General features: G+C 45.7%; 2 protein-coding genes and 1 long non-coding RNA gene across 9 annotated transcripts; 1 reads left to right on the top strand and 2 right to left on the bottom strand.

The window, feature by feature from the left end:
* Window positions 1-1,234: 1,234 nt before the first annotated feature.
* Window positions 1,235-10,435, top strand: LOC148055319 (uncharacterized). Its single transcript, XR_015705617.1, has 3 exons — window positions 1,235-1,527; window positions 5,600-5,714; window positions 10,204-10,435. It is a non-coding gene; the product is annotated as an uncharacterized LOC148055319 (long non-coding RNA).
* Window positions 10,436-15,039: 4,604 nt separating this feature from the next.
* Window positions 15,040-24,246, bottom strand: GLRX (glutaredoxin). The gene is made up of 3 exons (XM_087761545.1): window positions 23,944-24,246; window positions 19,761-19,875; window positions 15,040-15,271 (listed from the first exon to the last, which is right to left on the bottom strand). The coding sequence occupies exons 1-2, from the start codon at window positions 24,226-24,228 to the stop codon at window positions 19,771-19,773; spliced, it is 390 nt and encodes a 129-aa protein (XP_087617671.1). The 5' UTR covers window positions 24,229-24,246; the 3' UTR covers window positions 15,040-15,271; window positions 19,761-19,770.
* An 8,367-nt stretch (window positions 24,247-32,613) lies between these two features.
* On the bottom strand, window positions 32,614-68,152 carry RHOBTB3 (Rho related BTB domain containing 3). Of its 7 annotated transcripts, none has more exons than XM_087761432.1 (12): window positions 67,703-68,152; window positions 67,306-67,522; window positions 57,056-57,248; window positions 54,508-54,659; window positions 52,511-52,622; window positions 51,315-51,683; window positions 49,027-49,139; window positions 47,276-47,387; window positions 43,855-44,028; window positions 42,508-42,635; window positions 41,677-41,773; window positions 32,614-36,240 (listed from the first exon to the last, which is right to left on the bottom strand). In XM_087761432.1, coding segments are annotated over exons 1-12 (1,785 nt in total). In that variant the 5' UTR covers window positions 67,705-68,152; the 3' UTR covers window positions 32,614-36,124. The 7 variants fall into 7 exon arrangements, with proteins under 7 accessions (XP_087617558.1, XP_087617559.1, XP_087617561.1 ...); XM_087761433.1 differs by having other exon boundaries at window positions 43,960-44,028; XM_087761431.1 differs by having other exon boundaries at window positions 32,615-36,240; window positions 42,508-42,674; window positions 67,703-68,151.
* Between the last annotated feature and the right edge of the window lie 3,095 nt (window positions 68,153-71,247).

Raw genomic sequence — 71,247 nt, 5'->3', positions numbered from 1 at the left:
ACTTAAGAATTCTTAAGCTTCAGAACGGTGACCCCAGACGCGCCATCGCTCACCCAATAAGGCGAGGGCTCTCAACCTCGAGGAGTTACCTTGGGCAGCACCCTGACCCAAAGGCAGAGTCCCTGACTGCAGTCCCGCTGCTCCGAGCAGGCTGAGCGCTTTAACAAAAGCTGAACTAAATATTAAATATACGCTAATTATTAAATATATGTTGCGTATAGTCATTTACCACCCCTGTAATAAAGCAGCTTTATGTTGATGAGTGGGTGCTATGAGATGAGCTCTGCCTGCAGGAGTGATGCTGAGGTGCTGGAGATGGCTGCGGTCCCATCGAGTTTCCCACTTGTGGGTGCAATGTCACTGCCACAGCTCGATATGGGAAGTTTAGGCACGATTTAGCCCTACGGGGCTGGCTGCCCGACTGTATCTTGCATGACTTTAAAACTATGAAGGACTGCCGTCTTAAGATTTTTCCCTCTGCCAAGTTTACAACCCTGTACTTTAATTGTGTCATACAATGCGTGTGTTGAAGCCTTTTGATTCCATTAGTATGTTCTCTAAGTACATTTTCAACATAGATGCGCTGAAGTAACATCTCTGGACTTTTTTTTTCAGTTCTGGAGCTGGTTCTTTGAACACTTTTGGTTCTTAGTTCATGGCTGGGGTAAAGCAGAGACCCTTTGGGATCTGAAGCAAGGCTCACAAGCCGTTGAGGCACTTTTGGAAACTGTAGGCAGGGAATCCCACCCGTTATGGAAGGTTTGCAGGTAGAAATGTGTACTCACAAAACAACCAGTTGTTTTTCCACTTCCAGGATGGGAAGCCTGTATGGCGAAAGGGTGGATCTCCCTTAACTTACCTGCAGGTTTCCCGATGTCTGCACTGTCCGTCCCCCCCTGCCGCGAGGCGGTTTTAGCATCCTGCAGGGGGTGAGGTGAGGTGAGGGGCAGGACAGGCACAACCAAAGCTGCGCAAGGGGAGAGAGGCAGCAGTGGGAGCTGAGCCTCAGCCAGGGCATCAGTTCACGAGCAGCTCCTGCAGACCTTGTACCACAGCGCAGGCGCCGAAATAACACCTGGTAGCTAAGCGTCCTCCTGCTTTTATGCTGTTACTTCGTCAGGCAATCTGGATGTTCTACAAAACCAGACAGAAAGTAGAAGTATTGCTGCTTTAAAACATGCTGTCTGGTAAAGAGATTACATCCTCCTGGGGAGGAGTTTCCAGGGAGGAAGGCACTCATAAATGTCTCGGACTGAGATTGCGACTGTCCCACCTGCCTGTGAACTCGCTGGTGAAGGGCAGCGGTGCTGCTCATCTTGGAAAAGCAGCATGGCTCATGCATTTGTGGAGAACAGAGTCAGGAATGGCACAATAACCCTGTTCATGAAGAGAGGCTGCCCTAACTGCAGGAATGCCATGGATATTCTCATGCAACATAGCTTGCTGCCTGGATGCCTGCAACAGTTTGATATTACTGGGTCAGAGGACGTCCAGGAATACTTGCACCAACGCACAGGGCAAAGAACCGTAAGTTCTCGCTGTCTTCTTTCAGAATTTGCTGAACATTCCTATGCCAGCTCGGAGGCAGAAGTCGCACCCCTTTCCCATTTTTAAAAATGCTCCTTGTTTCAATGACTCTGCGCCTCCGGTCGCTGGGGCCACTGCAGGGATCCGTGCTGCCGTGCCGAGGCGTGCAGCCTCCTCCCCATCGCGGGGACCCGGTGGACACAGAGTTTCACCTGCTGCCAGCTCCTCCCGGGGAGCTGCAGCACGTCCCGGGACACGTTTTACCTCCTCCAAATCCCGTTGCTGGTATAAGATGCAGAAGCAGGGAAAAAGCCTGATGTTAAGGCTTGGTTCGTGACTCTGATGGCTAAAGAAAGGCTGGTGGAGAGGGGTGCCTTCAGGTTTCTAGGGCTGTGAGGCGAAGCTCCTTCAAAGATCTTCCTACAATGCTGCCCGAGGCAGCGCAGATTTGCAGAGGAGCAAGAGCACAGAGCTGCGAGTTAGTCTGAATTTGGACACTTGCTTTCCCCTCTGACTTTAAGCAGAGCAAGCATTTCAGATTGGATCCTTGCAGCTGGCTGTAAAGTAGATGCTACACTTACAGTACTTGGGGACCGTTTCTTCTGAAGCTTAATTAAATAATTCGACCTGTCTTAGGGAGCAACGTTTTGTGCTTGAGCTTCAGGAAGTCACTTGCTCAGAAGCGCTGTCACACAGGGCAGGCAGTTCATTCTTCAGTGTTAGTTATACCCTTGCGTAATGAACAAGCCTTTTTTTTCACTATCCCCAATCTACCTTAACGATACCAAAGTCCAACAGCCTCCACAAAGTGACGCAGAAGGGAAATGCTGGGCACTCGCTGTCCCCACCGCCTGAGTTTTGAGGGGATTCTTCTGCGCTGGCTGCACGTCCAGACACGTGGCTGGACTCAGACCAGGCAAAAACCAGACCTGTACTTCTGCTTTGGGGACCGCGGGACTGTCCGCTGGCCCTGGCGGAAGGTGTCCCCGTGTCTGTCCCGCGCGGGTGATGGCAAAGCGCGGGCGCTACCGCTGCCCGTGCCTCCTATAGAGTCCTCGCTCTCAGAGTCAAGCCTCTGTCCTGGCTGGTGTCTGATCGTGCCTGCTCAATTTTAGGCTTTCAGGGGTGCCAGAGGGGACCTTATTTCTCGCTCGACTCCCTGTCCCCATCCTGCCTTTGGGAACGGGGCGGCAGCACGTGGGCACCCGCACTGGATTCACCCGCCCGTCCAAGGCAGACGGCCCGGGAGGGAGGTCTTGCAAGGCTGGAGCGGAGGCAGCCTTGAGCCTTTGCTGGTCCATCATGGACCAGGTCACCAGCAAGGTGCTGGAGCCCGGCCTCACACCCACTTGTGGTGGGCAGTTTGTATGGGGGATGTGGGCAAGACCATTAAGGCCTTTGCTCTCCGGAGGCTGTTGGACTGTTGATCTGCATCTCCTGCCTGATGCCTCGCCTGGCCCCAGCCGGGCACGGTGGTCGTAGAATCATAGAACGGTTTGGCTGGGAAGGGACCTTTAAAGGTCGTCTCGTCCAAGCCCCCGGCAATGAGGAGGGACATCTTCAACTAGATCAGGATGCTCAGAGCCCTGTCCAACCTGACCTTGATGATCCCATTGACAGCCCAGGCTGCTCCTCATATGTCACACAGGGCCACGCGAGGCATCTTGCTCACCTTCTTGGGGAGAACATGCAACACCCAAGTGCCCTGAAGCTCAGCCCTCGGCCTGCTACAGCACCCCGGTACCCTTTTTCCGCACCGATTGCTAATAAATACCGTTTCTGTTTCTTCCCACAGCCCCAGCCCTCTGTAGCGCTGGACCTTCTCAGACAGCCTTGTTAATCCCACGATGTCTTCCCTGGCCCCTACCCCCCGTGCCATTTCTGAGCTTTGCGATACGCTGCCGTGTGCCGGCGGCCATCCCTGCGGACCTCAGGAAACCTCCCAGCAGTGTGGAGCCGTGCTGGGAACTGCAAGCAGTATCCCGAAAGCAGAAGTGTTTTCCTGGCAGCGGGGGAATTTGGGAGGGAGTGAAGGAGGGAGGGAGGGAGGAAAGGAGAATGTGGCCAGCTTTGTCAGTGAAACAACATAGTGAAAGCAGAAACTGATTGCCCAGCAGGAGGGGGATTGATAGGATTAGGAGCAAGAAAAAGCACAGAAAGTGGAAGCAAATTTCCAGGCTGAAGAAGAATGGTGTGAGGTTTGCCAGTGCGAGAAGTCAGTTAGCGGAAGCAGGAGGTAATTTCCCAGCAGTAGCGGGACGGGGGAGCATCCCCCACGGCACTGTCCCCCACTAGTGGGGACAAAGGGGTGCTGCTGAGGACAGGGTGACAGAAGAAGGCTTGTCCTCGCCGCTGCTGGGGTCTGGGGCATTTAGGGTGATGTTCACCAGCTTTGCTCACCAAGCTGGTCGTGCAGGGTGAAGAACAATCTCCTCCGTGCTCTCTTGGAAGCTCTCACCAGTAACACGTCACTTCCCTTGCCCATGACAGCCAGAGGAATGCTTCTGGTTCTTGCCTAGGCTTGCCCCTTAGGCACCCCCTTCGTGGGGACGCCAGCCGCCCCGAGGCACTCACGGTGCAGGCAGGCTCCCTGCCGCAGCCCGCTCTTGCAGCAAGGTCTCCTCGGTACCAGAAAGCGCTGCGGCGTGGTCCTCCGAGTGCTGGACACGGAGCACTGCTTGTGTGCAGCCTGGGAGGGACGGAGGCAGACGTCTGGGAGAGGACCGTGCCCAGCCATCTCCCCATCTCCAGTGCAGGCAGAGGAGAACCGCGTGGGTGGGATAAGGGCTGGGAGTGAGTGGAGCAGGGGTGGCTCCTTTGGGCCATTCACCGATAAGGGGATGTGAGGGGTCAGCAGAAGAGCTGGCTGAGATCAAGAAATCCAGGGCAAAGAATGAAAGGGCAAGAGGGAGGATAAACCAAAATGCTGTGTGTCCCTTGGGCTGCCATCGCCTGCCTGCCTACGGGCTAGGGTGCACCGCAAATTGTGTCAGTGAAGGCAGCTACTGAAGGGCACTGCTGTACGCTCACGCAGGTGCCCAGGGAGGGCAGCGGGGAGCTCACGGGGCAGTGGGCGTCCCTCCTCAGGGTGGGGGTGTCCTCGTCCCAAAGTTAGACCTGCCCATGGCTGCACAGGAGCAGGGGAGAGGGCTGTCTGAGCTGCCGTCTTCCCGTATTTTATGCCTGTTCTTGCCCCTGTCTCTTGCCTTGACTCCTTGGGCTATGACCCTCTCAGTAATTTCACTTCTGCCTGTCTTTTCATTTCTTTTTATCTTCCCTGGCTTTAGCTGGGATGGTTTTTCCCAGCTCAACGGTGACTTTCACTTCCCTCTGTGCAGAGCAGCACATGCATGCCTTGAGGAAGTCTCAGATGCTGAAGTTTAGCAATTGTTCCTGGTCCTCAGGAAAGATGGGGCTTTTTTTTTTTATAAATTTGACTCTGCACTGTTTGCTGCTCGTCTTGCACCCAGGCGACCATCGTGAGATGGAGGAGAAGGGACCAACACAGGCAGGAAAAGAGCAGACGGTCAGGGCTGTGAAGTAGGAGGAGGACAAAAGGCCAGAAAAAGGGTATGGGGAGAAGGGGTTGTGCCAGAAATGTGAGTTTGCTGTGCCAAGTGACTTTGACAGTAACGGTGGCCGGCAGGTGGCCGGCAGCACATCCCACCCAGCAGCTTCACATGCCTGGGAAGCCCTCAGGAGGACGGTGGGACTCCTCGGCGCTCGGGCAACCTGCCTTGGGCACACGCATGGTCCGGACGTGCCACAGGTCTCGACACACGGAGCTTCTCGTTCGCTGCACTGGGATTATGTGTTTGGAGCCTATCCGGCACTATCCTGGAGTGTGGTTTTATCCTCCTGCAGCCTCTATAAAATGCAGAGTATTCCCCTACTCCTTTTTTTCTAGCAGCAGATTTTCAGACGGGCAGTGGGCTGGGGACAAGAAGAGAAGGATTTTGTAAATCCCACGTCTCCTTGGTGTCAAGTCTGCTTCCCAGGCAAATCCTCTCCCCGCTCTTTGCCTTCAGTGACCCAGCTCTACTGATTAATCCGTGGCATTGTTTTTGCCCAGGTCCCTTATGTGTTTGTTGGGACACACTACTTTGGAGGATTATCCGAATTGCAGAGAATGTCTGGGAGGCTCCCCGGCCTGCTGCTGCGTATGGGTGTCCTGTAGTCGCTGAAAGGTAAGTCCTGGGGAGTGCTCTGTGGCCAACAGCAATGGTTTTAGAATCATAGAATCACAGAATCGTTAAGGTTGGAAAAGACCCTTAAGATCATCGAGTGCAACCGTTAACCTAGCACTGGCAGGTCCACCACTAAACCATGTCCTCAAGCACCACGTCTACCCGTCTTTCAAATACCTCCAGGGATGGGGACTCAACCGCTTCCCTGGGCAGCCTGTTCCAATGCTTGACCACCCCCTCGGTGAAGAAGTTTTTCCTAATATCCAACCTAAACTTCCCCTGGCGCAGCTTGAGGCCGTTGCCTCTCGTCCTATTCCTTGTTACTTGGGAGAAGAGGCCGACCCCCACCTCGCTACAATCTCCTTTCAGGTAGTTGTAGAGAGCGATAAGGTCTCCCCTCAGCCTCCTCTTCTCCAGACTAAACAACCCCAGCTCCCTCAGCCGCTCCTCATAAGACTTGCTCTCTAGACCCTTCACCAGCTTCGCTGCCCTCCTCTGGACACGCTCCAGCACCTCCATGTCCTTCTTGTAGTGAGGGGCCCAAAACTGAACACAGCACTCGAGATGCAGCCTCACCAGTGCCGAGTACAGGGGCACTGTCACCTCCCTGCTCCTGCCAGCCACACTATTCCTGATACAAGCCAGGATGCCATTGGCCCTCTTGGCCACCTGAGCACACTGCTGGCTCATGTTCAGGCGGCTGTCAACCAACACCCCCAGGTCCTTTTCCGCCAGGCAGCTCTCCTGCCACTCCTCCCCCAGCCTGTAGCGTTGCATGGGGTTGGTGTGACCCAAGTGCAGGACCCAGCACCGAGCCTTGCTGAATCTCATGCAGTTGGCCCCGGCCCATCGGTCCAGCCTGTCCTGGTCCCTCTGCAGGGCCTTCCTACCCTCCAGCAGATCGACACTTCCACCCAACTTGGTGTTGTCTGCAAGCTTACTGAGGGTGCACGCGATCCCTTCATCCAGATTGTTGATAAAGATATTAAACAGAACTGGCCCCAACCCTGAGCCCTGAGGAACACCACTTGTGACCAGCCGCCAACTGGATTTGACTCCATTCACCACCGCTCTCTGGGCTCGGCCGTCCAGCCAGTTTTTAACCCAGCGCAGAGTGCACTTATCCAAGCCGGGAGCAGCCAGTACACTATATACTCTATACTTTTTCAGTAGTGTGGACAAATTTGAGTATTTTTAATACCGAAGCATGCCTTGATGGAGCGGTGTTGCGTGCCATTACGCAACCGCAAAGTGTGAGTTTGCTTCTGGGATTTCCAGTTGCAGCATATACATTGTGACTTTCTTCCTGCATACTTGAAAGAAATGTCACCAAAATCTCTGACAACACAGGTGTCAGTTGCTAGCCTTTGCCTAGGATCTAGACAAAACGGTTCCGCTTGTAGATCTTTCTTTCTGGTTCTGCCTTCCATGTTAGAAGATGGAGCCTGTCGCTCTAAAACAAAGTCTCTGAAGTGTCAGACTGACTGCTTGGAGAAGATGGGCTTTTATTATGTTGCACCTGGCTTTAAAAAGCGTCTGGACACTCTGTTGGGGACCCACTGAGCTCTTCTGCTAGTGGGGAGTATGGTGAGCCCCAGCAGGACTTTCTGAGGTGCTTGCACGCAGGCATGGAGAACTGCTGCAGCAGGGAACCAGTCAGGCTGAGTACCTGGAGACGAATGAAGTTTGTGCAGGTCCCATACGTGCGTGCCATATCTTCTACGCAGGGAAATGGCCTGCAGAAGAGGAGCAGGGCAGGGAAGAGCTCTTCCACACTTAGGCTAAGGTGGTTTAGGGCCCTGGGTTTGCAAGTGCACCTAAAAGGCCGTCCAGGGCTAAATGCCCACCAGTTTGAGCAGAAGCAGACATCAGAGCGGCCTCACTCATTAAAGGCCTGCGTTGGGGTTACACTTCCCTAAGCCCTACCTTCAGCAAAACCTGTGAAATCCAGAGTTTGAAAAAGAGCCATTCGCAAATTCATTATGAAAAAAGCTCCTTGTGAAACAGTTCAGACCAGTGACTAATGGCTTAAGGTAGCCCAGACGCTGCACTGCAGGCAGACACACGTGACATTGGGTGCATTGATTCCTGCCAGAGAGGGGAGAGACCTGGCACCATCCTAACCGTACGATACCCAGAGTACCAGTTTCTCCTCACAGCTGTGATGTGAAGGAGCTGTGCTCCTTTCACGTGTTTGACAACCCTTTTGCAACATGATGACCTCTGGGAGTTTAATCCGAAATTTCTCTTCGCCCTGTATTACAAAGCCACCGGAAGGAGTTTCCCAGTCGCAAAGCAGAGGTCTGCCACTCTCGGCTGCTGGAGGAAGGACAAAGAGTGGCAGCCTCGGGCACATCTCGGCACCACCACGGTGAACGTCATTCCTGCAGAACGGGTGGTGTCACGTCCTTTCTGACTGCACAGCATGCACGTGGCTCTGCAGAGGGCATAGTGAAGTCACGACAGAGTCTGGCAACATGGCCTGGAATTTTAAGGCGGATTGTGCTAATAGTGGCAATGAGGAGCAAAGACTGCAGGTAGCCCTGTCAGGAGGTACCTGCCCCTGGCAGCCTTTGCCCCACCGGCGTGCTGGTATTGTACAGTAGTCCGTAGCTCCGGTAATCTGCCTGGTGCTGGAAAAGGGTTGTATACGTAAGGTATGCAAGGATTATAAATAAGAGCAAAGCGATTACAAAACAAAAGAGGAGGCTGTAGGGATAAGGAGACGAGAACCACAGAAGCGTTCAGGTCAGAGGAGACCTCCGGAGGTCTCTCGCCCAACCCCTTGCTCCCGGCAGGGTCAGCTACTGGATTAGGCCAGGTTGCTCAGGGCTTTATCCAGCCGGGTCTTGGAAAACCTTTGAGAACAAAGTCTACACAACCTCTCTGGGAATGTTTCACTCTCCAGATGGGCAAAACATCTTTCCTTACCCATCTGCTGCCTCTTACCCTCCCACCACGCACCACCTTGCGGGAGCGCTCCTGTGAATGCAGCCCAGGGTGCTGGTGGCCCTCCTTGCTGCCAGGGCATGCTGCTGGCTGGCATTCACGTCCCTGGCTGCCGAGGCAGCCTCCCGGCCACTTTTTGTAGAGCTGCTCTCCAGCCAGTCAGCCCCAGCGTGTGTCACCCAACGAGGCTGTTCCTGCCAGACAAAACTCAACTCTAGTCGAATTTCATCAGGTTCCTGCCCCTACCCAGGCGTTCCTCCACCCTACCCAGGTCCTGGGCAACCTTTCCAAATTCCTCCTGGTCCCTGCTCCCACCTCCTGGGTGCTGCCCTTTTGCCTTAGAGCCCAGCTGTGCATCCTCCCCTCAGCCACGATGCTCTCCTCAGACATCCGCTTGTTTGCTGGAGTATCAGGTCTTGCTTGGACACACCGCTTTTGGAGGAGGAGGTTAGAGGACAGGACAGAGCAACCTAAAATCCATGCCTGTGGTAACACATAGAAAGGCACAGAGCAACAACCTAAACGAGCAGAGCAGCAGCAAGAGAAGATGAAGAGCAGGACGAGGCAGACGCTGCAATGGACCATCTCTGGTCCTCACTGCACCGAAGGGCAGGTGCAGGGAATGGAGGCAAGGAGAGAGTCGTGTCTCTTAGGAGGTCTCCGATACTTGGCTTTTTGCAGAAAAGGAGGAAGAGGCGTTAGGGCAGCCAGCCCTGCAGAAAGGAGGCAGATAGAGGGTCCTGCTCCAGCAAGTGGTTTAGGGACACTCGTCCGTTTGTGACGTGTGCCATCGCTGCGTTTGTGTGGGGCGTGCGTGGCAATGGGCCAGGAGTGGGCTTTTAGGGACATTGCAAAGAGAAAACCCCACGCTAAGAGTGACAGCCAAATACAGGCAAATGTGTGGGCTGCGCCAGTCCCGGGGCAAGAAGAGAACACCTTCCTGCTCCTCTACAGCATACAGAGAAAGACAGATACAGACTGGGGTCCGTTGCTCTCACTCATCAAGCATCCCTTCAACACCCCCTTGTAGCGTGTAGAATTTTTTTTCAACTCGTATACCACTTCTTCAGAAGCTAAGACGCAGCTGACTGTACAAACAGACACGGGTGTGCTCGTGGCTGTGAGTGCGCACAATTCAGCTACCGTGTGTGCTACACAATAAGGAGCTCGGAACCATGATAGCAGCTTGAGTCAAACATACAAGCGCTCATGTGGCTGAATACTTGACTTTATGGAGGCAGAGGTCCTTGCTTTCCTTACCGAATAAAACTTACTAGTTTGGTAAAGCGGTTTTTAGCAAAGACGGCCGGACTTACGCGTATTATACGTAACATGCGTGTCTATGCACAAAAAAATGTATGCGTATATGCAGGCACACACGGGTATACGTGTAGATAAGTGAAAGATCTAAATGTGTATACACACGTAAAAGCACTGTTCAAAAGGTCTCCGAAGTCTGTTCTACAGTGCTATTGTATTAATCAAGTCGTTCCTAACAGCAGGGATCCCTGCCCTTTACATCTGCTGTTTCCTCTTTCAGGAAAAAGACGACCAGGAGCTATGACCTCCTCAATCTGACATACACGTTTCTTGGAGCAAATTCCTTAAAACTTCCCTCTGTGGGATCAAATGCACCCTTTTGGTGAATGCTGCTTCTCTTCCTTTCGTTGGTCACTGCTTCGATGTGTGAACATCTCTTCATCCCTTCTGTAGCTCCGGAAAGGAGTCCAGAACAGGATCTGATGCAGCCCAATAAAATACGCTTGCTCTAAGTGGCCGTGTTCGCCGTTGTGGTTCTTTTCCTACAGACCCATTCATGCACTCATCCTGAATGCCTCTTTTCTCTCCTGCCCTTCTCTCCCAAATGACCTTCTGGAAATCCTCAATGGTTTCCATGTCCTGTTAAAAGACGTCCGTGCAACGGTCTGAGCCAGAGATACGCACAGACTACTATAATGTTGGTATCCTGCAACGCAGTCTTGAAAATAGCCACTGCAGCCTGTGCACACATCCCCTGCCCTGATGACCCCTCATCTTTTGGCCGGCGTCTCATGGCAGGGTCACAGCAACTTGTCCGAGCAGCACTTTTTTGGTAAGGATGTCATTACAACACAGCTGCTGGCAGGAAGGGATACAGGGTTTTCATTTTTTTACTGTAATCATTCTGAACAAAGAGCTGTTTGGGGCAGAAAACGCCTGGGGCCGTGCAGCCTGTGGAGGAGGCTGCTAACTGCAGAACGCCCCACTGAGATAGCACGGGCCAGATGCAGACCTGAAGGTAAACAGTGCTGCGCTGGGAAATGGATTTACGGGAAGTGCACAGTGCAGCTGCTGCCAAGTCAAACTGGGTGAAAAGCTGCTTTAAATACTTGGCTTTAAAATAACACTATCTCAAAAAAAAGGAGCTTTAAAGATGGTTTCAACTTGATGAGGAGGCAAAAACCTCAAAGTATAAAACCCTTCTGAATTCTTTTCACTTCTATTTCTCCCATTCTTTTTTCTCCATCCTTTTTCTTTTAAACAACAAAAAACCAACCAATCAAACAAACAAAAAAAACAGAAAGCAGGTGATGCACGATACAATTGCTCACCACCCACTAATCAATGCCCAGCACATCCCCGAGCAGCAGTCCCTGCCCCCCGGCCAACTCCCCCCAGTTTATATACTGGCATGACGCCATACGGTATGGAACAGCCTTTTGGGCAGTCTGGGTCAGCTGTCCTGGCTGTGCCCCCTCCCAGCTTCTTGTGCACTGGGCAGAGCATGGGAAGCTGAAAAGTCCTTGCCCAGTGTAAGCACTGCTTAGCAACAACTAGAACATCAGTGTGTTATCAACATTATTCTCATCCTAAATTCAAAACACAGCACTATACCAGCTACTAGGAAAAAAATTAACTCTGTCTCAGCTGAAACCAGGAAATGCCCTTTGAAGATGGGGCAAGGAAGGTGTCGGTGTTGGGACTGGGTAGGCAATGCTGGACATGGAGAGCTGCAGTATGAAAAGAAGAGAAGCAAGGCAAGCAGGTGAATGGGATGTATTTATTGAATGTTAGCCTCTGCCACTAGCAGAGTGGTTTGAAAGAGAATTGGAAGTTGTTTTGTCTTACCAGGAACAAGAGGCAGCATGGAAGGAAAATGCAGAAGGAAAAATGGTGGGGGAATGCAAAAAGCCTCCAGCAGCCTGAGAAAAAGGAAGGAAAGGCCTGTAGTGACTTGTTTGTATGAAGACTGAAGAAGAGACTGCGAACAAGCTTGAACACTGGGGGAGGTGTGCATCAGCAGTGTCATTTACTGTAAATTCAAACTGCATCACACACCAGGAAGCATTAAAGCTTTGTAGGAGGTTAAAATTGCAGTATTGCATGAGACTAAGGTTTTCAGACCTAATGGCTGTATTTAGCTATTTCTAGTTTCCTGTCACAGTGCAGCTTGCAGTACAGATGCAGTTACATGGCTGCATGGGTAAGCTCTGTCCTTTCCTTGGGAAAGGGTCACATAGCAGATGCTGTTGGAGGCCAAATGCTCCAGCTCTTCACCAAGACCCTCCAGTGCCAGAATACTCAATTTATGGCATGGAATTTAGCTTTGACGAAACTGCCCCGATGTAACTCTGAAATTCTGTAAAACACACCCTCCAGCAGCAGTTCTGACGTATGTGCAGGCATGCATCGTGTGCCCATGCATGAGAAAATTCCTACAGCAGTTAAAACCTGTGGAATTCAAGTTTTCAGTTTTTTAAAGCCTGAAACTTATTTTATTTTTGATAAGCAGTTTAACTTTTAGGATTCGCTGAGCAGACAAAGCTTAAGGGGAAGATCCCAGCCCAGGTTTGGGGCTTCCGTGTCAGTATGGCCCCTTGTTAACGCATCCTTGACAAAGCCTCCCCTTGAGCGTGGTCTCTCTCTCCCAGAGCAGCAGTTGGATGAAGCAGCCCAAGCCTGCCCCCACCGCCATCAGCTCAGCATGAAGTTGTGCAGCCTCCTCCTGCTGTAAAATTCCCCAGTTATACCAGCCGGGCTTGCCGGTCCTCCTTACCCTCATCAGGAGTGCAAGAGAAGAAATCACAGGCTTTCTCCCATGCTTGGAAATGAATGGGAGAGCCAAAAGCTTCATTCTTGGCAAGTTTGAAGTCCTTTACCCCTCAGCAGAACAGCAATCTTGTATTGCAGCAAGTCCTAGATAACTTAAGCTGACTTGTGTAAATTTATGTAGATTCATGCTTTTTCAGCATATCTTCACCCCAGGCAAAGGGCAGTCCTTAAATATGAGAAGTTCATTGCAGACGTTTCCTAGATTGCATGACAGACTTTTTGGAAGCTGTTCTCAAGCAGAACTCGCTGCTTCCAGTCCTCTTATGCAGCTAGAACTGCCACTGGATGAAAAGTTTAAAATATAATAGCAAAGTTTAAACGTATTACCAACCAGAAACAATGTCAGGTGAGGCTGCTGTAGGAATTTTCTCATGCATGGGCACACGATGCATGCCTGCACATACGTCAGAACTGCTGCTGGAGGGTGTGTTTTACAGAATTTCAGAGTTACATCGGGGCAGTTTCGTCAAAGCTAAATTCCATGCCATAAATTGAGTATTCTGGCACTGGAGGGTCTTGGTGAAGAGCTGGAGCATTTGGCCTCCAACAGCATCTGCTATGTGACCCTTTCCCAAGGAAAGGACAGAGCTTACCCATGCAGCCATGTAACTGCATCTGTACTGCAAGCTGCACTGTGACAGGAAACTAGAAATAGCTAAATACAGCCATTAGGTCTGAAAACCTTAGTCTCATGCAATACTGCAATTTTAACCTCCTACAAAGCTTTAATGCTTCCTGGTGTGTGATGCAGTTTGAATTTACAGTAAATGACACTGCTGATGCACACCTCCCCCAGTGTTCAAGCTTGTTCGCAGTCTCTTCTTCAGTCTTCATACAAACAAGTCACTACAGGCCTTTCCTTCCTTTTTCTCAGGCTGCTGGAGGCTTTTTGCATTCCCCCACCATTTTTCCTTCTGCATTTTCCTTCCATGCTGCCTCTTGTTCCTGGTAAGACAAAACAACTTCCAATTCTCTTTCAAACCACTCTGCTAGTGGCAGAGGCTAACATTCAATAAATACATCCCATTCACCTGCTTGCCTTGCTTCTCTTCTTTTCATACTGCAGCTCTCCATGTCCAGCATTGCCTACCCAGTCCCAACACCGACACCTTCCTTGCCCCATCTTCAAAGGGCATTTCCTGGTTTCAGCTGAGACAGAGTTAATTTTTTTCCTAGTAGCTGGTATAGTGCTGTGTTTTGAATTTAGGATGAGAATAATGTTGATAACACACTGATGTTCTAGTTGTTGCTAAGCAGTGCTTACACTGGGCAAGGACTTTTCAGCTTCCCATGCTCTGCCCAGTGCACAAGAAGCTGGGAGGGGGCACAGCCAGGACAGCTGACCCAGACTGCCCAAAAGGCTGTTCCATACCGTATGGCGTCATGCCAGTATATAAACTGGGGGGAGTTGGCCGGGGGGCAGGGACTGCTGCTCGGGGATGTGCTGGGCATTGATTAGTGGGTGGTGAGCAATTGTATCGTGCATCACCTGCTTTCTGTTTTTTTTGTTTGTTTGATTGGTTGGTTTTTTGTTGTTTAAAAGAAAAAGGATGGAGAAAAAAGAATGGGAGAAATAGAAGTGAAAAGAATTCAGAAGGGTTTTATACTTTGAGGTTTTTGCCTCCTCATCAAGTTGAAACCATCTTTAAAGCTCCTTTTTTTTGAGATAGTGTTATTTTAAAGCCAAGTATTTAAAGCAGCTTTTCACCCAGTTTGACTTGGCAGCAGCTGCACTGTGCACTTCCCGTAAATCCATTTCCCAGCGCAGCACTGTTTACCTTCAGGTCTGCATCTGGCCCGTGCTATCTCAGTGGGGCGTTCTGCAGTTAGCAGCCTCCTCCACAGGCTGCACGGCCCCAGGCGTTTTCTGCCCCAAACAGCTCTTTGTTCAGAATGATTACAGTAAAAAAATGAAAACCCTGTATCCCTTCCTGCCAGCAGCTGTGTTGTAATGAGATCCTTACCAAAAACGTGCTGCTCGGACAAGTTGCTGTGACCCTGCCATGAGACGCCGGCCAAAAGATGAGGGGTCATCAGGGCAGGGGATGTGTGCACAGGCTGCAGTGGCTATTTTCAAGACTGCGTTGCAGGATACCAACATTATAGTAGTCTGTGCGTATCTCTGGCTCAGACCGTTGCACGGACGTCTTTTAACAGGACATGGAAACCATTGAGGATTTCCAGAAGGTCATTTGGGAGAGAAGGGCAGGAGAGAAAAGAGGCATTCAGGATGAGTGCATGAATGGGTCTGTAGGAAAAGAACCACAACGGCGAACACGGCCACTTAGAGCAAGCGTATTTTATTGGGCTGCATCAGATCCTGTTCTGGACTCCTTTCCGGAGCTACAGAAGGGATGAAGAGATGTTCACACATCGAAGCAGTGACCAACGAAAGGAAGAGAAGCAGCATTCACCAAAAGGGTGCATTTGATCCCACAGAGGGAAGTTTTAAGGAATTTGCTCCAAGAAACGTGTATGTCAGATTGAGGAGGTCATAGCTCCTGGTCGTCTTTTTCCTGAAAGAGGAAACAGCAGATGTAAAGGGCAGGGATCCCTGCTGTTAGGAACGACTTGATTAATACAATAGCACTGTAGAACAGACTTCGGAGACCTTTTGAACAGTGCTTTTACGTGTGTATACACATTTAGATCTTTCACTTATCTACACGTATACCCGTGTGTGCCTGCATATACGCATACATTTTTTTGTGCATAGACACGCATGTTACGTATAATACGCGTAAGTCCGGCCGTCTTTGCTAAAAACCGCTTTACCAAACTAGTAAGTTTTATTCGGTAAGGAAAGCAAGGACCTCTGCCTCCATAAAGTCAAGTATTCAGCCACATGAGCGCTTGTATGTTTGACTCAAGCTGCTATCATGGTTCCGAGCTCCTTATTGTGTAGCACACACGGTAGCTGAATTGTGCGCACTCACAGCCACGAGCACACCCGTGTCTGTTTGTACAGTCAGCTGCGTCTTAGCTTCTGAAGAAGTGGTATACGAGTTGAAAAAAAATTCTACACGCTACAAGGGGGTGTTGAAGGGATGCTTGATGAGTGAGAGCAACGGACCCCAGTCTGTATCTGTCTTTCTCTGTATGCTGTAGAGGAGCAGGAAGGTGTTCTCTTCTTGCCCCGGGACTGGCGCAGCCCACACATTTGCCTGTATTTGGCTGTCACTCTTAGCGTGGGGTTTTCTCTTTGCAATGTCCCTAAAAGCCCACTCCTGGCCCATTGCCACGCACGCCCCACACAAACGCAGCGATGGCACACGTCACAAACGGACGAGTGTCCCTAAACCACTTGCTGGAGCAGGACCCTCTATCTGCCTCCTTTCTGCAGGGCTGGCTGCCCTAACGCCTCTTCCTCCTTTTCTGCAAAAAGCCAAGTATCGGAGACCTCCTAAGAGACACGACTCTCTCCTTGCCTCCATTCCCTGCACCTGCCCTTCGGTGCAGTGAGGACCAGAGATGGTCCATTGCAGCGTCTGCCTCGTCCTGCTCTTCATCTTCTCTTGCTGCTGCTCTGCTCGTTTAGGTTGTTGCCCTGTGCCTTTCTATGTGTTACCACAGGCATGGATTTTAGGTTGCTCTGTCCTGTCCTCTAACCTCCTCCTCCAAAAGCGGTGTGTCCAAGCAAGACCTGATACTCCAGCAAACAAGCGGATGTCTGAGGAGAGCATCGTGGCTGAGGGGAGGATGCACAGCTGGGCTCTAAGGCAAAAGGGCAGCACCCAGGAGGTGGGAGCAGGGACCAGGAGGAATTTGGAAAGGTTGCCCAGGACCTGGGTAGGGTGGAGGAACGCCTGGGTAGGGGCAGGAACCTGATGAAATTCGACTAGAGTTGAGTTTTGTCTGGCAGGAACAGCCTCGTTGGGTGACACACGCTGGGGCTGACTGGCTGGAGAGCAGCTCTACAAAAAGTGGCCGGGAGGCTGCCTCGGCAGCCAGGGACGTGAATGCCAGCCAGCAGCATGCCCTGGCAGCAAGGAGGGCCACCAGCACCCTGGGCTGCATTCACAGGAGCGCTCCCGCAAGGTGGTGCGTGGTGGGAGGGTAAGAGGCAGCAGATGGGTAAGGAAAGATGTTTTGCCCATCTGGAGAGTGAAACATTCCCAGAGAGGTTGTGTAGACTTTGTTCTCAAAGGTTTTCCAAGACCCGGCTGGATAAAGCCCTGAGCAACCTGGCCTAATCCAGTAGCTGACCCTGCCGGGAGCAAGGGGTTGGGCGAGAGACCTCCGGAGGTCTCCTCTGACCTGAACGCTTCTGTGGTTCTCGTCTCCTTATCCCTACAGCCTCCTCTTTTGTTTTGTAATCGCTTTGCTCTTATTTATAATCCTTGCATACCTTACGTATACAACCCTTTTCCAGCACCAGGCAGATTACCGGAGCTACGGACTACTGTACAATACCAGCACGCCGGTGGGGCAAAGGCTGCCAGGGGCAGGTACCTCCTGACAGGGCTACCTGCAGTCTTTGCTCCTCATTGCCACTATTAGCACAATCCGCCTTAAAATTCCAGGCCATGTTGCCAGACTCTGTCGTGACTTCACTATGCCCTCTGCAGAGCCACGTGCATGCTGTGCAGTCAGAAAGGACGTGACACCACCCGTTCTGCAGGAATGACGTTCACCGTGGTGGTGCCGAGATGTGCCCGAGGCTGCCACTCTTTGTCCTTCCTCCAGCAGCCGAGAGTGGCAGACCTCTGCTTTGCGACTGGGAAACTCCTTCCGGTGGCTTTGTAATACAGGGCGAAGAGAAATTTCGGATTAAACTCCCAGAGGTCATCATGTTGCAAAAGGGTTGTCAAACACGTGAAAGGAGCACAGCTCCTTCACATCACAGCTGTGAGGAGAAACTGGTACTCTGGGTATCGTACGGTTAGGATGGTGCCAGGTCTCTCCCCTCTCTGGCAGGAATCAATGCACCCAATGTCACGTGTGTCTGCCTGCAGTGCAGCGTCTGGGCTACCTTAAGCCATTAGTCACTGGTCTGAACTGTTTCACAAGGAGCTTTTTTCATAATGAATTTGCGAATGGCTCTTTTTCAAACTCTGGATTTCACAGGTTTTGCTGAAGGTAGGGCTTAGGGAAGTGTAACCCCAACGCAGGCCTTTAATGAGTGAGGCCGCTCTGATGTCTGCTTCTGCTCAAACTGGTGGGCATTTAGCCCTGGACGGCCTTTTAGGTGCACTTGCAAACCCAGGGCCCTAAACCACCTTAGCCTAAGTGTGGAAGAGCTCTTCCCTGCCCTGCTCCTCTTCTGCAGGCCATTTCCCTGCGTAGAAGATATGGCACGCACGTATGGGACCTGCACAAACTTCATTCGTCTCCAGGTACTCAGCCTGACTGGTTCCCTGCTGCAGCAGTTCTCCATGCCTGCGTGCAAGCACCTCAGAAAGTCCTGCTGGGGCTCACCATACTCCCCACTAGCAGAAGAGCTCAGTGGGTCCCCAACAGAGTGTCCAGACGCTTTTTAAAGCCAGGTGCAACATAATAAAAGCCCATCTTCTCCAAGCAGTCAGTCTGACACTTCAGAGACTTTGTTTTAGAGCGACAGGCTCCATCTTCTAACATGGAAGGCAGAACCAGAAAGAAAGATCTACAAGCGGAACCGTTTTGTCTAGATCCTAGGCAAAGGCTAGCAACTGACACCTGTGTTGTCAGAGATTTTGGTGACATTTCTTTCAAGTATGCAGGAAGAAAGTCACAATGTATATGCTGCAACTGGAAATCCCAGAAGCAAACTCACACTTTGCGGTTGCGTAATGGCACGCAACACCGCTCCATCAAGGCATGCTTCGGTATTAAAAATACTCAAATTTGTCCACACTACTGAAAAAGTATAGAGTATATAGTGTACTGGCTGCTCCCGGCTTGGATAAGTGCACTCTGCGCTGGGTTAAAAACTGGCTGGACGGCCGAGCCCAGAGAGCGGTGGTGAATGGAGTCAAATCCAGTTGGCGGCTGGTCACAAGTGGTGTTCCTCAGGGCTCAGGGTTGGGGCCAGTTCTGTTTAATATCTTTATCAACAATCTGGATGAAGGGATCGCGTGCACCCTCAGTAAGCTTGCAGACAACACCAAGTTGGGTGGAAGTGTCGATCTGCTGGAGGGTAGGAAGGCCCTGCAGAGGGACCAGGACAGGCTGGACCGATGGGCCGGGGCCAACTGCATGAGATTCAGCAAGGCTCGGTGCTGGGTCCTGCACTTGGGTCACACCAACCCCATGCAACGCTACAGGCTGGGGGAGGAGTGGCAGGAGAGCTGCCTGGCGGAAAAGGACCTGGGGGTGTTGGTTGACAGCCGCCTGAACATGAGCCAGCAGTGTGCTCAGGTGGCCAAGAGGGCCAATGGCATCCTGGCTTGTATCAGGAATAGTGTGGCTGGCAGGAGCAGGGAGGTGACAGTGCCCCTGTACTCGGCACTGGTGAGGCTGCATCTCGAGTGCTGTGTTCAGTTTTGGGCCCCTCACTACAAGAAGGACATGGAGGTGCTGGAGCGTGTCCAGAGGAGGGCAGCGAAGCTGGTGAAGGGTCTAGAGAGCAAGTCTTATGAGGAGCGGCTGAGGGAGCTGGGGTTGTTTAGTCTGGAGAAGAGGAGGCTGAGGGGAGACCTTATCGCTCTCTACAACTGCCTGAAAGGAGATTGTAGCGAGGTGGGGGTCGGCCTCTTCTCCCAAGTAACAAGGAATAGGACGAGAGGCAACGGCCTCAAGCTGCGCCAGGGGAAGTTTAGGTTGGATATTAGGAAAAACTTCTTCACCGAGGGGGTGGTCAAGCATTGGAACAGGCTGCCCAGGGAAGCGGTTGAGTCCCCATCCCTGGAGGTATTTGAAAGACGGGTAGACGTGGTGCTTGAGGACATGGTTTAGTGGTGGACCTGCCAGTGCTAGGTTAACGGTTGCACTCGATGATCTTAAGGGTCTTTTCCAACCTTAACGATTCTGTGATTCTATGATTCTAAAACCATTGCTGTTGGCCACAGAGCACTCCCCAGGACTTACCTTTCAGCGACTACAGGACACCCATACGCAGCAGCAGGCCGGGGAGCCTCCCAGACATTCTCTGCAATTCGGATAATCCTCCAAAGTAGTGTGTCCCAACAAACACATAAGGGACCTGGGCAAAAACAATGCCACGGATTAATCAGTAGAGCTGGGTCACTGAAGGCAAAGAGCGGGGAGAGGATTTGCCTGGGAAGCAGACTTGACACCAAGGAGACGTGGGATTTACAAAATCCTTCTCTTCTTGTCCCCAGCCCACTGCCCGTCTGAAAATCTGCTGCTAGAAAAAAAGGAGTAGGGGAATACTCTGCATTTTATAGAGGCTGCAGGAGGATAAAACCACACTCCAGGATAGTGCCGGATAGGCTCCAAACACATAATCCCAGTGCAGCGAACGAGAAGCTCCGTGTGTCGAGACCTGTGGCACGTCCGGACCATGCGTGTGCCCAAGGCAGGTTGCCCGAGCGCCGAGGAGTCCCACCGTCCTCCTGAGGGCTTCCCAGGCATGTGAAGCTGCTGGGTGGGATGTGCTGCCGGCCACCTGCCGGCCACCGTTACTGTCAAAGTCACTTGGCACAGCAAACTCACATTTCTGGCACAACCCCTTCTCCCCATACCCTTTTTCTGGCCTTTTGTCCTCCTCCTACTTCACAGCCCTGACCGTCTGCTCTTTTCCTGCCTGTGTTGGTCCCTTCTCCTCCATCTCACGATGGTCGCCTGGGTGCAAGACGAGCAGCAAACAGTGCAGAGTCAAATTTATAAAAAAAAAGCCCCATCTTTCCTGAGGACCAGGAACAATTGCTAAACTTCAGCATCTGAGACTTCCTCAAGGCATGCATGTGCTGCTCTGCACAGAGGGAAGTGAAAGTCACCGTTGAGCTGGGAAAAACCATCCCAGCTAAAGCCAGGGAAGATAAAAAGAAATGAAAAGACAGGCAGAAGTGAAATTACTGAGAGGGTCATAGCCCAAGGAGTCAAGGCAAGAGACAGGGGCAAGAACAGGCATAAAATACGGGAAGACGGCAGCTCAGACAGCCCTCTCCCCTGCTCCTGTGCAGCCATGGGCAGGTCTAACTTTGGGACGAGGACACCCCCACCCTGAGGAGGGACGCCCACTGCCCCGTGAGCTCCCCGCTGCCCTCCCTGGGCACCTGCGTGAGCGTACAGCAGTGCCCTTCAGTAGCTGCCTTCACTGACACAATTTGCGGTGCACCCTAGCCCGTAGGCAGGCAGGCGATGGCAGCCCAAGGGACACACAGCATTTTGGTTTATCCTCCCTCTTGCCCTTTCATTCTTTGCCCTGGATTTCTTGATCTCAGCCAGCTCTTCTGCTGACCCCTCACATCCCCTTATCGGTGAATGGCCCAAAGGAGCCACCCCTGCTCCACTCACTCCCAGCCCTTATCCCACCCACGCGGTTCTCCTCTGCCTGCACTGGAGATGGGGAGATGGCTGGGCACGGTCCTCTCCCAGACGTCTGCCTCCGTCCCTCCCAGGCTGCACACAAGCAGTGCTCCGTGTCCAGCACTCGGAGGACCACGCCGCAGCGCTTTCTGGTACCGAGGAGACCTTGCTGCAAGAGCGGGCTGCGGCAGGGAGCCTGCCTGCACCGTGAGTGCCTCGGGGCGGCTGGCGTCCCCACGAAGGGGGTGCCTAAGGGGCAAGCCTAGGCAAGAACCAGAAGCATTCCTCTGGCTGTCATGGGCAAGGGAAGTGACGTGTTACTGGTGAGAGCTTCCAAGAGAGCACGGAGGAGATTGTTCTTCACCCTGCACGACCAGCTTGGTGAGCAAAGCTGGTGAACATCACCCTAAATGCCCCAGACCCCAGCAGCGGCGAGGACAAGCCTTCTTCTGTCACCCTGTCCTCAGCAGCACCCCTTTGTCCCCACTAGTGGGGGACAGTGCCGTGGGGGATGCTCCCCCGTCCCGCTACTGCTGGGAAATTACCTCCTGCTTCCGCTAACTGACTTCTCGCACTGGCAAACCTCACACCATTCTTCTTCAGCCTGGAAATTTGCTTCCACTTTCTGTGCTTTTTCTTGCTCCTAATCCTATCAATCCCCCTCCTGCTGGGCAATCAGTTTCTGCTTTCACTATGTTGTTTCACTGACAAAGCTGGCCACATTCTCCTTTCCTCCCTCCCTCCCTCCTTCACTCCCTCCCAAATTCCCCCGCTGCCAGGAAAACACTTCTGCTTTCGGGATACTGCTTGCAGTTCCCAGCACGGCTCCACACTGCTGGGAGGTTTCCTGAGGTCCGCAGGGATGGCCGCCGGCACACGGCAGCGTATCGCAAAGCTCAGAAATGGCACGGGGGTAGGGGCCAGGGAAGACATCGTGGGATTAACAAGGCTGTCTGAGAAGGTCCAGCGCTACAGAGGGCTGGGGCTGTGGGAAGAAACAGAAACGGTATTTATTAGCAATCGGTGCGGAAAAAGGGTACCGGGGTGCTGTAGCAGGCCGAGGGCTGAGCTTCAGGGCACTTGGGTGTTGCATGTTCTCCCCAAGAAGGTGAGCAAGATGCCTCGCGTGGCCCTGTGTGACATATGAGGAGCAGCCTGGGCTGTCAATGGGATCATCAAGGTCAGGTTGGACAGGGCTCTGAGCATCCTGATCTAGTTGAAGATGTCCCTCCTCATTGCCGGGGGCTTGGACGAGACGACCTTTAAAGGTCCCTTCCCAGCCAAACCGTTCTATGATTCTACGACCACCGTGCCCGGCTGGGGCCAGGCGAGGCATCAGGCAGGAGATGCAGATCAACAGTCCAACAGCCTCCGGAGAGCAAAGGCCTTAATGGTCTTGCCCACATCCCCCATACAAACTGCCCACCACAAGTGGGTGTGAGGCCGGGCTCCAGCACCTTGCTGGTGACCTGGTCCATGATGGACCAGCAAAGGCTCAAGGCTGCCTCCGCTCCAGCCTTGCAAGACCTCCCTCCCGGGCCGTCTGCCTTGGACGGGCGGGTGAATCCAGTGCGGGTGCCCACGTGCTGCCGCCCCGTTCCCAAAGGCAGGATGGGGACAGGGAGTCGAGCGAGAAATAAGGTCCCCTCTGGCACCCCTGAAAGCCTAAAATTGAGCAGGCACGATCAGACACCAGCCAGGACAGAGGCTTGACTCTGAGAGCGAGGACTCTATAGGAGGCACGGGCAGCGGTAGCGCCCGCGCTTTGCCATCACCCGCGCGGGACAGACACGGGGACACCTTCCGCCAGGGCCAGCGGACAGTCCCGCGGTCCCCAAAGCAGAAGTACAGGTCTGGTTTTTGCCTGGTCTGAGTCCAGCCACGTGTCTGGACGTGCAGCCAGCGCAGAAGAATCCCCTCAAAACTCAGGCGGTGGGGACAGCGAGTGCCCAGCATTTCCCTTCTGCGTCACTTTGTGGAGGCTGTTGGACTTTGGTATCGTTAAGGTAGATTGGGGATAGTGAAAAAAAGGCTTGTTCATTACGCAAGGGTATAACTAACACTGAAGAATGAACTGCCTGCCCTGTGTGACAGCGCTTCTGAGCAAGTGACTTCCTGAAGCTCAAGCACAAAACGTTGCTCCCTAAGACAGGTCGAATTATTTAATTAAGCTTCAGAAGAAACGGTCCCCAAGTACTGTAAGTGTAGCATCTACTTTACAGCCAGCTGCAAGGATCCAATCTGAAATGCTTGCTCTGCTTAAAGTCAGAGGGGAAAGCAAGTGTCCAAATTCAGACTAACTCGCAGCTCTGTGCTCTTGCTCCTCTGCAAATCTGCGCTGCCTCGGGCAGCATTGTAGGAAGATCTTTGAAGGAGCTTCGCCTCACAGCCCTAGAAACCTGAAGGCACCCCTCTCCACCAGCCTTTCTTTAGCCATCAGAGTCACGAACCAAGCCTTAACATCAGGCTTTTTCCCTGCTTCTGCATCTTATACCAGCAACGGGATTTGGAGGAGGTAAAACGTGTCCCGGGACGTGCTGCAGCTCCCCGGGAGGAGCTGGCAGCAGGTGAAACTCTGTGTCCACCGGGTCCCCGCGATGGGGAGGAGGCTGCACGCCTCGGCACGGCAGCACGGATCCCTGCAGTGGCCCCAGCGACCGGAGGCGCAGAGTCATTGAAACAAGGAGCATTTTTAAAAATGGGAAAGGGGTGCGACTTCTGCCTCCGAGCTGGCATAGGAATGTTCAGCAAATTCTGAAAGAAGACAGCGAGAACTTACGGTTCTTTGCCCTGTGCGTTGGTGCAAGTATTCCTGGACGTCCTCTGACCCAGTAATATCAAACTGTTGCAGGCATCCAGGCAGCAAGCTATGTTGCATGAGAATATCCATGGCATTCCTGCAGTTAGGGCAGCCTCTCTTCATGAACAGGGTTATTGTGCCATTCCTGACTCTGTTCTCCACAAATGCATGAGCCATGCTGCTTTTCCAAGATGAGCAGCACCGCTGCCCTTCACCAGCGAGTTCACAGGCAGGTGGGACAGTCGCAATCTCAGTCCGAGACATTTATGAGTGCCTTCCTCCCTGGAAACTCCTCCCCAGGAGGATGTAATCTCTTTACCAGACAGCATGTTTTAAAGCAGCAATACTTCTACTTTCTGTCTGGTTTTGTAGAACATCCAGATTGCCTGACGAAGTAACAGCATAAAAGCAGGAGGACGCTTAGCTACCAGGTGTTATTTCGGCGCCTGCGCTGTGGTACAAGGTCTGCAGGAGCTGCTCGTGAACTGATGCCCTGGCTGAGGCTCAGCTCCCACTGCTGCCTCTCTCCCCTTGCGCAGCTTTGGTTGTGCCTGTCCTGCCCCTCACCTCACCTCACCCCCTGCAGGATGCTAAAACCGCCTCGCGGCAGGGGGGGACGGACAGTGCAGACATCGGGAAACCTGCAGGTAAGTTAAGGGAGATCCACCCTTTCGCCATACAGGCTTCCCATCCTGGAAGTGGAAAAACAACTGGTTGTTTTGTGAGTACACATTTCTACCTGCAAACCTTCCATAACGGGTGGGATTCCCTGCCTACAGTTTCCAAAAGTGCCTCAACGGCTTGTGAGCCTTGCTTCAGATCCCAAAGGGTCTCTGCTTTACCCCAGCCATGAACTAAGAACCAAAAGTGTTCAAAGAACCAGCTCCAGAACTGAAAAAAAGTCCAGAGATGTTACTTCAGCGCATCTATGTTGAAAATGTACTTAGAGAACATACTAATGGAATCAAAAGGCTTCAACACACGCATTGTATGACACAATTAAAGTACAGGGTTGTAAACTTGGCAGAGGGAAAAATCTTAAGACGGCAGTCCTTCATAGTTTTAAAGTCATGCAAGATACAGTCGGGCAGCCAGCCCCGTAGGGCTAAATCGTGCCTAAACTTCCCATATCGAGCTGTGGCAGTGACATTGCACCCACAAGTGGGAAACTCGATGGGACCGCAGCCATCTCCAGCACCTCAGCATCACTCCTGCAGGCAGAGCTCATCTCATAGCACCCACTCATCAACATAAAGCTGCTTTATTACAGGGGTGGTAAATGACTATACGCAACATATATTTAATAATTAGCGTATATTTAATATTTAGTTCAGCTTTTGTTAAAGCGCTCAGCCTGCTCGGAGCAGCGGGACTGCAGTCAGGGACTCTGCCTTTGGGTCAGGGTGCTGCCCAAGGTAACTCCTCGAGGTTGAGAGCCCTCGCCTTATTGGGTGAGCGATGGCGCGTCTGGGGTCACCGTTCTGAAGCTTAAGAATTCTTAAGTCGGCTGTGTAGCGTTAAATTCCCGTTGGCATCCTGCACCTGTGGTTTACTAATGTTCCTCGGAGCACCAAACGCTTGTGATTAGAATAAATATTATTTAGTTTGACTTTGTGCTTCTCTGCGACGTGGCCTCACTCCAGTATGTCCACATCTGTCTCGTACTGGGGAGCCCAGAACTGGTCTACACAGGTGAGAAACCCCCACGAGTAGCTCGGGCCACTCGCCAAATATAAGCAACCCACTCCCATTTTAGCTATTTAAAATAACAAGGCTTAATAGAGAAGGAGAATAAAGAAATTCAACTTCTTATTTTCATGAGTCTGGGAGGCGAAAAGCAGCACCAGGGCCCATGCTACCTTGTTTTCAGTTAATTGATTTTGCATGTGACAGGCAGGAACAAGAGCTCTGCCCCTACCCCAAACAGAGCTTGCCAAATTCCGTTTTCTGCACCATCAGCATTGTAGAAGGAAACTTGCTCCGTTGTGCACAGAAAAACATGCATTTTGACCTCAATCCACTCATTTGGAGCCCTCAGAAAGCAAAATTCAGGCAGCTGGGTTTGGGCAGCTCCTCGTGCACCACCATGCTACTGCTGCTTGCCAGGCACCGGCCGCGTGCTTGCTACACCACGGGAAGTCCTGGGCCGCAGAACTTCTCCTCACTTTCACCCTTCAGCGTTACTTTTCATTCTCTCATTTCCAGGAAAACCAAAAGTCCTGAGACCAGATGCTCTTCCCAAGTTATTTTCTCTGCTAGTCAGTTTTAGCCGGTGTGCATTAGCCTTCAGAAGAGGTGTCATCTGCTTTAAGTACCTGATTTCCCATCTTGAAACTGCAGCAAAGGTTAGGCACTACCTAAGTGTGCCTTTGAAGTCTGCATGCATCAAATTAACAGATTTAAAAGGTTTTGGGAAAGCACAGTGGGTGAAGTTAGCTAAGTAATCCTACCCGCAGTGATAAGAACCCTGAAGTCGTATTTCCTGGAATTTGTCCCGTTTTGGGTACAAGCATTTCTCTTCCTGCAGAAGAAAAGTCAGCTTCTGGTTTTATCACCCCTGGAAATCACCCGGAAAGGAAAGGCAGCAAAAGCTAAAAGCCTAGCTGGGCTACTCGGAGGTTTTGCGATACCCATCGCTCCTGGTGCCTTTGGGGGCACAGTCCCCCTTCTGCCTCCCCTGGCTGATGCTGAGACCGTCTCCAGACGCCCCTGCTGGCCATCCGCCTCCACCTGGCTTGGGATTGTCCCCTTCAAGAGATTTCCTCACCTTTCAGGCAACGCTGCTGTCATTGCAGTCAGCGTGGTGGCCACCCTGGAAACTCTGAGTGTAGAAGAGCTACCAGGACAAACCATGAATTTTTCTGATCTTATTAACTGGAAATGGTGTGGGTGTATTGGCAGGTAACCTCCAAACACCCATTTTTGCGGGGGAAAAAGGGAGCAGAGTGGGAGTGGGAGATGATGGACACAGTACTTACATTTGCTGTTTTTTTATTTACGGAATATATACTGTTATATACTGAATTTATTCTTATTGTATTGTTTGCTTAACTTTCATACCTTATAAAGGCACATGGATGCTGGCTGGACACTTGACAATATCGGGTGAAAACTAAATGAACAACAAGAGGGATGCTACTAAACAAAAAACTTCTTCACTGAAAGAGGAGTCAGGCCCTGGCACAGGCTGCCCAGGGAAGTGGTTGAGTCCCCATCCCTGGAGGTATTTGAAAGACGGGTAGAGGTGGTGCTTAGCGACATGGTTTAGTGGTGGACTTGCCAGTGCTAGGTTAACGGTTGCACTCGATGATCTTAAGGGTCTTTTCCAACCTAAACGGTTCTTTGATTTTATGATTCTAAATCTCAATAAGCAAAACGTCACAGTCTGTAGCATCAGCTCTCAGCGTGGAGTTAACTGGAGCTCTGACCCCCTCTTTGAATCCACATAGAAATGCTGCCGTGGCATAAGACAAGAAAATAAGAATTATAATCCACGGTGAAAAGGGCATTCTTCCTGGCATGTGGTGCCCAGACGCATTCAAATTGCAGGTTGCATTTCCAGGTGACAGCCTGGCAGCTTGCTCTCGGTAGAGAGTCTTAGAAAGGCTTCACTCATGGCGGCTCATGCAAGACAGGTTAGTGTCAGGACAGGCATCATCAGGGTGAAAAAACACCCCTGAACAAACAGTCTGCAGGCATCTACCTGCTGTGATGACTACTAGATAACGGCAGCTAGGGGTGGAGGTGGAGAAACATGACTGGGCTATTAGCCTACAAGGAAAAGAGACCTGGTGTGTCAAAGGGAGAGAGGCTTGGGATGTGGTTCACCAGACATTTACATTTAGAGCCTGCAGATGCAGTGGATATCAGGGTTCAAGAGAGTTCTCCCTGCACGAGGCTGTGGTTGTGACGCTAAATGTGTGGTGCGAGTCTGCAAGGGTGCACTTTCCTGCGTGTGCCGTGGGATGGCTGCATACGGTAACCGAGAAAAAATTGTGGCTTTTGGTTTGAAATGCTCCAGTCCCTACTGTGGGGATAAGCAGTCCTACTGAGCTTGCAGGCCTATGTGACTACCTGGTGACTGGTGGTGTGGGGCTACTTGTTCTGGGGTAGCCATAGACTTTATCTGTATGTATTTCAAGGGTCTCTAATCAATGGGGTTGTGCAAGGCTCTTTCCTCACGTCTCCAGTGATACCACAGTTCTACCTTAGGTACCTTCTCTGGGGGTTATGACCATGAAGGAACTAACCTTTCGTGAAATCCTACGAGGGCTACTGCCGTTACTTTTAAATATTTACCGGGTACACTACATCTCTTGCAAAAATGGGAAGGTATACTTCCTTTGGGGGAAACCACTGCTCGGAGAATAGTCTAAAATGCATCATTAAGGGAAGGAAAAAGGGAAGAAGCGTAACGCTAACTCTGTGCAAAACTGCGCATACAAACCTTGATAGTGTTCAGCATGTATGTGTACAGGGTTTGATCCTACACAAGCTTGAAAAGTGTGCATAACATTATGGGGTTCCTTGGCGAAGAACCACCTCTGCAGCCCAAACATTGCCTGTAACGCAATGATTAAATACTCCCCTAAAAGCCAGAAGGATGCAGGTTTGAGAGAGAGGATTGAATCTGCATCCCCTTGTCCTGGTGAACATTGCCAACCCTGCAGGACTCTCTCAACAAGCATCCTGGGTGACCCCAACATCTCACTGCATGAAACAACTCTGCAAGCTACTTTCCAAATTGCAAATTGAAAAAAAAAGTCCAGAAATGTTACTTCAGCAGACCTATGTTGAAAATGTATTTAGATCACTAACGAAAACGGAAAAAGTTAAAGAAAGAAAAAAATGAGTAGGAAAGTAATATGTATTGCACTTAGATGTGAAAAATGTCATTTCCTATCACTATAGTAGAATTAAAAATTGAATCATAAATTAATGGGATAGACAGGCAGGCAAACCCCTCCTTGCCTACCTTGCCTTCTCAGGTGCCTCTGTGCAACAAGGATGAAGCTCTGGATGTGGAAGGCCAGTCAATGGATGATGTGGCTGATGGTCCACCTCCACCAGAGGTGTTGCTATGGTCAGGAAGGCCTACCCCCTGTATCAAGACCACCTCCGCGAAGAAGAAAAGACGGGTTATAGTTGTAGGTGACTCCCTTCTGGCGGGAACAGAGGGTCCAATATGCCGGACAGACCCTCCTCTTAGGGAAGTCTGTGGCCTCCCTGGGCCCCCTGTTAAGGACATCACTAGGAAACTTCCTAGCCTGGTACGGCCCTCAGACTAGTACCCATTACTGCTCTTCCAGGCCTGCTGGTGTCCAGCGGAATTCACCTCTCTCAAAAGGGGAAGAGGGTCTTTGCTCATGAGCTAGCAGGGCTCATTAACAGAGCTTTCAACTAGGCTTGAAGGGGGAGGGGGATGATATCAGGCTTGCCCGTGACAAGCTGTGGGATGCCACGCTGATGTTAGAGGGTGCTAGCAAGACCCCTCAGCCCGTTGCTCTAGGACTTGCTGAGTACACTGGAGCACGCTTGAAGTCTTACAGAGATGAGCCAGGGGCTCCTGAGGTAATAGAAGCCAAGAGGGAAACAGCAGGGAAACACCTCAAAGGAATTAAGGGGTGTTCCTCTAAGAAGGTGACACAGCTGACAGCCCAGCTGAAGTGCCTCCACACCAATGCACGCAGCGTGGGCAACACGGGGAGGTGGAAGCCACTGTGCTGCTAGAAAGCTACGACATCTTTGCCGTTACTGAAACTTGGTGGGTCAAATCCCGTGACTGGGGCACGGCTGCCGATGGCTACAGGCTGTTCAGAAGGGACAGGCGAGGAAGGAGCGGGCGGAGGGGTTGCCCGGGGCATCAAGAAATGGGTGGAGTGTGAAGAGCTGTCTCTGAAGAATGGCCACGAGCAGGTTGAAAGCTTAGGGGTAAGAATCAGAGACCGAGGCAACAAAGGGAACCTTGTGGTTGGTGTCTGCTACAGGGTGCCCGATCAAGGGGAGCCTCTTGATGAAGCCTTCTTACTCCAGCCACAGGAGGCATTGCATTCGCAGGCTCTCAGCCTGCTGGGGGACTTCAACCACCCCAACATCTGCTGGAAAAGTAGCATGGCGAGCTATAGGCAATCCAGGAGACTCCTGGAGTGCATTGAGGATAACTTCTTAACCCAGGTAATAGACAGCCCTACCAGAGGGGATGCGGTACTGGACCTGTTGGTTACCAGCGCAAGTGAGCTAATCGGTGACGTCAAGATTGGAGGCAGCTTGGGCTGCAGTGATCATGCACTGGTGGAGTTTGCAGTCCTGAGGAATATGGGTTAGGTGAAGAGTAAAGGCAGGACCCTGAATTTCAGGACAAAATCCCAGCTCTTCAAGGAGTTTGTCAATAGGACTCCCTGGGAAACTGCCCTCAGGGACAAGGGAGCAGAACAGAGCTGGCAGATCTTTAAGGATGCTTTCCACGGAGCACAAGAGCTCTTGGTACCCAGATGTAAGAAATCAGGTAAGGAAGGCAAGAGACTGGCATGGCTCAGTGGAGACCTGCTGGTCAAACCAAAGGCCAAGAAGGAAATACACAGGCAGTGGAGGCAGGGTCAGATATCCTGGGAAGAGTATAGGGATGCTGCCTGTTTGTGTAGGGATGGGGTCAGGAAGGCCAAGGCACAGCTGGAACTGAACTTGGAAAGGGACGCAAATAATAAGAAGGGCTTCTACAGCTATGTCAAACAGAAAAGGAAGGTCAAACAAAACACACTCTCCTGATGAACAGGACTGGCAAACTGGTAACAACAGACAAGGAGAAGGCTGAAGTACTCAACAGCTTCTTTGCCTCAGTCTTCACTGGCGACCTCTCTTCCCATACCTCTCAAGGGGATGGACTGCAAGGCAGGGACTGGGGGAGCAAGTGAGTTCTCCCACTGTAAGAGAAGATCATGTTCATGACCACCTGAGGAACCTGAACATACATAAGTCTATGGGACCTGACAAGATTCATCCCAGAGTCCTGAGGGAATTGGCTGATGTAGTTGCCAAGCCACTCTCCATGATATTTGAAAAGTCATGGTAGTCAGGTGAAGTCCCTAGTGACTGGAAAAAGGGAAACATTGCACCCATTTTTAAAAAGGGTAGAAAGGAGGACCCTGGGAACTACCGACCTGTTAGCCTCACCTCTGTGCCTGGGAAGATCATGGAACAGATCCTCCTAGAAGCCATATTAAGGCACACGGAGAACAGGGAGGTGATTCAAGACAGCCAGCATGGCTTCACGAAGGGCAAGTCCTGCCTGATCAACCTAGTGGTCTTCTATGATGGAGTGACTACATCAGTGGACAAGGGAAGAGCCATGGATGTCAACAATCTGGAGTTCTGTAGGGCCTTTGACATAGTGCCCCACAGCATCCTTCTCTCTAAATTGGAGGGAGGTGGATGTGATGGATGGACTATTTGGTGGATGAGGAATTGGTTGGATGGTCACATCCTGAGGGTAGTGGTGAATGGCTCAATGTCCAGATGGTGATCAGTGATGAGTGGTGCCCCTCAGGGGTCCATATTGGGACTAGTATTGTTTAACGTCGTCATCAATGACATAGACAGTGGGATTGAGTGCACCCTCAACAAGCTTGCAGACAACACCAAGCTGAGCAGTGCAGCTGACACACCTGAGGGACGGGATGCCATCCAGAGGGACCTGGACAGGCTGGAGAGGTGGGCCTGTGTAAACCTCATGAGGTTCAACAAGGACAAGTGCAGGGTCCTGCACCTGGGTCAGGGTCACCCCTGGTATCAATACAGGCTGGGGGATGAAGGCATTAAGAGCAGCCCTGCCAGGAAGGACTTGGGGTACTGGGGGATGAAAAGCTGGACACGAGCCGGCAATGTGCTCTCACAGCCCAGAAGGCCAACCATATCCTGGGCTGCATCCAAAGAAGCGTGGCCACCAGGTCAGGGGAGGTGATTCTGCCCCTCTACTCTGCTCTGGGGAGACCCCCCCCCGAGCCCTGCGTCCAGCTCTGGGGTCCTCAGCACAGGAAGGACATGGACCTGTTGGAGCGGGGCCAGAGGAGGCCACAAAAATTATCAGAAGGCTGGAACACCTCTGCTATGAGGAAAGGCTGAGAGAGCTGGGGTTGTTCAGCCTGGAGAAGGGTCCAGGGAGACCTTATTGCAGCCTTTCAGTACTTAAAGGGGGCTTATAAGAAAGATGAGGACAGACTTTTTAGCAGGGCCTGTTGTGATAGGACAAGGGGTAATGGTTTTAAACTAAAAGAGGGTAGATTTAGACAAGATATAAGGAAGAAATGTTTTACAATGAGGGTGGTGAAACACTGGCACAGGTTGCCCAGAGAGGCTGTAGATGCCCCATCCCTGGAAGTGTTCAAGGTCGAGATGGGCAGGGCTCTGAGCAACCTGATTTAGTTGAAGATGTTCCTGCTCATTGCAGTGGGGTTGGACTAGATGGTCTGTAGAGGTCCCTTCCAACCCAAACTGTTTTATGATTCTACGATTCTAATAAGCTACAAAAAATATTACCAGCATAATGCTCAAATCTTCTAATGCAGATGCATAAATAATCGCATGAGACTGCTTAGAGAAAATTTTTTATTTTGTAACAAAATTGTACATACTCAATCTAAAAACATGTACATTTCATCAGTGTATATTAAAAGAAAAACATACAGGAGTTTCAGCATATGCCTAATAAAATACTTCCTTCTAAAAGTTTTTTTCAAATCAAATACATCAAGACCTAAAGGACGATAGCAGAGGTTTTTTAACTATCATGTGGAAAACGTTATTAGTGCAGAAAGCTTTCTTAGTCTCTATAAAGCTTAGTGCTAGCTTGGGACAAACATACACAGATATCGGTACAGCAAGAATTACACGATGCAATCCATTATTCAAAAAATTGTCTTCCAAAAGTGGATTTTGAGAGTTAGTTTAGTTGAAACTCCACTTAAACCTAAGATGAAACTGTAATCCCAAACCCTCTTAGACCTGCCTATGGGCACCTGAATTTGCCACTGGCTTCCTTCTTTGACCCCAATGTTGCGGACGCCCTGGGAGTCTGGGAGGTGCTGGGACCAGTGGAAGACTTCCTCCTCAGACATTTTACTTTTTTCAAAACCACTTGCTTAAATAACGTTTTTCCCAGCTAGTTTCTGATTTTTGCTTTATTCCATAGTATAAAGGGGGTTTTTTATACCACAGCAATTTTTACTTTCTACCATACAAAATTATTCATAAATACCAAATTCAGTACTGCCCTAATTCTTGACTATCCATGATGGATATGGTCCTAAAGCCTCCGCTAAAAAAAATTACTGACAGAAACTCACCAAGCATCATGATCTACTTTCAGTCATGTTTCTGAATGCTAAAATATCAGTTTTAAAAATAGCTTTAAGCTAAACACATTTCTACAGAAAACCATCATACAGAAAAAAAATAAGAATTTATAATAAGAATTGTTCTAAGAATTTAAATTTATCAGACAGTCTATGTCTGCAAGGACAGCACGTCTGCACCTGATACAGGCAGCATTATGGGGATATTCAGTAAAATGGAAATCTGTTTTAATGTCTGAATAGTAGTATGCATTAATCTGTGAATAAATAATAAATATTTTTATACTGCCTGGCTTCTCTGTATAAAACCTGTGGTTACTACTGACTAAAATATATAATACCAAAATATTCCTCTTGGTTAGATATAAAGTGTTTTTATTCCTGTTAGGCCTATTTTTAAATGCCTACAAAACATTTTCAGAAAGTTAAAAATAGTATTTTGTTATGTGCTATCTATACTTAAATTATTAGCAACAGACAAACTTCTAGCAAAAAAACTGGGAAGGCTTTCAAAATATTAAAAATTTAGGACTACATGCAACACAAACATTCACACAACTTTTGTATCAGTTTTGTACAAGAAGTCAGAATGAGGCATATAAGCCATACTTTTGATAACTGAGCTGGCTGCTGGTAGAAGCACATGCTGTGACTGAGGATGCTATCAGGTGTCCAGGCAAGCCGCAGATCAGCTGTGTGGTCATTTTTATTCATGACCTTATGCTTCAAAAAACTCCAAGTTTTATTTGTATCTATCCAGTTAACTTACGCTTACATTTTTAAATTTCTACTATAGTGATAGGAAATGACCTCTTTTCACATTTCATTTCAATATATATTATTTTCCTCCTAATTTTTTTCTTTAACGTTTTCAGTTTTCTTTAGTGATCTTGAAAAATCAATGTAATGCTCTATATTTCGGACTCCTTATATGCAAGATGTAGATAAGTATATCTTGTCTTTCAAAGAACTTTAGGATCTCCAGATGAAAAGTTAAAAATAAAAATGATTTATCATTCTTACATAAAGCTAACCTCAGAATTTTGAGCCTGCAGAAGCCAGCTGAGTCACAAGCTCTTTTTTTTTTTGTCCGGAAATAGGAAAGGAAATACCCTCTCAACCTCTGCAAAATATTGCTGGGGAAAAAAAAAATCCCTACAACTCTAGCATGGAATTTGAAAAGAACAATTTACCTATAAAACCATATTGAAATATAAACCCAATTCTTATAAGCAAAAAAAAAAAAAGATTCAGCTCCAGCATTTTGCTGTTCCATCTTCATCTTACAGCTCCAGCTTCCAAGTACTTTTGAGATGGTCTACTATAGAAATTGGGGAAACACTAAATAATTTATTTCAGTGTCTTTTCTTTGTCTTTCTAGGCTAAGACTACATACCAAAATTAAAAGCAGCTAGCAAAGCAGAATTAAATGTACAAGACTGATAATGAAGGGTTTACTTCCTTGATAAGTTTTAACTTACAGAAAAGTATCTATGCTCAGATGAATACCCTTCTGTAAAGGTTGGGTTCATTTTGTCATTAATATTAGTACATACTTCTAAGTTAGCAGCAAAACAAATGAATGATTTAGGTCAAGAACACTCTCAATAGCATCTGCAAGGGTCGTCCTAGTCATAATATCCAGGATTTATCTGTTATATCTGAGAAAGAATCCACACAGCCAGAAAATATAATCAGGTTTGTCTCACATGGTGTAGCTTCTAAGCACATGATGATAATTCAATTTAAAGTGAGTCCCCACTGGGGAGGGTCAAGCTCTAAGTCCCATCACAATGGCTGATGTTCCTCATAGGACTGGTGTACCCATGAGGGTCACCGCCCTCCACGACCAGCACATCAGACATTTATGCTGTCAGCTACCAGTGGGGACCTAGGATTACAAGACCCACTTTTCCCAAAAAAGTCACTAGTGCCAGTGAATTTTCTACCACAAAACCTATGAATGGCTGTCAACCCCCTTCCCTTTCCTCCCAGTCCCTACGAGCACTGTATGGATATGCTCCAAGTGGATTTAGCTCTTCCTGACTTTTTTCCTTAGGGTGGAAAATACAATATGACCATACTAACAAAGGTGTTTTACTGATTATTAAAACAGACTTTCTTCTCCTATTTACTGGGAGGAAAAAATATTTCATTTTTTAGGTATTTGAGAGGCACTAGAGAATATAGTGGTGTACAGACATTTCTCTGGAATTAAAATATCTGCTCATACGACTGCAAAAGTCTCAGTAAAAGGAACTACAGACTTGAAGTAGAAAGTGAATAGTTACTAACATGCTTATTAAGCCTACCCTTTATTTTGCAAACCAACAGACGCTGCAGTAAACTTTTGCATTCCGAAATATTTAAAGAACTTATGAGTTGGCTTCTCAGCTTCTCTGCACTGCTACTGTGCTTGTACTGTACACAGATTTACAAAAAAATCTGTTTTCAACAGAGGCTGTTATAGCAGCCAAAAATAAACATGAAAATGACTGTAATAACCAATAAAGTAATTAGAAGGGGGAACAGATTACAGTCATGACACTGTCTTGTACTGCGTTCAATCCCCATGGGTGTGAAATCCTTGTGCTTGAAAGAAATCTTCATGATACATTTCTCAATACTTTAACGAAAAAAGTAGAGTGGTTTATTATCAAAGCAAGGAGCATTAAGAAGTGCACTACAGCATGGCATACAGTGTTTCAGGGAAGATCAGTATCTGTTTTTGCTCTTGACATGATTTTTATACTCCGTATCATTCCCAGTCTGAGATTTCCCAGTCATGATGCACTTTGTATGTTCAGTCTTCTCTACATTACTATGCAATGGCATTTCTGAGAGTGGACATAGTTTCTGTAATCAGCAAGCTGCTTCAGGTACAAATCAGAAGGCCATCTGTGCATCTCTACAAAATTGCGCTCCTCCACTAAACAAAGCAATAAAGGAATTAAATGTAATCTGCAAACATACAGCACCAGAACACAGGCTGCAAAAAGTCCTTTAAAATATGTTAAAAAACATTAAGGACATAAATACAACTAGAAAAGTAAAGATGAGTGCTGTCCATTTTACCTAGATCTTCCTATAGTACAGACAGAAGAGTTACCACACAGTGTTCCCTTGCTATTAAGTTAGCAATAAATAAGTTACTTAATAAAATAAATACCAGTCATTAAAGAGAGCAGAGAGATTATCCTAAAGATGAATATTATTTATCCTTAGAAGATAACCAAATGCAGTAGGCAAATGTGAGGGTTTTCCTATGCTACAACAGTATTAAGGAGGGTATTTCAGTCCCTATGCCAATAGTTTGTCTCAAGGTCATTATAAAAAGCAAGGTAAGGAGAGCAATTAAGAACTCAGCATGATTTTTATCTTTTCTTCCACGTGTTTGTTGTCACTGACAATCTAACAGAGCTTTTAGCCATGTTATTCAGATGAACACACCTTGCCTTTGCAGAAGTACACAGAATACAGATTTTCCCAAGTCAGCCTGCAGCAGAGGTTGCCCAGTCCTTGTAGGGGCTCAGACCAAGCCAGATAGAGATCAACGCACAGCAGGGAAATGTGCAGCTTGGGGAGGGCTGAGGTCAGGGAAATTGCAATAGTAACGGCAGCAGGCAGCGCCCTCCTGCTTGCCTTGTGCAGAACGCAGGGCTGCTTCTGAAGATTGCAGCTATCGGAAAGCCACAGGGCAGCCGCTGCCTCCTGCTGCATCGCTGTCCCTGAACCTTGAGGTGACGCTGAATTACGGTGTCCCGAGTAAGAAAGGTCAACCACCTGTAACTGCTGCTGTCTGGGAACCGTGCTCCCATCAGAATATGCCTGTGAGTGTTTGTGCCCTGGCAAGCCAGGACGGGACAGAACGGTCGTTTACCACCCCTGTAATAAAGCAGCTATGAGATGGGCTCTGCCTGCAGAAGTGATGTTGTAGCACTGGAGATGGCCACGGTCTCATCGAGTTTGTCACTTGAGGGTGCAATGTCACTGCCACAGCTCGATATGGGAAGTTCAGGCATGATTTAGCCCTACGGGGCTGGATGCCCGACTGTATCTTGTACAAATTTAAAACTATGGACTGCCGTCTTAAGATGTTTCCCTCTGCCAAGTTCACAAAATTGTACCTAATTGTGTCATACAATGCGTGTGTTGAAGCCTTTTGATTCCATTAGTATGTTCTCTAAATACATTTTCAACATAGGTTTCATTTTCATAATAAGCCATCCGCGTGGACCTCAGGAAAACTCTCAGCCCTACAGCTGAGCAGCCACTGAATCACAACAGCAGTGTGGAGCAGTGCTGGGAACTGCAAGCAGTATCCCGAAAGCAGAAGTGTTTTCCTGGCAGCGGGGGAATTTGGGAGGGAGTGAAGGAGGGAGGGAGGGAGGAAGGGAGAATGTGGCCAGCTTTGTCAGTGAAACAACATAGTGAAAGCAGAAACTGACTGCCCAGCAGGAGGGGGATTGATAGGATTAGGAGCAAGAAAAAGCACAGAAAGTGGAAGCAAATTTCCAAGCTGAAGAAGAATGGTGTGAGGTTGTGACGCAGAAGGGAAATGCTGGGCACTCGCTGTCCCCACCGCCTGAGTTTTGAGGGGATTCTTCTGCGCTGCCTGCACGTCCAGACATGTGGCTGGACTCAGACCAGGCAAAAACCAGACCTGTACTTCTGCTTTGGGGACCGCGGGACTGTCCACTGGCCCTGGCGGAAGGTGTCCCCGTGTCTGTTCCGCGCGGGTGATGGCAAAGCGTGGGCGCTACCGCTGCCCGTGCCTCCTATAGAGTCCTCGCTCTCAGAGTCAAGCCTCTGTCCTGGCTGGTGTCTGATCGTGCCTGCTCAATTTTAGGCTTTCAGGGGTGCCAGAGGGGACCTTATTTCTCCCTCGACTCCCTGTCCCCATCCTGCCTTTGGGAACGGGGCGGCAGCACGTGGGCACCCGCACTGGATTCACCCGCCCGTCCAAGGCAGACGGCCCGGGAGGGAGGTCTTGCAAGGCTGGAGCGGAGGCAGCCTTGAGCCTTTGCTGGTCCATCATGGACCAGGTCACCAGCAAGGTGCTGGAGCCCGGCCTCACACCCACTTGTGGTGGGCAGTTTGTATGGGGGATGTGGGCAAGACCATTAAGGCCTTTGCTCTCCGGAGGCTGTTGGACTGTTGATCTGCATCTCCTGCCTGATGCCTCGCCTGGCCCCAGCCGGGCACGGTGGTCGTAGAATCATAGAACGGTTTGGCTGGGAAGGGACCTTTAAAGGTCGTCTCGTCCAAGCCCCCGGCAATGAGGAGGGACATCTTCAACTAGATCAGGATGCTCAGAGCCCTGTCCAACCTGACCTTGATGATCCCATTGACAGCCCAGGCTGCTCCTCATATGTCACACAGGGCCACGCGAGGCATCTTGCTCACCTTCTTGGGGAGAACATGCAACACCCAAGTGCCCTGAAGCTCAGCCCTCGGCCTGCTACAGCACCCCGGTACCCTTTTTCCGCACCGATTGCTAATAAATACCGTTTCTGTTTCTTCCCACAGCCCCAGCCCTCTGTAGCGCTGGACCTTCTCAGACAGCCTTGTTAATCCCACGATGTCTTCCCTGGCCCCTACCCCCCGTGCCATTTCTGAGCTTTGCGATACGCTGCCGTGTGCCGGCGGCCATCCCTGCGGACCTCAGGAAACCTCCCAGCAGTGTGGAGCCGTGCTGGGAACTGCAAGCAGTATCCCGAAAGCAGAAGTGTTTTCCTGGCAGCGGGGGAATTTGGGAGGGAGTGAAGGAGGGAGGGAGGGAGGAAAGGAGAATGTGGCCAGCTTTGTCAGTGAAACAACATAGTGAAAGCAGAAACTGATTGCCCAGCAGGAGGGGGATTGATAGGATTAGGAGCAAGAAAAAGCACAGAAAGTGGAAGCAAATTTCCAGGCTGAAGAAGAATGGTGTGAGGTTTGCCAGTGCGAGAAGTCAGTTAGCGGAAGCAGGAGGTAATTTCCCAGCAGTAGCGGGACGGGGGAGCATCCCCCACGGCACTGTCCCCCACTAGTGGGGACAAAGGGGTGCTGCTGAGGACAGGGTGACAGAAGAAGGCTTGTCCTCGCCGCTGCTGGGGTCTGGGGCATTTAGGGTGATGTTCACCAGCTTTGCTCACCAAGCTGGTCGTGCAGGGTGAAGAACAATCTCCTCCGTGCTCTCTTGGAAGCTCTCACCAGTAACACGTCACTTCCCTTGCCCATGACAGCCAGAGGAATGCTTCTGGTTCTTGCCTAGGCTTGCCCCTTAGGCACCCCCTTCGTGGGGACGCCAGCCGCCCCGAGGCACTCACGGTGCAGGCAGGCTCCCTGCCGCAGCCCGCTCTTGCAGCAAGGTCTCCTCGGTACCAGAAAGCGCTGCGGCGTGGTCCTCCGAGTGCTGGACACAGAGCACTGCTTGTGTGCAGCCCTGGGAGGGACGGAGGCAGACGTCTGGGAGAGGACCATGCCCAGCCATCTCCCCATCTCCAGTGCAGGCAGAGGAGAACCGCGTGGGTGGGATAAGGGCTGGGAGTGAGTGGAGCAGGGGTGGCTCCTTTGGGCCATTCACCGATAAGGGGATGTGAGGGGTCAGCAGAAGAGCTGGCTGAGATCAAGAAATCCAGGGCAAAGAATGAAAGGGCAAGAGGGAGGATAAACCAAAATGCTGTGTGTCCCTTGGGCTGCCATTGCCAGCCTTTCTATGGGGTATGGTGGACATTGTGGTACCCTTTTCCTTCAAGTCAATCCCCAGGTGCTTTCCAAATTGGCCAGCCTGGTATCTATCACCCGCCAGAGACTTCAGAAATATCATCTGACAGCCAACAGTTTTAGTACTGCTCTGCATCAGCCCTGGATGGTCCACAAGTGGTGGAAGCATGGAGGAAACTCCAGGTGATTGCACAGCAGGCATTTGGCGTGATGATATTGTACAGCTCCTCCCTGAGTTATTTGGGCGCTGTCAGAGTACACGCTGACAAGTGCTGATAAGTGATGCTTCTCAGAAGCATCCATAAGTTTCACGACAGGCTCATATGCAGCCTGATATCCATCAGAATAATTGCAACATGGAGACAGAAGCTCTATTATTATTACTTTCTGCAGCAGAAAAAAAAATTAATAAGTGATATTGAGAATTCATATTCCATTGGGGAACTGGAAAACGGGCAAGTAGATGTGCCTAGATTGAGCCCTGTGGTGACCCTAAGCCATCACGTCTCTCTGGTCTCCTGTCTCACCAAGGGGAAGTCAGAGGCAGCTCCCACCTTCACCAAATGGAGACAACCACCTGATTCCTGCAGCTTCAAGAGAACCTCAGGGTGGTTGAACCTGAAGCCCTGTCATGAGGAAGATGCCACAAAGTGTTATCAAACACACCCTGACACCTGAACCAGCAGGAAGGGAAGCAAAGCAAGTCCACTGTAGACTGAACCCACTGGTGAGTGACCTGCTCTTTCACGTTTAGTCCAGATCGGGCTATACAAAATGGACATTTCAGAAGATGCACAGATGAGCCACTGGAAGATGAATTCCAGGTCCAAACAAAGCAGGGAGGACCTAGCTCTCCTTTCTTTGCTCATAATGATTACAAAGTCATCCATCATCACACATACATACATGAGCCTTGCAAATGAGGAAAGAGGACCTTCAATGTATTTTGGACCAAACAGAGCTTCAGCTCACTGAAAAGAAAAATCCCCTTCTGGAATACACTGGCCCCATACCAATGGTCTGAATATGAACCATGGGTCAAAGAGATGGACTCATCAAGATCACCTTCAGCAGCGTGATGAAAAATCTCAAAGGCAATGAGCAAAACTTTCTAGAGTTACATGTCAGGAAACAAATATACTGTTTCGGTAAATAAATATGAGTTCCCTGGAAGAACATGGGCTTATTTACTTGAATGGACATCATTATTTATTTGATTTCATGAGATCTGCTGGAGAGTACTGTAAGAATCCTATTTTCCTCAAAGAAAACCCCAGCCCTTAAAGAGCAGGTATTAGAAGTGACTCATTACCTTGATTAAAATGTACAAACTAAACAAAATTATATACATAAGGTGAAGGGGTTGACATATGATGACCAAACTGCCCTAGTCAATTCAATTATGGGTGGGAACCTGGCCATCAGCACAGGAACCAAAAGACAAGGGAAGTGGTTGCTGGCTATGCTGCTCTTCACTTGTCACATGCTGGTCCCACAGTAGGGTGGTAAATCATCCAGCTCAAACAGACTCTGGACTGGACTAGACTGTATAACCTAAAGAAGTCCTAATCATCTTCTCACGCAGAAGTAGTCTTGTCCAGTACCTCACTTAAGCAGAACTGTAAAACATTTCTTGTTTTAAAAGTAATTGATAAATTACCTGAAAGATCTTGAAATTCAGGCTTTTGACTGAAGATGAGGTAGTTAGTGGCAATAAAATGAAGAAGCCAAGTTGAAAGGCAATCAGAATTGTGAAACTGAGAGAATAAAGGAAACACAAACAACACTTAATGCTACCATGTCTAAAACACAACCACACCTCGCATACCAAAATATTTCAGATTTCCACTGTCAAGACAGCAGTTTACTAAATAAAGTTTTGACTGTAGGAGATAATGAAGCAAAAGTCAATCAAAGGTAAGGTGCATGGCATGTTGGTTTTGTTGTCTTCTCTTTCTCCACAAAATCCTGTTCATATAAGACAATATCTTGCTTAAGACTTAAGTCAGACTTGCTTAAGTCTGACTCTCTCTCTCTCTCTCTCTCCTTCAGCCTCTAATCTTTTCTTTTCATACTTTTTATGCATTTCACTCAATATTCTATCAGTTTAGATCTCCTTTGCCAGTTGCATATAATACAATTTTGTTTTTATCTAAAAGAAGGAGTAGTGCAGCTTCACTTGCCTGAAACACATCTTTTCTGGCAGAAGTTGCAAGTAAGCTGAATTACTGCAATGTGTCTTTGATGAAGGAAATCACAGAGATTATGGTATGACTGCACATTCTGCAATAAAAGGCTGAAGAAGGCCTTATTTTAGCCAACCTTGTGCCACTAGATACCCCTAATCAATAGATTGTATATCAGTGTTTGTCCTTGGGAATGGAAATTATTAAGATCTTAAAAATCTTAACAATTATGTTTTAAAAACAAACAACCCCCCCACTAATTAGAGTCAACATATAGATTCTTATTTAATACATAAAACACGTACCTTAGCTTTTTTGAGCAAGCTAACAATACTGAGACTTGTGGATGCCAGTTCCCTGCTAGGCATGCTCTGAAGCTGCGTGATAATGTAAAGCTCACAAATATGCTGGAGTCTCATTACTTGGTACATCTCTGCACAGATCAAGAGAGACATAGCTTGGAGAATACTGGCTGAAAAACAAGCAAACAGAAGTTACAGGTGGTTTACTTTTTTGACAGGATCATCAAAGCCACTTCTCACAGAGAGTTTTAACACCTTTTAAACACCTAACAATAGAGACAAAAATCAAACCGAGGCTGATCACCTTCTTTCATTTTTCATTATTATAAGTTTTCTACATTATTTTCTTTTTCCAGAAAAACTAAGTAATTAACAGGAAAAGAGTAGTTAGTACTTTTTAGAAGGCAAGTGTAATAAATTGTAGTCAATATCCTATACCTTGAGGATGTTGAGTCAAGTCCTCCTGGTCTATTTAAAGTAAGTTATGATTAATAAGAGGATTCAGCTTTCTAACTTCTCTTTGAAAAAAGAACCTCTATGACACATGTACAAGAAAATATAGTGAAAAGGCTAAAGAGAAAATGGAGCAAAGGTATTTTTAAAAAAATGTGATATGGTGGTTGCATATTTAAACTGATGGACAAGGAAATGTTAGACTGAAAAGAGAAACATACGGAAAACCTAAGAATAAGGTAGAATTATTTGAAAAGAAAATGAAAGCAAAAATACATATCATACCATCATTCATTCATTCAATCAAAAGAATATTATCTGTACTTCAATCATATTTCATATTTAGTATGTAGATTTTCTTCTCATTAAAGAACACAAAGGTTAAGACACAAAGAATACTTTAGCTCAATTTTTCTTGCCAAATACTCCAGTTGACACTTTTTTTTTCTGGTTTTGCATACAAATAAGATATCCATGTGTATAAAAAAGTTAATCTTGCAATTTAAACCTGTTTGTATTAAAATTAACAAAATATATGCTAAACAAAATGACATTTTTTAAATAAAGCCCAGAATTAAGATTAGAAAGCAATATTATTTTGATATAGAAATAAAATTCCAAATATTGTAATGGACCAGAAATTAAATTTCATAGTTTTTTGAGTCTTGCTATGTAAGCACAAAACAGTGATATTTGTTGTGCCTCCAGCTGATTTTACTCAAATAAGATTGATTTACGTTTTTATTGTACCAAAAGAACAAGTTCTCTTTCTTGAGACATTATCCATGAAAATATTGGCATTTTTCAATGAAATAAATGCTGCTACATTGCTTCCTATCAGTGACCCACTGTGGAAAAATGAGTAACAGATATATGTGTATTTTTAAATTTTCTTACCTGGGCAGCAGGAGTCGGTATAAAGATACTCTAGAAAGGAGAGGAAAGTGTCTTTGGAAACCCCATACACTGGAACCAGAATACTATTTGCTTCTAGATAATTACCATTAAACATAGCTGCCATTACCTCACAGCGAGCTACCAGAACTGCTCTGTGGGCTGGTACAGTTGCACCTGCAGGTCGCAAGACAGAATACATGATCATTTTAAATACACTGTAATATCTTGATTTTAAAGCTCATATTTTCTTAGAAGGCCTTCATTTCACTGAACATGATTTAAAACAATTTTAGCATGCTTAAAATTAACAGTATCCAACTGATAATTAACGACACGCTCACTTTATACCAGATGTTTACATCTGCCTAGCAGCCACCAGCAAACAAAGAAATACCAAATTTATTATGACAACTTGCTCCCAACACCAGGTGCTCCAAATAGGGCAAAATTTTATCAGTCAAAACCAGGCTTTCAACTAGTTTAAAATCTGACACCACTGGAGTTACACCAGTTTACACTAACTGAACCTCTGGCTCATTGCATAAATATGCAGTGCTGTGAATTATTATGCAAATGAGTAATTTGTGTTCATCAGTAGTCCCATTGGTAATGAATGTGTGTTCCAGAGTCAAACTTTCACATAACCACACAGAGAAAGGCAAATTATCACAGCTGAAATTCCATTAAATCCATTAAGTAAGTATGAATTTAACCAGATTAAGTATTTTGCCTAAGCGAATTTCCTGATGGGTGTCTTACAAAAATTATGTTGACAAATCTTTCTAGAAAGTTTTCCATTTTGTAATGTTTGAAGTGAATCATTTACTTTACTACAGCATTTGTAAGACCTAGTAAGGTTAACAGCCCAGCACAGTAGAGGTCTTGCAGTCTCTTAATGAAAATGTTGATAGCCTGAGCTGCCAGTCCTGACACTCAGACTTTTGCAGAGTCCACCTGAACTCAACAGTCCTGTGTGCAAGAAAGCGCCAAACAAGTGCCAGACAGGACAGCAACCAAAGACAGAATGAGAACTCACAGTCAGGTATAAATGTTTTAATCAAAATGATAATAAATAGATCAACTGTCATGCAAGATAAATATACCGTAAATACTTATATAGAAGTGACTGTCTTAATTTCCTCCTTAACCACAACCCTGCCACCTGCCTAATTCCTTGAAGACATCTGGCACTTTTTCATTTTTGTTCTATTTCTATTCACCTGTGCTTCTATTCTGAATTGTCTAAGCTGCATACAAAATTTATATATTTCTATAGAGAGAGAACACATATCATGGTATTATATATTTATGCACGTAACATGAGCAATACATGATGTAGACGTGACGTAAGATATGCATGCAGTTTTGTATGTGCATGCAATTGGATATTTACCTACTAATTAGGAGGTTCAGTCACATTATGAGTCTTTACACAGATATAACGGGCTCCCATTTTCAATAGCTCCCAAGTACTTTTGTAAGCTAGAAAGCTCAAAGCAACCCCCAATATTCAAGGAATTAGTTAAAAATGTATTTGCCTGATCAAGACTAAAGCCTTCAGTTTCTCTTAGTAATTATTTAATTTTAGTACAGTTATTGTGGCTGATGAATTAGAGAAAAAGGCTTGGAAGATTTATCAAGAATTAGGAAAAACAGTTCCATTTTAGAAGTGGATAAGAACACTTTTTAAAAAATATTTTCAACCCATTCGGCAGTAATTTTTTTTCTGTAAAATATATAGTGGTGGTATGGTTTCATCAACTTCCCACAAAGCCTCTTTCAGGAGTGGGACACTGAGATGAATTGTTCATGTCATTAAACAGCATCAGTATTTTGTTCTCATTTTCAAAGAGCTTTTTGTTTTTTCTGCATATTAAACAGAACATCTAGAAAGAATCTGCTTGTCCTCATGTGCTTATGTTTGAGGGATTAATGTTTCATACTTGGCTCTGAGATTTAAAGCTGAAAATAATTAAACAATTGTCTAATCCTAAAAGACCATTTCTACATGAAGGGTGGGCATTGACAAATCGAGAAAATCATTAGCATTTAAAAAACATCTCACTCTTATTCTCACAAAAGGATGCGACACTCCCCGCCCCCCGTATCTTTATTTATATGGGTGCATTTAATTTCCAGAAAAAATCAGCCGTGACACTGCAGCGTATTGGTGCACCCAAGCACAGTGTTGCAGACAAAAAGGGAACAAAAGACAGTTTCAACGACGCGGCTCCTGCCTGTGCCTTTGCCAAGGAGCACTCAGCATCTTTGTGAGCAGACCTACGCAACACCGACAACAACCTTTGTAACTTAAGAGTCTATTACAGGCAAGTCAGCATGAAAAGCCAGCCTCTGTTCCCCCAAATATTTTTAATCCTAGCCACAAAGAGGACTAAATAATTACCATCATCTCCACAAACTTTAAAAAAAACAAAAAACAAAAAACAAAAAACAAAAGCAAACAAGCAATAGTTTAGATGTTTCTTTTCAAACTTGTAGGGTTAAGCAATAGGCAGGTCTAACCTAGGCACCTGCAAGGCTGAAGGTTGCTTTCATAAGGAGTCACCTGTCATGCAGAAGTTGCAGTGACCTGTGACAGAAACATGAAGATCGGTAGGGGAGCATCTAGAAGGGCAGTAAAACACAGCAGATGTTGATGGCACCTAGATTAGCAGGTCATCAAAACCCCAGCACATATACATGCATTTCTATGGATGCCCACGTTGGGGGCAGAAGGGCAGTGAATAAAGGCTAAGGAGGCACAGGAGTGGGACACAAGTCCCTGTCAGTTTCTGGAGGGCAGAGAAAGGCACATCCACAGCCAGCACCAGCCTGCCATGGACAGAGGGAAGGTGGTCAGGAGTCAATAACCAGCATCTCTGCTCTTTTCACTGAGGGCAATGAGTGTCGACATGGCCACTGGAGTCCACGCCTCTCTGAGGTTTAATGTTGGGCAGAGCCCTCGGATACATCCCAGTGCTTGTGCAGGTGGGAACGTGAGCGAGATAAATAAGTTTTAAATTAAAATCACCATCCCCCGTGATGCAATCCCTGGTTTAGCATGGTTACCTTCGTGCTATGCCATTGCAGGAGCCTTTCCCGCAGCACATTCCTCATTTTGTTAAGCCTCTGAGGGGTGCGTGTGAATCAGGAAGGCACAAAGTGTACCATAACAGGTAGAGGGCATTCGTACATGCTCAGCCCTGATAAATCATGTTGAGAGGAGACACTGCTGTAAAGCATCCATAGGGACAAGTGTTCTAAGAAAAAACTGCTTTCCACAGTGATAGCAAAACATATATATTTTCTTAGTTTTGATGCATCAGAAAATACAGTCACATCCATTTCCCACTCTCCTGCAGACTGGATAAATGCTGGAGGCACAGTGGTGCCCATGTCAACAGAAGCAGAGGTACCATACCTTGTATTTTGAAGATGACATCAGCTAGGACAGGTGTATTAAAGAACAGCCTGAGAGAAGTATTATACAGCTGTTTTATCTGGTGAGATCTGCAGTCCTTTACAGTGTTCAGCTGCCAAATAAATTATTAATAAAACACATTCATGTATACTTGCCCACAGAATAAAAGATTGCAAGACATCATTTATACGGGGAAACTAAAAAACAGCCTTTTGCTTCCTGCTTTATACTCTTTTGCTAATGCTACTCAGCCGTGCCTCTCGCACGCACAATCCTCTGCAATCACCTTTGTCGTTTATTTTCCTGTTTCCCACAGTGCAGCAGCTCTAAGACATCTCTGTCTCCTATACTTACACCCCAGCTCTCTCCTTGGTACTCTCTGACCTGTGACAAAACTCCCCCATCCAGCACCTCTGGGCAGGTTTGACTGCATCATGAATTTTCTGGACTCCAAACTTTTTCATACATGCCCTGTTCAGACCCAAGGCTGCAGAAACACAAGGTTTGAGGGCTCTGGGGGAGCACTGACGGGACACACATCCACCCCCTGGTGCGATGCCATGTACAGATGCAAGGCAGCGAAAAATTTTGTGTTTCTTGATATTGCCTCCGCAGAGGCAGAGGGAGCTCACAGGCTGAAACACAGACTTCTGTTACAATAACCTGGGCATGCTAGCATCAAGATCCTCCAAAACTCAGTACTTCCAGTTAGTTTTCCAGTTTTGTTTTTCTTACTTTAAAAATGGAATCTAAAGCTACCAAAAGGAACAACATCAAAATCATATTGCTAGACTGTGATAAGTGAAATTCAGATGAGGTTGAATTTATGGTTAAAATTTTAGCCACTTTACATAATTAATTTTTATCAAGAAAATAACAATTCTTTTCTAGTCCTCATGTCTTTGAAGAAAAACTTTTAAATGTGAAATAAAAGTATCCCAAAGACATAACAAAACACCAGAAGAAACAACAACAACTCAGACTTATTATCTTAAAAGTTTTCAGGACTTTCTAAGATCAATCCTCTGAATGTTTTAGCTGTGGACAGTTAGGACTGGCAAGTCTATAGCTGAGTGATCAGAAACTTAAAAGAGCTAAAAAACTTTTTGATCTTTATATTATGTTATCTCAAGACAGTCCAAGATGATTTCCCATTTAAATTGACAGAAATACTTTGTGCAAGTTCTGTAGTACCAGGGAATGTATAAGCTCTATGAGCAAACGTCTGCTAAAACTAATTCTATATTGTAACTTTTTATTAACATAATAATGTGACATAAATTACTTTTTACTGTGAAGTCATCTGCTGAGTTAAATATATTGAGCTATAGACGGATTCCCACATCACAACACTTATAAGAGAAACTAACTCTCCTGATCTACTGCAGAAACATAACTTTTGGCGCATATTCAGGAAAGCAAAGCTTTCCTGGGCAGCCTCTATTAGATGAGAATTAGGAACACATAATCATATTGTTAGACAATGTGCAAAGCTGTGAATATGAGTAATCCTTTTAGGATACCTACTTGTGTGCTTTTTACCAATTTCAGTAATTCTGCACATTACATCAAACATCTCTGTGTTTCTATTTTGTACATGCCTATGAACAACCCACTGATAAAGTAATGAAAGCTGTGTAAGCCAAAGTGAGTTTAAAACAAAGACTGACAAAGAAACCTTGTCTACAAAACCATTTCCCAAGAACTTAAGTAACTAATACTAACAGTTACCCCAAGAGAGTTAGATGTACCTTCCCTGGAGTTTTCAGGATACATTTAACCTTCTCAAGCACATGTTCAGTTTTTTCTGGATCCTTCAACTTCTTTTTTATATCCTCTTCTAATCGTTCCCACTGGAAAGCACCTGTCACAAGACCAGGTAAAGTTGGATTATAAATCAACAAGGCACAGTCCTTAGCAGGTGGAGAAAAGATTATATTAATGCCAAACAGATCCTGCAGAAACTATAGTTTTTTGCACATAAATCAGCCAGATCTTTGTGCTTAGGAAGGGCAAGATGCAACTCTTGCACAATAAAACTTCCATGGTAGTATTACATGAATGCAATCAAGTACAGACAGATCAGGGCATCCCCCTTGCTTTGAAAATCAATTTCTGGATTTCTCTCAGTTCCATCACTACATACTGCAAGTAGACATTCAGAAAAAAATCCTGAATGTTTCAATATCTATGGAAGTTCTTTAGCTTCTGCTCATATTGCCGGCTGCATTGCTTTGCAGGTGTCTGAACCAGAAAAGCTTCATGCACAGTTATATTCTGTACACTGGCAGCTAAAAACAGCACAAACTTTGCAGTGGAATTTCTTTTTTTCTTATTTTAGGAGTCAAAACCATGCTATTCTCTTAGGTGTCTCAATAGCTTTCTTGGAAAAACTAAAAGTGTTGACCAGCATTAAAACATAGTTTATCCTTGCACACTTTGCTGGAGTAAGTCTCAAAGACACCATGGGGCTTTTCGGCAACTTTCCGCTCTGATCCGCAGGGCGATGCAGCCAGAAAGAGTCAGAGACAGATAAAGCTCAGGATAAAGCACAAGTCAGCACAGCCCTGAAGGCACTCTGCTGCAGAAAAGGCTGAAACAGCACATACAGCATATGGCGTCTTTAGCTCTATAAACTCCCATGTATACCATATGGATGGCAAGTGTCTATAACCTCACAGGCATAAAACATCATGGTCCTGAAAGGCTGAAAACAATGACTCTGCCTCATGATCTGATCTCTTCTCAGCCTATGCCTTAAACATCTTTGAAAGACCTCGTCATCTCTCAAAGGTACTAAACAGTGCAACGATTTTTGGCAATGCCCTTCAGGTTGGGAGCTGTGACTTACAGCAGAGTTTCAACTACAACTGTACAAAGTTTCCCATCTCTTGGTTGATATAAGCAAAAGTAAAACTAATACACAGAAGGCAGCAGACACACTTATCTTTCACCGGCTGAAATTCCAGGTTTAATCCTCTATTCATGTCACCAATAAATAAAAAAAATCAATCCATTCACACTGAAAAACTTCTGCATCTGTTCTTTATGTTTGACTCTGGTTTGGAAAGAACTGAAAGGGATGTTTTCAATGTACAAACCCTAACTGAAAGCTGAAAGAGTCTCCCTTGTGTCTTCACAAGCCAGTACTCATCTCTCAGCTACTAAGGCAGAAATCCTTTTCATATGTCAGGCAGGTATCAATCTACAGAGACTGACTAAGCTTCTTTATGGATGCAGCTCTAACAATATAATTATTTGGGGCTTTTTTTTATTACAGTTAAAATCAGAATGCATCATTAAAAAGCCTGATGATTCTTTCGACAAACATAAAATATATATTCTTATGTACTGACATCTTGCAAAGTATTTTCTAAAGAATAAATGGGTATCGGGTACTTCCAGAAAAAAAAAAATAATCTTTTTTACCTGAGGATTCCTAAGCAATGCTTAAAATGACACAAAAATATCCATGTCATTTTAACAGACAGCTGGGATTAGGTAGGTGAGGTAACTGCCTGTACTGAATTGGTAGCAAAACACATGTAACGTATCAGAGCCCCCTGCACTCCCACCAGTTATCAGTGTTTTCTCTTCAGCAGCACCATACCCAGAAGAGAAATCATTTGAGTTTTCTTAAGTAACCCTGCATTCTCAACAATGTGATTAGAACATGCAACCTTTTTAAATATTTTAAAAGCCTGAAATCTGAAATTGACTCAAACTCTAAATTTTTTTGGCAAAGCTTTTGAATATTATTCATGTTAGCTTACAGACTTTGGTCAGCAAAATATTGCACTTAATTTATGTTCATTAGATCTGGAATGACAACTGATTTAATTTTCATTAAATCTAGGTGAAGGGCTTTTTTCATATAGACATTGTTCGTAATTATCACAAGGGATAAATTAGATGTAACAACATGGCAGGACATCATCTCCCGATGGCAAAGACATGTTCCTTAGCGTGATGCACGTACCCCTCCATGAGACATCAGCTGTATGAGAAACGAGTAGCCGGACCCGTTCCTGGGGGGTACCTGAATAAATGAAGTGGAGGATGTCTGGCAGACAAGAGCAGAAGACGGAGTCCTTCACCACCACCCTCACCGGTGGGACACAGGGTGGGACGCCACGGCGGGCCAGGGGGAAGGCCGCCCCCACCTCCACTGCGAAGAGGCTCTGTGCCATCCGCACGATGGAGGCGTCACGGATGTCGGCAGGGCTCTTCACCTCAAAAAGCAGCATGAAGAGGTGGCTGACGGAGCAGAGGATGATCTTGTGAGCCTCCACTACTGTGCTGAGGTCTTCGGGATAAAACGCCACATCCGCACACTGGCAGCAGCAAAGCAGGTTGTGCAGGTCTGCGTCATAATGCGAGGCTTCGCCCTTTAAGATGGGCATTTTTTCTGCGAAACAAAACGAGTCAGGCTGTACAGGCAAGTATTAACCACAGGACAACTCTGTTTCCAGAGACCTGATCAAATGAAGGACAATTTTTAAAAGAAGTATTCAATAAGAAAATGTCTCATATGCCATTTGAATATGTTTAGTAAAATACTCTAAAAATGGAGATAATTAGTACAATAAAATAAAAAATGTAAGAAATACTTAGTTTAGTAAAAAGTGTCCATCTTTTAAGGAAACCTCTTTATGCACTTAAGTTTGAAAGAAACCTTGCCTGTGAATGCCAAATGTAAGGGATCTGAGTGAATTTCTAGTACATGTGAGAAGAGACAAATACATATTTAGAGGAAATTAATTGTCAGTAATTATTTCACTGAATAAATGCATCAGATGCTCAGAAATCATGTGCAAGAAATCACATGCGTGGGCATATACCTCTCCCTTGTTTCATTTGCAGCAAATAAAAATATTACTTGAATATACTGTAGAATAATAAAGCATGATGTAATGACTTTCTTTTATAATTTGTCTGTAAAGCTTTCATGTAAAGCTTTATTAATTCATGTTTGCATTATTTCATCAAGTGGACCAGAAAACCACTCTTATTATTTTTGTCTAAAATAAATTAGAAGTCCATTGCAATCTTGCATATTGCTATACGATTCTCCCCAAATTAAACCATCACTAAAAGATGATGCAACTAGATCAACACAACCAGAAGAGCTGACGATACATACCACAGCTCACAGTAATGATTACAAAAAGTTAATTGCACAAAGAACATGACACACATAACAAATGATACTAGAGATCAGACATCAGTGAGCACCTGGCTGTTCAAGCTGAGGTGGTTGAACTCGATGGCACTTCTGCGTCTTTTTCCTCTTCTTCATTTTTTCAGATGACTTCTGATTCAAACTTTGGATCACAAAATACTCCAGCTAAAACACAAGATGTATTTTTAAAAAATCCTAGTTATTTAAGAACAACCTAGACATCCAACTAAGGAGCACAAGTAGGTGCTGTGTGAGGACTGAGGCTACTGACACTATGAACAGTCATCGAGGTCATTGAGTCCCAATACTCCTCTACCACCAGAAGGTACCAAATGTAGTTGGAATTACAACAATTTAAAAGGCTATTTATTCAAATGATAATGGTTAATTCTCTTGTATTTAATCTTCCCAGAAATGACAGGCACAAAGATATTCAATTTACCAACTTCCGTAGATGCTAATTACAGTATTACAAAGAAGAATACACTTGATGGATAACAATCAGGAGAAAGTGATGGAAATAACAAAACCATATACGAGCTCTTCAGCTTGCAACTAATCACCACCACCATGCAATGCTGCTGTGTCCTTTGAAACAGTCACATTACAGGGTGATCTTTGTGGGCAAGGTTTGTTTCACTGGGACAGACTAGAAGTGTCATCACTGCAATAAAAATGTACCTGAGGGGAAATGGTTCCTTTTACAGGAATGAAGAGGCACAAAGGGTGGTTCAGCTTGAGTTAATGCACATCTTAAACACTTTCATCATCCAGGGTATTATTGTAGCACATATAGCGCTTTCTAAAAACTAGAAAAATACTCTGACTGAACCAGATGTTGAGTGGATTCCTTGTTTTTAATTGGGAATGAATGGATCCAATAAAAATCGCCTAACTGTTGTGCCAGATATTCCAAGTTACTATCAAATCCCATGGAAACACACTGTACTTATACACCAGGGACAACAACAGTACAAACCACGTGAAATTACTGTGCCAAAAGAACTGCATTTTTTTGTTCAAGCCCAAATGCCACTGAGAAAGTAACCAAAAGGTTCAAAAAAAGGCTGAGCTTAAAACACCTCGTAAAACTGAAAATTAAATATCAGTGTGAAATAATTTTATGGAGAAGACAAATACATCTGAATGACTGTATTTAGAAACTGCTCCCTGTCTTCAGGAGAGTGGAAAAAGAAGCAGCTCATTAGAGGTGTGACATTTTAACAAGTCTCTCAGCTTCTGCCTCACTCAGCTTCGCTGCATCTGACCCCAGGCTCTGCTCAGGTTTGCAAGCTGCGTCACGACTGCAAACTGAGTGACCACAAGAATATGCTGAAAAATCAGGCCATTCAACAATCTTACCTGTCTCACTTTACAAGTACAACAGCCATGAGAGTTTGAGCAATTAAAATAAAAAATATCAGGATATTATGGAATAATTCAGGTTGGAAGGGGTCTGTGGGGGTCACCCGCTCAGGGAATCTGCTCAAAGCAGGACTTGTCTTGAAAGTCGGATGGGGTTGTCGAGTGCCTTGTTCAGCTGAGTTTTGATTATACCATCCCAGGAAGAGAAAAGGACAGGAATAGGACAGGAAAAAATTATTGCAATGTGTAGTATGGCTTTCCTAAACCTTCCTAGAAGGCAGTTAAAACCAGAGCAACCTCAGTACTGCCAATTCAGCTAACATCATAGAATCACAGAACGGTATGGGTTGGAAGGGACCTTAAAGATCGTCCAGTTCCAACCCCCATGCAATAAGCAGGGACATCTTCAAGTAGATCAGGTTGCTCAAAGCCCCACCCAGCCTGACCTTGAATGTGTCCAGGGATGGGGCACCTACCACCTCTCTGGGCAACGTGTTCTAGTGTTTCACCACCCTCATCGTAAAAAATTTCTTCCTTATACCTAGTCTAAATCTAGCATCAGTGGGAACTCGCCCTCGGTGGGAGGGCTCATGGTCTGCCTCTGCTTGCTCTGAGAAGCCCTGACATGGGCCATGCACCTTCCATGTGCGCCACCCTGCTTTCAGCCCAGGGCTTTCTCACTCACCACTCCTCCAAAGTATTTCTGTATGTAGAAGTCATTAAGAGTGTGCAGTTCGAGGTAAGTAGCTCCTAGTTCCTTGGCCAGCTGCACTCCCTCGGAGGTGGTGACACAGCTTCTCCTGTCTGAAGTGCACAGGGGGCAGGTGCAAGGCACTCCTGGGGTAAAAAGTCATGCAAAGAAGACATTTTTGTCAAACAATCCAGAATACTTACCTTCCTAAATAATCACAAAGATGTATTATTTAGAAAAAAAAAAAAAAAAAAAAAAAAAGGGAAATGGAAACATAGTCATTTTATAGTGAGAAATCGATAATTACTGAAAAAAAATGAACTTCTTATTAATCAGTTCAAAATATTAGCTGATATACAAAGCTCAGCTTACATTACATCAGCATTATTTTACATTAGGTTTTGTTAAGGCAGAAAAGTCATGCAGGACTTCCAGAAGTCAGGTTTGGCTTAGGGCCTCAGTGTCCTTATATGCACAGGTGTTGTACTAGCCTGCAGGTGTTACCATTCGTTAATGTCACCCTTAAAGTTGTTTAATTACTGTGGCCTGTCTGTGCAGGAAGCATGCCCAGTAACAGAAGGGAAAAATTTCCACTGCAGTCCCAGCTGTTACGGGCATGTACGTACTGCGGAATATGATTTCATTACACATATTTTACATAATTTTTTTTAAGCCAAAATAGGTATTATTGAAGATTATGCCAGTTAACTGATAGAAATCTGTTAGCCACCATGGCTCAACTTCACTTAATGCCGGTAAGAACTTGCCAGCCATGAATGCGCTTTCAAATGTGCCGTGCATGGTCTATATTAATTTCCTCTGCTCAGACCTATGGATAACATGTAATAACACAGCCTTTTTTTATTTCTTTTGGCAGCACCATTTGCTACTACAGAGGATTAAGATCTTAGTAATTTGTATGAGCAAACTGCTGTGTTCACACATACCTCCTAGAAACAAAAGGGCTCTGTGTCTGCACAGCAGTCTGCTCCGGCAGGTCCCTAAGCAAAACTGCGACTGGAGAGCCTGACTTCTCCCACGGTCACATTATTTAGGAAGGAAGACAAAAAAAAAAGAGTGGAGAAGGAAAATGCCAGTGGTGGAGTCACTCAGATTGGTGGTACCATGTGCTTAAAAAGTGCAAGAAAAGGTGCTGGGGAAGACAAACATTAGTTTAGCAAGACCTTGCCTTTAGAATGGCAGATTTATTATCCCTGCATAAATCAGAGCATAAAAACATTTGATCATTATCACTGAATTACTAAAGGGAAGAAAATAAAGATTTAATTGTTACAGAGTTCTTTAAGAGTACTTTCTCAATCACTGAGCAAAAAGATACATAAGTAGACCCTGGCAAAACGGATCATTATGTCCACAGAAGACACGCTTCATATAGCTTAATATTTCTTTGTACATTATGAAATAAATGCCTACATCTACATCCATCGCGTCCCTTACTCATAGCAGGAGGGATGCTCAGAAACACTTGTTTTAGTCAAACTCGCAAAATAAAAGACAACTCGCAGGCTCAAGTTTTGCATTCATTGCTTTAGGGGAAAAAAAAAAAAAAAAAGAAAAATCAGGCCCCACGACTAAAAAGACCATATGAAAACCAACAAAAGCACAATGCAAAACATTTGGAAATACAGAATAAAGTTTTTATGTTTGTTCTATCAATATCTGTGGTATTCTTTCTGAACTTTATTTCCCTGATGTAAACAGACAGAAGTTACTAATGCCTACCCAAACCATGAATGTGTTCTCACCAGCATTGCCCTCGTTGGCTACTGGACACTTGGTAAGTCTACATGGTCCTTCCACAGCCAAGCAACTTTGATTTTCATATTGATTAGACAGCAACAACAACAACTTTGTGCTAGCTAAATATTCAGTGTAAAATTGATTTGCATTGTGCTCATAGCAGACTACTCATCAGCCTGGACACGGCATTGTGCGAACTTATAAAGCTATACCATAGCTATACCAAGGCTATACCATAGCTACTCTGCTGTGACAGGTCAGCTCTGTTGATGCAGCAGCATATGGCACTGTGTGGTACACAAAAAGCTGGTATATCCGTTCATCCAGCGACATCCTAGATAATTTTGAGGCTTTTCCCACCCCATCTCCAGTGGTTGCAAGCTGATGGACTTAGTTTTAATTTTATACACTAGAGATATTTTATATCTGAGATATGACCAGAGATAACCCATAACCATAGGATTCATCTCATACACTCAAAGGTACACTGCTTATTCTGAAGCACTAGATTTAAGCCCCAAGTGTGATGGCTCCACAAGAAGAGTCATTGCAGAGGTCAAAGCAGGATAGGATGCCTTTCATTGCCAGCGTTAATTAAGCATAATGTTCTTGCCAATACACCAGTCTACAGAACCATAATACATGTACATATTACTGTCATCCTGACAGACTAATTGTTTCTGTTAACAACTTGGAAAAACAATCAGCTTCTACTGAAATTACAGCATCTCTAACTTCCAAGTGAGATTTTAACTATTACTACAGGAGACTGAATACATACCATTTTTTCTTGCACCAATAGCAGAAATTATTACTGGAACTGAACAGTGGTTTAATGCTTTTTTTATCATTGGAACATAACTGTCCTTTAGTTCTTGAAATGAAGTCTTGTCATTGACAGAGTATTTAATCACAATAATATCAGCTCCTCCAATGAGACTGCGAGAGGTGTACCAGTCACTGTCAAATATATCCTAAACAGAAAAAAAAACGATCAAGAATTGCCGGTCTATAAAGGAAAAGGTGAACTATTCAACTGTCTTAATGCAAAAGCTTAGAAAAGTATTTTTAACTGACAACTTAATCTCTTATTTGAAGACGTGAAACAAAGAGCAGAATTCATGCTTTGTAATTTGCTTGTTTGGAGAACAAGTTGTTCATTACAATAAACAATAAATCTCTTTTATTATTTTATTATTTATAAATCTATTTTATTATTTTATTATTATTAAATTATTTTATTTAGAATTCAGGAATTCTTCAGGAAGAAGAAAAAAGGGTTTATCTAGGAATACACTTTGCAGGAAGAAACTTTACTAGTTTAATTACTTAACTTTCAAATGTTTTTATTAACAAAATAAAAGCAGCTTCAGTGTTGGAGGTTTATAGCAATTCATACAAAACCATTATTTATCACAACATTTTAGGGAAAAGTTTACACAGAACTATGCTCTGGTCCCTATGAACCTTTAAATACAAGTTTCAACAGCTGGGTGTGATTCTTATCTGCTTCACAAAAGCTTCCATGTAGCTTCAACAAGTGTTAATGTCTTCAGGATAAGGACTTCAATCACATAACTAAACTTTCTTTTTTGACTTCACATTCAATTTGTCATTGTTCTGTGCTTCAAGTCTAACACTAACACTCTAAAATTATTTTATATCCTGTTAATTTACAACTGTGCTGTTACCACATGTAATATACAGTTATTACTTGTATATTTTTCACAAGAACTATAATTTCTCAATTTCTGCTTTACCTAAAGGTAGCTCATAAATACCAAAGAAAGCCATGGCTTTGCACATATACCCAATTGAAAATTCTTGACAGAAATCTGGAACTAGTCCACAGAACTGAAAATCAGCTCAAAAAACTAAAAAACTATGACCTTTTGGAACAGAGAGATCTTATTGTGGTCTTTCAGTACTTAAAGAGGGCTTATAAGAAAGATGGAGAGAGACTTTTTACGAGGGCCTGTAGCAACAGGAGAAGGGGCAACGGATTTAAACTGAAAGAAGGTAGGTTTAGATTGGATATGAGGAAGACATTTTTTTTATGAGGGTGGTGAGACATTGGAACAGGTTGCCCAGAGAGGTTGTGGATGTCCCATCCTTGGAAGTGTTCAAGGTCTGGTTGGATGGGGCTTTGAGGAACTTAATCTAATTAATGATGTCTCTGTGCATGACAGGGTTTTGGACTATATGGCCTTTGAAGATCCCTTCCAACCCAAACCATTCTGTGATTCTATAAGTCCTGTACAATATGAGGCAAAGCTAGAGGACTTGGGATCTTAGGGGGAAAATGCAAACAAGCAATGATGAAGTAAAGAAGATGTGGAAGAGAGGAGCAAATAAGCACAGAAGTGACAAAAGGGACCCAAAGTTTGGGTTGGGTGTGGTCAATATGATTTTTGAAGAACAGGTCACAGAAATAAGAACATTACAGATGGGAACCAGAGAAATATATACAAGATTATTAATACCAACAAGTGGCTTGCACTATCAATATAATTACTTTTGTTCATTTCCAAACAGTTTCAAAGCTGTGGTGAAGTAGAATCATAGAATGCTTTGGGATGGAAGGGACCTTTAAAGGTCATCTAGTCCAACCCCCTGCAATTGCCAGGGACATCTACAACTAGATCAGGTTGCTCAGAGCCCCATCCAGCCTGACCTTGAATGTTTCCAACGATGGGGCATCTACCACCTCTCTGGGCAACCCGTTCCAGTGTTTCACTACCCTCATTGTAAAAAATTTCTTCCTTATATCTAGTCTGAATCTACCCTCTTTTAGTTTAAAACCATTACCCCTTGTCCTATCACAACAGGCCCTGCTAAAAAGTCTGTCCTCATCTTTCTTATAAGCCCCCTTTAAGTATTGAAAGGCTGCAGTCAGGTCTCCCCACAGCTTTCTCTTCTCCAGGCTGAACAACCCCAGCTCTCTCAGCCTTTCCTCATAGCAGAGGTGCTCCATCCCTCTGATCATTTCTGTAGCCTCCTCTGGCCCCACTCCAACAGGTCCATGTCCTTCCTGTGCTGAGGACCCCAGAGCTGGACGCAGGGCTCCAGGTGGGGTCTCACCAGAGCAGAGCAGAGGGGCAGAATCCCCTCCCTTGACCTGCTGGCCTCGCTGCTTTGGATGCAGCCCAGGGTACGGTTGGCTTTCTGGGCTGTGAGAACACATTGCTGGCTCATGTCCAGCTTTTCGTCTATCAACTACCCCCAAGTCCTTCTCCTCAGGGCTGCTCTCAATGCCTTCATCCCCCAGCCTGTATTGATACTGGGGGCTGCCCCGACCCAGGTGCAGGACCTTGCACTTGGCCTTGTTGAACCTCATGAGGTTCACACAGGCCCACCTCTCCAGCCTGTCTAGGTCCCTCTGGATGGCATCCCATCCCTCAGGCATGTCATAGCTGCAATGCTCTTAAGTACAAGAGGTAGCATGAACTTGATGGAAATGTATCAGTCGGCAAATGTTTGCCTAGACTGTCAGTACACATCGTACCCAATTTAAGTCTTGTCTTTACAAAGAAGTAAGTCAGGAAATAAACCTAAAATATAATATGTATTCCTATTAATTTCTTTAACAGATGTTCTTATTCTGTAATAAGAAAACCACAGAAAATTAACAAATTATCAAGAATAGATATTCAATGATTCACCATGTTCACAAGAGCTTTAAGAGCACTGCTCTTGGTGTTTGTTTTTTCAGTCGACGTAGTTAGAGACTATTATAATCTCAGGCTAAGCAAAATCTCCCCCAGCATTTAACAGAATCATTTAAGCTGTGCTAAGAATATAAAGTTAACACATAAACACAAGTTAAGCACCTGTAGCAGTAGGACTACCAGCTACAGTGCTTTGAGACAGCCAGCTAGATGGGTATTTGCAGAACCTGATCACGTAGTCAGGCAAAAATTGAGAATTTTCAAGGGACAGCTTTAATATGTTTTTGCTGATGAAGATCTCAACAGAGAATTTTTAGTAGGGTTGTATACATTTAAGATGAGAAAGGCTTAAGAGAAAAATACAATGCAAACCAATAAATAATACAGAATATTTAGTTGTTCTATGCTGGCAGACAGAAAGCATGCCTGTTCCTTTCAATTTCCTTCTATCTGCCTGTCTTCAAGCTCAGCCCTGGTTTGCACATGCCCATCTCTGTGAGCTCGGTGATAACCAGCAGTATCAGCACTGAGGTCTAGAGCAGAGATGTACAAATACACAAGAATTCGGCCACAAGTTTAAGCATTAATAATAAAAAATATTTATGGAAACTTCTTACAGAATGTAATACGTATTTTTTACATGTTGTGATATGTTTGTATATGGTTTGTAGCTCCCTGCATTTTAGAACGAAGCTAAATGTCTGATGCATTATGACATCATTTCACGTTACAAAACAGAAAGATTTTGGGAACATTTTGGTGAATGTGAACACAGCCATGCCCAAGGAAAAAAAACAACTCTGACTCTTGCCCTTAGCTTCAGCATAAACCTAGTCCTGACCTATGGCAGAGGACAGGTCTCCTAGATACCAAAGTGCACCGAGTTGTGGCTCCATCCTGACACTAGCCCCACCACCAGCAGAGGACAGGACACCAGATATCTGATACACACCCAGATACGCACTCTGCTCTGGTGCCATCCCTCATCCTGGCTCTCCAAGAAGAGCATTGTCCAGTAAAACACCAGCCTGGAAGACCCTGCATGCCCTAACCCCAACCAGTGGCAGCTCTAATGCTCTTCTCATTGATGGGAATCTCCACGGAGTACATTGAAATAGACTTGTGTTTGTCTGCATGTGCACGCTCATGCATATAACACAACAGCAGCTTAAGAGCTCAATATGATATAGCAATAAAATACAGATTTTCTTTTTTCTAATGAAAATAATACCAATAAGAAAAGTAGTTTTGTTTGGGAAAACAAGACAAGAACAGAAAGAAAATATGGCCATTACCTTACCCTTTTTGTGCTTAGCCCAACTTGCCATATTTCCATCTCTGCAGGTGTGAGGAAACCTAGCAAAATCCTTACTGAAAACAGCCACACAGGTGTGCAAATGCACCTGTTTGTTTAACTATTAGCGGAAAGAAATCCTATGGAGAGGTGGTGCAGACTGTAACAGCTTCCCAAGTGTGTGTGGCTGCACATTGCAGCAGGTTTGTGGAGCTCTGTGCTTTCCGCCACTGCCCTGTGCCAGCACTGTGTGTCTCTGTTAATCCTATCAAGATGGACTTTACCAAAGCTTGTGAAGTTCTGGTGTGGAAGGACCCCACTTTCCCAAGGCAAGAGCCAGCCAGGGGTACATCAAGAAGTGAAAAACACAGAATGCACCAACAAATGTCTCACAACACCCGATTCCTGTTACTATTCTGCAGTTTCCCTGTGCCCTGACATATTTAACACCCCCGAAAGCCCATTCTTTAAGATGGTTGTTACACTTAAAAACACAGGAGAAAGACATGTTCCCAGAGGTCTTATTGCAATTATTTTCATTTTGTATCAGCATAGCATAGGCTGCTCTGTGCTGGGAAAATCCTCCCAAACATCTCTGACAACGAAGGGTTATTTGCCCCAGGCATCACTGAGAAAAGCATCTGGAGCCTTAGCCAGGTTAAGCTAGTTACATTGATTATCACTTTTAGGGAAACTTTCATGCAAAAATGGCAGAGGGAATTTCTTCAGATGATGAACAGACATTCAGATTCAGGAATAACCTTAATTCCAGGCTCCAGCTATGAAATTTATGTAGCGGCTGTTCCTCATCATGCTTCCTGCCCTTGGCACAGTCCATTTCCCAAGACAGCCATTGACAAAAGGAAAAAGTAACTGCATAGCTCAGGTTATTATAATATGACCTTATTAATTATAATTATACTCCTGTTGCTATTCCTCTCAGGACTTATTAGAGAAAAGCTTCATTCTTTCCTTGCATGTCTCTATTATACACATCTCACAATATATTCTTGCCATTACTAAGTCATACTTCTCAAGCATTAATGTTGAAAATAAAGCCTTCAGAGGCAATAAAGACGCGATTTTCCTACACAATCACATGACCCCTCAAGAGGACAATACTTGCTTTGTTAAAAATAATTTATGAATGCCTTTATGGAATGGCAGTGAAATCCACTGTGCCCCTGCAACGCCCACACTCCTAAAAGCTGCTCGTAAATGTCCCCATGTCCACCTAGCCCAGCCCTTGATCTGGGGCAGCAACAACAGCAAACACTCTTTGGGTGGACAAGGGAGCCCGGCCACCCCTGAGGACCGTTCTCCTGGGATTTCCCCGGGATCCAAGAGGGCTGCACTGGGAATATTGGAAAGTTCATCTCTCTCTAGCAGCCATTTACAGACCCATTCTCCATTCACAGAGCCTTCTTTCCAGTGATACTTTCCACACCATATACCAGAGCCTTCCCCATTTCTTCAAGGTTTCTCTGCAATTTCTGATCAGTCAGGTCCACAGCAGAACAAATTTTGTGGATGTACTCTCCATAACTTATTAGTCCCCTGAATTTACTCGGCTAAGTAAGCTGCAGCATAGAAGGAAGTATCTTCTTCAGAAATCAAAGGAATTCAGACCACAACCCTGGAATGCCACTTTTGTTTTTCACTTGAGGCTTTCCAAAACACCTTTAACTGGTTGAACTGACCCCCCCCCAACAAAATAATGAAGGCTAGCATTGTCCTGTGTTGCCCTCTCATAAAGTAATTTAATAACATTTGTAAAAAGCAAAAATAAAGAACACGGTAGGGAAAATATTTCACCAGGATACCACTACTTGCTGTAAACTGCCAACTTCGGACAGCCAAGCTTAAAAATGAGAAAGGATGACACACTAAAAAATCAAATGTTGCAAGCTTTCATTTTGTACTGAAGCAGTAGTTTGACTTGATTCCTAAAAATAATAAATAAAATTATAAAGTGGATCAGATTCCTTTACCTTCAGACATGTTAAGGGCCAGACAGCCTAGCCAGCACAAGGAGCACAAGGATGCTGATGCAGGGAAAAAGTGAGAAAACTATGCCATGGATGATAACATAGATATAAGAAAGCTCACAGGATTCAAGGAACAACTACTGTTGGTGAAGTAAAAAAAGCAGACAGAAAAATGTGAAAAGACTCAGGGAAAGAGATTGTTGAAAGAGAGAATTTAAAAAAAAAGTTCACAGAACACTTCTTCAAAATTCACAGTTAATATATTTGAGCACTGGTGAGCTCCATGGAGGTCTGCAGCTCTGCGCAAGCCTCTGAGCAGGCACTGGCAAGCCTCCAGAGCAGGTACAAACACAGCACAGCATCCATCCCTCTCCAAGTGCCAAACCCAGCACAAGGCACTCTCCAAAATCCAGCTGCTCTGTTTTCTGCTTTTGTAATATTTCTGCTACTGGGAACATGATAATGTCAGTGATTCTCTAGAAACTGGGCAGTTTTTATATACCAGGGGAAAACAAAAAATTTCTGGAGTTATTGTTCCCTGGGGGAAAAAAAAAAACCAAAACAAAGACAACCAAAAAAACCCAAAACCAAAACATAAAAAAACCCAACAGGTGGCTCACAGAGGAAAAAAATTAAAAAGGACAGCAAGACCCCCAGCCCAGGACTGAAACACTCTCGTATCCTTATAGTACTGCTCCAAACAAGACAGCAAAGAACAACAGAGGTAACACAGCTAGGGTACACTCATAGTAAAGTTTTCATTCTGCCATTTCTTTTCCAGCATCATAATTAAATTAATCAAAATATGAATCATAGCTCCTATGCCATGCTTCATTCTGAAGTTGAGGAAGATTCACTTGCCATCAGATATTACGAATTTTGCCTGCACTACTTCTGCAGTTTTTACTTGTACATATGCAGAAGCATAACAAAATTCAGTATGAAGTGGCTGAAGTTGAAAATTACATGCAAGCCAATAAAATGGCAACTTGGTTCCCATGACTGTCAAATCTGATATAAAGTGCTAAATAAAGCAACCTTTTCCAAAGCAAATCTTAAAATTAATCTTGCAAATTACTCCTTGTAAGTTACTAGCTCCCATACTGAACCGCCCAAAAATTAGAAAAACTGGGACATGCTAGTTCAACATGCTTTATGAGAGCAAAACTCAAGCATGCATTAGGAACTGATCAGCTATTGAAATAACAATATTCAGCATGGATGTTAACAGACATATACATTTTCCCTAGTTCTTTATATTTCTTCTCATCCTGGGTCTGCATTTTTTATCAAAAGGTTTTCCAGCCACGTGAATCACAAGGATGTTGGCGCACTTGTGTATCTGTCCCCTGCATGTGGGAGATATCAGCAAGCAGCTTTGCAAACGTAACTCAGGACACGGCAGGCCATAGTGATATACCCAGCGACTGACAGACAGATCAACACGGTTTTGGAAACGGTGTCATTTTGCTCCCAGATTTTGAAAAGTCTGCTCCACCACCATCTCAACAACCCCATGTCATCTGCGTTAATGAGACTATCCTTCCCAAAGACAGCACTTCCATCCTGCACCCTGCAACTGCCACAGGGAAGAGAGCTTCTCACAACATGCTTCCGCTGTTTTGCATGTTGGCAAACATGAATTTATCCTTGTAATTTTCTAAGCCAAGCAATGCCAAAGAACATAGTACCCACACAGGCAGTTAAAATATCTATGGAGCCACTGTGTGAAAACAGCAGTCCCATGGCAGGTTGGAAACACCTTTCTCCCATGTCTGTCTGTAATATTTGATAGGCATTGCCTTGGGTAATCATGCCCAAGAAGCCTTGCTTCCTGTCTCTCCAGTTTGGCAGCCACCTTCACCAACCCTCAGCTTATAAAATACTGTGCTCTCACGACAGTGCTGCTGCTCTTTCACCAACCATGTGCCCAGCAGAACGATGCCACTATGGCATGGTCCAGACCTTTCACATTTCTCCAACCCATCAGTGCATGAGCACTTCGGCAGCTGCTGAAAAACCTTGCTGCAGCCCTTTCAAAGAGGCATACAGTACATAGTAAGATGCCCAATATCATATCATCAGGAAGAGTTCAACCAAAGACGCTTGAGCTGTTGACCCCTCCTGCAGACTCAACTCCTCAGAGTTGAGCAGCGTCCTGGCCTGCCAACACATGTGCAGCAGCAGACTGAAACATGAGCAAATGCACCCTCTACCATAACCTATCTTGCAAAAGAACCCACTCATGCACTGGGGAGCTTTACTTGGTAAACTTGCCTCCATGCTGCTTTTCCAGACTGATAGCTGTAGAGGACAAAGAGCAGTTAGCTGCCCTTGAGTTTGGAGACTCACAGCTATCAGTGAGATTTCATCTAGATCAAATACAAATCTCAGGTAAAATGCAAATCTGCCTTTGCATTATGCTCAGACGATAGAGACGGAAATAATGCAAGGGCCACCATACTACCACCTCTTTGTTTCAGTAACATGCAAAAAGAACCCTTTTCCCTGAAGAATATGATGGCAATGTCAGTTACCGTTTCAAATTGTCATATACCACTTTCCCAGGCTACCAGAGGAATAGTTCTGCAAGGACGACCGTGACGTACCAAACCTCAAGCATCCAGGCCATGGAAAACAATCCTGTTCTGCCTAGCCCTAGCAAGGAGATAGCTTCGCTCAGAACAAATAACCTCCTGCAGAGTCCAGTCCAGCTATCTGAGATGTCTTCTACTAAGCCAGTTGTTCCTCATCATTCCCAGTAATAAATCTCCTGCCTCCTTTAGCTGTGAAAGGAAAAAACAACAGGCCTCAGAAACATAATGCTGCAGACAATAACAAGCTAGCTTTTCAAGGGCAAATACGATAAGATCTTCAGAACTGAAGAACCTTGTTTTGTAGAAAAGCAAATGCAAACAGAATGCCGTAAAACACATGAACTGCAGCTTCAATCTAGGTCCTTTCTTCTGCCCTTCTCCAGCTATCCCTGCCTGCCTTCCCCACTCAGTTACCAACCTCCAATCCTCTGAAACACCCTTTGAAGTCCTACAGCCTTAATTTATATTCAGGAGCTTTTACTCATTGCTGCGCTCAAATTACTCTGGCAAACTGCATGTGCAAGTCACATGTGGCTTCAAAGATTAGAAATAGGATCCCCCAGTCCATCTGAACCGGTGTCTGTAAGTGCAGCTGACGAAAAAGCATGAGAAATAGAGAACAGAAGGACAGCTAAACTGGATCATTCTGTTTTAAGATCACAAACTTCTGACCATGTATTTCTGGAACTGTCAGGTTTCCTGCAGATTCCAAAAAAACTTTCCTTTACAGGACTGCAAAAATCAATTAAAGGATAGAATTATGGAGCTGAAACTGATTATTGTTTTAATTTCTAAAAGCTGCTAAGCTTAATTTTTTTAAGGCTACTAAGTAGTCATTAAATATGTTTTAATTTAGATTATCAGTATCATTTCTTATATAATCACTGATCTGCTCATACTCATAACTAAGTCATCTCACTTACTAACAAAAGTGCTGACAACATGGAACAGTGCCAAAATCCTTTTTATTTACCTTCAAATAAAGAAAATAATGTTAAAATGTGAGTATTCATTGTAACAGAAGTAAAATGAGTCCATATACTGCGTTTTGCAAGATATCAGATCTTACAATCTGTAATTTTTCAAAGCTGGAAAACTGACCAGCTTTTCATTTTTACAGAAAAAATATGTTTTGTTTTATTGTTGATAAGTATTTGGAGAGAGTGCTTATAATGCAGTGTCACAAAAAAGCAGTTCTTGTTTATCTTGGGATTGTCGTCAATAAAGTTTTCACTCAACAGCACAGTTGAAAATATCACCTTCCTACAGAGGAGGTGGGCAGCAGCTTGTTAATGAGAAACTTTCTGAAGCACCTTGCAGCATTTGCCTGGTTACATTTTATATGCTTTTACTATTTGCAATAATTAAAATATTAATAAAATCCCACAATAATGAAAATAATTTAAAATTAGGATATATTTTCATTTGATTAAAACCACTTACACTGTTAAGTGTGGTTAAAAAGATTGAGACAGATCTCTTACCCAGACAGGACAGTCATGTACCACCAATCTGACATTTCCACATATGCAGGCTTGATACTCGGTAAAAACTGGGGTTCCAACGTGACTGGCAGACAAGCTGCTGTCGATCTGGGAAATGAGAGCACTCCTCCTGAGATAGCTCCAGATCAGGCTCGGCTGCTGATTGTCCTCAGAAAACCCATCTCTTTCATTCCCAAAGGCTACAATATTAACCGACCTAAAATAAAAATAATAAAGACAAAGCTGTGTTAACAAAGATGAAGGGCAGGGATACGAGAGAAAAAAAAAAAACAAAAAACAAAAAACAACTTAAATCAAAACTAACATATCAATCCTTCCATATTGTCTTCCCTCCCTAGATTTTAACACCCCTCGTAATCAACAGCAAAACACATACATGATCTCAAATCCAACAGCAGGATGAGAGCAAAGCAGAAAAGAAACCTGGAAACGCTGCTTGCATTACAAATCCCCAGCTGGCTTGGCTTTTTATTTGTTGGTGTCCACGCTCAGCCTCGCTGCTGCAACCTCCGGGGCTCCTGCTGCATTCCCTCGTCTGTGGCCAGTCTGGCTAACTTAGTGCTGGCTGCTCTGGGTGATGGACTGCAGCCGCACACCAGAGCAGCAGCAGCAGCAGCTGCAGCAGCTGCAGTAACAGCAGCAGCAGCAGCAGCAGCCGCCCAGGCACTGGTGGCTGCGTTGCTCAGCGGCTGTAGGTGAACTCGAGGAGTAAGGCGAGCGGCCGGCCGCTCGGTCACGGCCATCGCATCCTGACGTCAGTCAGCAGGAGCACAGCACACGCAATGGGCAGAGCAAGCTGACGTTTCTGCAGAGCCAACACGGTGCAGCCAGGTCAGCAAAGGCAGACAAAGGCACTTGAGCAGAGCGGCGTCCAACCCTGTGTGGGAGCTGTTTGCAGGGCACGTTTCTGCTGCCACCCTGCAGAAAAAGGACCAACACCACAACACCAGGTTGCTGCCACAGCTCATCTGCACCGGAGGAGAGACCAGCATCAGGGGACCATCACAGCTGCAGGAGAGCACTGGACCAAATCCTCTGTTAAAGTATTTTTTTTAGGTAAATAGTATCTATTTTTTCAATATTAGGCTGATAATTTCTGAAATGCCCATGTAGATGTTTTAGCATTTATGTGTCGTTTAAAGCATTGTTTTCAAAAAGGACACTCTCTAATTATAATAAAATAAACACAACTACCTAGAACCAAATCTATTCTAAAATGGCATGTTATCTGTCAGATACCACTAAACACATTAGAGTAAAAAAACAGTACAAATATTTTAGGCACATTTCATGATAAACAAACACCCTCTATTATGTGAACACATGCTGCTGGTAATCCCACGGGCAAGAACTCATTCAACACAGGTCTTGATACGATTATCCACACAATAATTAACAGACCTTTGCCTGCAACAGTCCATACTATGAGAAAGGTACTACTCTACTATTGGCAAATGGGGGAGATGACAACTGATGTCACTGCCAAAGTTTTATACCAATTTTGTATTGATTGGCCAGGCCATTTTTAAAAATCATAAGCATTACTATCTGTTGTATGCTAATGAAGTCAAGTATTACTTTTAAAATTTTTATTATAAATTCTATGGGGCCTACTGAAAAAAAACCCCAAAAACTAAAACAAACATAAAACAAGTCAAAAAACCCCAGAAAATTTACTAAAATTTTTATTCCCTATGTTCTTTCATATTCCAGTTTCTTCAGCTTTTCAATCTCACTTTGCTAAGAAAACTAAAAGACAAATGACAGGGGTTTTGATTCCCCCTCCCCCCCAAAAAAAAGTTTGAATCCATGTTTCTTAGATGAGTTAAAAATTGTAGGCTATCAAAGGAAGCCACTGTGTTTTTCCCCAGATGATCCTCAGACTATGATATATCGTCCTCCACATCCAAATCCTCAGTAGTGTCCAAGCACTGGATGTACGAAGTTCATTTCATGAGAGCCAACATACTCAGAGACATCACACTCTTTCAACCATTTCTATTAATGTACTTTTTAAAGGGCACGGAACATCCCCTGGAATCCTTAAATTTGAACTTGTAGTGGTCTAGATGTTGAAAATGAGGAAACCCTTGAGAGAAAAGGTTTTTACACTAGTGAACAAAACCTGGTGTAGCTAAATACATACATATGCACACACACATATATATTTACACACACACATATATATATTACTTACAGTTACATATATAAATATATATATATACCTGCACACACATGCAGGCATGCACACACATAGAGAGATGCAACACCAGGAAAAACTGGGCTCGTAAATAAGGCAGCCCTAGTGAGAACTGATCAATTAACTCAAACTCCAATTAGCATAGCTCAGTCATTGCTGTGGACCTAGTCCCGCCCAAGGGTGCGAAGGGCAGGGGTACCAACAGAGATGGAAGGTTGCAGAAAACGCTTGTTTTCCTCTCACTCTTTCCTTGAACCACCTGGGAAACTAATTAGGACTGCAAGAAGCATTAATTCTGGCAAACTATGCAGATGGTGGATGTGGGATTCATCTCACCTGATGAACAGCACTTAAAGCTTACAGCACTAAAATACCGTACTGTTTTAGTAGCACTTCAGCAATCAGAGGATTTAAAACAATATTTGAAAAGCAAGAATTAAAATTGGATGAAAATGCTGTCTGTTCTTCTGTGAAAGTAGGTCCATAACCCCATTTTTGTCTGTATTGCTGAGGGACTGCGTAAGACATTTCAAATAAACAAACAGAAAACAGAAAAGGAAATGAGTTCACTTTTGCAGGGTAATAAACATCACGAACAGAGAAGTTGCTTGGCGCTGCTACCTCAGATGCATTCTGCAAGTTACAGGGGCACTGCAAGGGAAAGCCATAAAAGATTGTTTAACTGAGAGAAGAGGATTGCTTGACTGCTCTCTGTTTGGCAATCTGGAAGTTGAATATCCTATGATTAGCAAACATTTCAGCCAGCAGGCATTTGCCATTGCTGCTGACATACAATGATAAAACTGCAGAAAAGGGAGGTTTTGACAGGATTTAGAAAATGATGGCATAGTTGGTCTTGTGCATTTTACACTGGAACACTGTTATGTTGTTTCGAATTATTTCTTTTGAAGCTTTCCAGCAAGTATCTCAGATAAGGCAATGAAAACAAATACACAGTCTTTGCTGACAAAGGGGTAATGATATTTTCCATGGCAAGGAGATAACTGCAGCCAACTCAAGGAGGACTTTTTCCTTGTGGAAGCTGTAGCCTTATTTGCCCTGATTCACATATGACTAACTGGTCCGTATTTTCAGGACACTGGAGGGATCTAATGCACTTGGATTCAAAGTTGTTGCTAAGCCCACTTGTTAGCTGAGCCTGTGCGCTGCACAGAGGTGCTGCTGATGTTATGAGCGGCTTTAGGTGCACGAGAGACTACGTTGTTCTAGGAGAGGTAAATTTCCAGGTTTTTTTCAGAGATAAAAGGTGGCTCCAGATAACAGTAACACATTTTGGTGAACAGAGATGTTTCCTCCTAATGTTGCAAAATATAACCTGTCATAGGCATGAATTTATTGGTGCTTATCCACACCACAGAGATTGCTGCTGCAAGATCTGCCAGCCGAGACCTCCTGCATGGATAAAGCATGAGCAAACAAAATGAGTTTTTCTGTTGTTGTAGCCACCTGCCACATTCAAACTAACAAAAGCCGCCTGGGCAGGAAAGCAAGGAATGAATGGCAGGACAGAGTTAAGGACGACTAATATTTTTCATCACAACTATGCCAGAAAAATGGTGTAGGGTTGATCAGGCTTGGAAGCATGTTTGGGTTTTTTTCCCCACATGAATACTTAAGCCAAATTCACAGATGGCATAGGCACTCCCGGCCGGACGTTACTGTCCCTCCAGCCCAACAGATTTCACTGCTGACTGCTTTCC

The sequence above is a fragment of the Nipponia nippon genome, unplaced genomic scaffold, assembly GCF_047370975.1.
Source record: "Nipponia nippon isolate SJK-2023a ecotype South Korea unplaced genomic scaffold, ASM4737097v1 scaffold_24, whole genome shotgun sequence".
Lineage (NCBI taxonomy): Eukaryota > Metazoa > Chordata > Aves > Pelecaniformes > Threskiornithidae > Nipponia > Nipponia nippon.
The sequence above is the reverse complement of the archived record's forward strand: the minus strand, read 5'-3'. Positions and strand labels throughout refer to the sequence as shown.

Coding starts and splice junctions, on each gene's coding strand:
- RHOBTB3 (XM_087761431.1), bottom strand. Junction 51,684..52,510: donor ACCTCAGCTTGAACAGCCAG/GTGCTCACTGAT, acceptor TTTGTTTCGCAG/AAAAAATGCCCATCTTAAAG. Junction 41,774..42,507: donor GCTTGCTCAAAAAAGCTAAG/GTACGTGTTTTA, acceptor TTATTCTCTCAG/TTTCACAATTCTGATTGCCT.
- GLRX (XM_087761545.1), bottom strand. CDS start 24,228: ATGTCTCGGACTGAGATTGCGACTGTCCCACCTGCCTGTGAACTCGCT. Junction 19,876..23,943: donor AACGCACAGGGCAAAGAACC/GTAAGTTCTCGC, acceptor GTTTTTGCCCAG/GTCCCTTATGTGTTTGTTGG.